This window comes from Bos javanicus, chromosome 18 (genome assembly GCF_032452875.1).
Source record: "Bos javanicus breed banteng chromosome 18, ARS-OSU_banteng_1.0, whole genome shotgun sequence".
Lineage (NCBI taxonomy): Eukaryota > Metazoa > Chordata > Mammalia > Artiodactyla > Bovidae > Bos > Bos javanicus.
In genome coordinates this window covers 64,199,023-64,269,948 of record NC_083885.1, presented here as the reverse complement: position 1 = coordinate 64,269,948, position 70,926 = coordinate 64,199,023, and the positions used below count along the sequence as shown (strand labels likewise).

The 70,926-nt window shown below is 45.1% G+C and overlaps 3 protein-coding genes and 1 long non-coding RNA gene across 11 annotated transcripts in view; 2 read left to right on the top strand and 2 right to left on the bottom strand.

The window, feature by feature from the left end:
- ZNF582 (zinc finger protein 582) overlaps positions 1–5,152 on the bottom strand; it is a 14,302-nt gene extending 9,150 nt beyond the window's left edge. Inside the window, exons 1-4 of one of the 5 annotated variants that reach the window (XM_061386495.1) lie at positions 5,011–5,152; positions 3,011–3,099; positions 1,444–1,570; positions 1,112–1,207 (exon numbers count right to left, since the gene is read on the bottom strand). In XM_061386495.1, coding sequence (XP_061242479.1) covers positions 1,112–1,207; positions 1,444–1,570; positions 3,011–3,019 — 232 coding nt within the window. In that variant the 5' untranslated portion in view covers positions 3,020–3,099; positions 5,011–5,152. Of the gene's footprint in view, positions 1–1,111; positions 1,208–1,443; positions 1,571–2,993; positions 3,100–3,451; positions 3,815–4,721 lie in introns of those variants that run through there. The other 4 variants (XM_061386491.1, XM_061386492.1, XM_061386494.1 and 1 more) reach the window with 4 other exon arrangements.
- A 55-nt stretch (positions 5,153–5,207) lies between these two features.
- Positions 5,208–8,389, top strand: LOC133229798 (uncharacterized). Its single transcript, XR_009730645.1, has 2 exons — positions 5,208–5,295; positions 8,013–8,389. It is a non-coding gene; the product is annotated as an uncharacterized LOC133229798 (long non-coding RNA).
- Positions 8,390–14,861: 6,472 nt separating this feature from the next.
- On the top strand, positions 14,862–34,218 carry ZNF583 (zinc finger protein 583). 2 transcript variants are annotated; one of them, XM_061386473.1, is made up of 5 exons: positions 14,862–14,939; positions 15,103–15,188; positions 20,307–20,433; positions 20,701–20,796; positions 25,499–34,218. In XM_061386473.1, exons 2-5 carry the CDS (start codon positions 15,180–15,182, stop codon positions 26,956–26,958), a joined length of 1,692 nt encoding a protein of 563 aa, XP_061242457.1. In that variant the 5' UTR covers positions 14,862–14,939; positions 15,103–15,179; the 3' UTR covers positions 26,959–34,218. The 2 variants fall into 2 exon arrangements, with proteins under 2 accessions (XP_061242457.1, XP_061242458.1); XM_061386474.1 differs by lacking the exons at positions 20,307–20,433; positions 20,701–20,796.
- Positions 34,219–36,707: 2,489 nt separating this feature from the next.
- On the bottom strand, positions 36,708–60,288 carry ZNF667 (zinc finger protein 667). 3 transcript variants are annotated; one of them, XM_061386466.1, is made up of 6 exons: positions 60,050–60,288; positions 51,577–51,740; positions 47,368–47,458; positions 45,762–45,888; positions 44,020–44,112; positions 36,708–39,527 (listed from the first exon to the last, which is right to left on the bottom strand). In XM_061386466.1, exons 3-6 carry the CDS (start codon positions 47,398–47,400, stop codon positions 37,948–37,950), a joined length of 1,833 nt encoding a protein of 610 aa, XP_061242450.1. In that variant the 5' UTR covers positions 47,401–47,458; positions 51,577–51,740; positions 60,050–60,288; the 3' UTR covers positions 36,708–37,947. The 3 variants fall into 3 exon arrangements, with proteins under 3 accessions (XP_061242450.1, XP_061242451.1, XP_061242452.1); XM_061386467.1 differs by lacking the exon at positions 60,050–60,288 and adding an exon at positions 59,441–59,523; XM_061386468.1 differs by lacking the exons at positions 45,762–45,888; positions 47,368–47,458; positions 51,577–51,740; positions 60,050–60,288 and adding an exon at positions 45,173–45,266.
- Between the last annotated feature and the right edge of the window lie 10,638 nt (positions 60,289–70,926).

Below are 70,926 nucleotides of genomic sequence, written 5' to 3'. Positions count from 1 at the left end.
TGGGGCTGACAGGGTACAGGTACTGCGTTCAGGGAGAAGCTGAAGCTGAAGGTAGAGCTTTATCCGGTGATGGAAACATTCTGTATCTGCACTGTCCAGTAGAGTGGCCACAGGCCACAAAACAGCTACTGAACGCCTGGAATGCGTCAAGTGCAACTGAGGTACTGAATTTTGAAATGGATATAATTGTAGGAAATCCCCTGGATTCCTGGACGCCCATAATCTCCTGGATTAGGACACCCATGCTTTTACTGCCTAGGGCCTGGGTGCAATATCTAGTCAGGGCATGAAGATTCCACAAACCTGGACGCATAGCCAAAAAAAAAAAAAAAGTGAAAGCTGTGGTACGTATACACAATGGAGTATTACTCAGCCATTAAAAAGAATACATTTGAATCAGTTCTAATGAGGTGGATGAAACGAGCCTATTATACAGAGTGAAGTAAGCCAGAAAGAAGAACACCAATACAGTATACTAACGCATATATATGGAATTTAGAAAGATGGTTACAATAACCCTGTGTACGAGACAGCAAAAGAGACACTGATGTATAGAACAGTCTTATGGACTCTGTGGGAGAGGGAGAGGGTGGGGTGATTTGGGAGAACGGCATTGAAATACGTATAATATCATATATGAAACAAGCTGCCAGTCCAGGTTCGAGGCACGATGCTGGATGCTTGGGGCTAGTGCACTGGGACGACCCAGGGGATGGTGGGGGAAGGGAGGAGGGAGGAGGGTTCAGGATGGGGAACATGTGTATACCTGTGGCGGATTCATTTCGATATTTGGCAAAACCAATACAATATCGTAAAGTTTAAAAATAAAATAAAATTTAAAAAAATGTATCTGCTTATAGTGAATTTAAATTTCCATGGCCACGTGTGGCCAGTGGCTCCTCCTTAGCCAGCACAGGTGTGAACGGTGTGTATCGCACGGTCCTGGAGAAGGTCTTGGGGAACAGACATACGCAGCAGAGGCCCAGGTCTGAGCCCGGGGTGCTCCAGCTTGTACTGAAGGTGAGCTCCAGCTCAAAGTGCCTGTCTCCTCACCAGCCTGCTGGGCAGTCAACCACAGTGCGTTCTCTCTTCCCACACATGCCCCACTCACCTGGGCACAGGCCTTCTGTCACCACTTCCTCCACCGTCCAGGGCTCTTTGCCTTGCTCCAGGAAGGAGATCACATCAGGTTTGGAAATGGCAAGACCTGGATGTCAGAGAAAAACATGCCACCCGGTTATGCTGTGGGGCCTCGGAATTCAGACCAGGGCCTGGTTAACAAGCAAGACAGGCAACAAGGGCCAAGGGAATAGGAGAGTCACATGACGGTTGGGGCAGATGCAGCTTCAGGCCAAGGAGCTGCCCTTTAACCTCTCAAAAGACCCTCAACGTTGACAAGGAACCCATGTGGCCTGGGGTAACCTCCAAAGTAACAGACCTTACCCAGGGAGACCAGGTTGCTATAGGTCTCCAACATCACGTCTCTGTACAAGTCCCTCTGAGTGGGTGCCAGCTGTTCCCATTCTTCTTGGGAGAAGACTACGGCCACATCCCTGAATAAGTCTGACCCCTGGAACAACAGGCAGGTATGTATAAGCATATTTCAAGGCAACATCTTTCCATGGGATGAGAGGCGATGGAGGAGGTCTCTGCAGGAATGGTGTGTCCTGGTGAAAAAGAAGGCTGGGACTGGGGGCACGTGACGTGACAGGTGACAGGGAAAGATGAGCACAGGTGAGACAGCTTCAAGTACTCTTGAACTTTCCTTTCTACTACAAACCAAAGCTCGTGTACTCGGGCCTAGGAGGAAAATTAAATCCAGCCAAATCGAGTCTTCCCGGTTAGGACGGCGTAGTCGAGCATACTGCCCACCCTGTGCTTGGCACACGATAAACTCTCGTGTGAGGCCTGCCATCTGTACTTCTACGGAGTAACAGCAACAAAACCCAACAATTTTGGGGTAGTCTTTCCTCAAAATATTTTATTAAAAGAAATACTTAATATCTTGTGCATGCTCAGTCATGTCTGACTCTTTGTGACCCCATGGACTGTAGCCCCCCAGGCTCCTCTGTCCATGGACTTTTTCAGGCAAGGAAAAAACTGTCCACGACTTTTTCAGGGTGGTTTGCCATTTCCTCCTCCAGGGGAATCTTCCTGGCCCAGGGATGGAACCTGCATCTCCTGCATTGGCGGGTGGATTCTTTACCGCTGAGCCACCTGGGAAGCCCGGTGTTTTATCTTAGAAAACAGAATTTTCGTTTGTCAGGAACTGCTTGAAGACACAGGCTCATCATTATATGAAAACGTCACACAAATTTTTCCTTATGGGAAAAATCTTGAGTGATGACTACTTTTATTAGCTGCATAATTTACTATCAAGTGAAATAACTGATTCAACCATTCTTTTACTTTGGATGCAGAGGTCTCTAAGGTCTTTCTGTTCTTTCAAAACTATGACTATCCAGATTCGGAGCAATGCATCCATCTAACTAACTGTCTTACAGTCCCAGCTCTGCACTGCTCCTGCTCTTAAGCTGAAGAAGCTGGTGGAGAATGACCGAGATTTACATGCTCTGTTCAGCCTCAAACTGGACCTTAATGCGGGCATTTAATCTCATAGATGCCCAGATAAACTTCAGTTACACACCCAGCTGTCAGTATAGGAGATGGTGACCCCACAGTGAAACTGAGCCCAACCAATACCAACTCCCCTGATTTTGTGTGTGTGATCTCTCATCAGTATTCATCTCCATTTCATCAAATCTCAGTTCTTGTAAGGCATGTTCTCATTTTATATAAGGAGATAGATTTCTTCTCCCTTTGGCCTCCCAGCAGAATACCAAGCCATCAGAAGACATAAAATGCTATACAGGATGAATCCACGTGGGCACTGGTCAGCGTGGATGGGGCCAAGGGGGAGGGAACCTCTGAGAAGCAGATTCTTGGGTGGAACCCAGGTGGGAAACTTCAGGATAAGGAAAACAAATATTTACATGATTTGAAAACTCACGAGGGACATGACTGTCAGGATTTCATGGGCTGCTGCGGCCTCCTCTTGGTTTGTCTCTTGGGGAAGGGCAGAGTCCTGAGATGACAGGCCTGAGGGGGAAAGAGCAATCATATGAGAGGCCAGGCTTGCCTCACGGCTCCCAGAAAGTGCACAGTGACAGTGCCCACGTCTCCTCCCCACTCCCCAATTACAGGGAGCCTTTCCCAGCTCCACCTTGGTACTGATGCGATCTGAGGTGGGGATGCACAGACCTGGTCCAGCGACAGGACCGGGTCCCTGGGACCAGGAAGGCTGTCCTCGGGCTAGGGAGCACAGCCTGCCTGATCTGCTCAGTGAGACCTTCCCAGAACCACACCGTTTAATACTCTCGTGCCCACACTTTGGAGGTCTCCCTGGCTCTTAACCTAACGTTCTAATTAATAAAGAACCCTACAGCCCTACCTAAGGTCTGGCAGGCACCATTGTGCAGACCCTGCCTTGAGGCAACAGATGTTTGCAGTGGGCAAATAGATGGGGCAGGCCCAGTTCTCCACCATAAATAAGCCTCTGCACAGAGATGTAAGTGAGCGAAGCTTTGGGCATAGCATTTGCTAAAAAACAGAATCAAGATTAGTACATAACAGTTCACAAGCAGGCGAGTGGTTGAATCATATGATGGATGTCAAGCAACTATCAAAAGTCATGTGGGACAACATCAACCGATAAATATATTTGCAACTGGATCCCTTCTACAACAAGGTAACATTCAGCAACAGAAGTCAAACCCGCCCACCTACTGACAGGCAGGCTAACATCGCTCCCCCCACCCCCCCAAAACTAAACTGGAATGGAAAACATCCAAGTATTAAGAATGATGCCATTTAACCACTTTCTGAGTTCATCAGTAAAACAGTAGTATTTTATAAAAGAGCTTAGGACATTGCCCAACATGTAACAAATACTTAATGTGTAAACGGAATAATGATTTTGTTTAGTCGCTAAGTAGTGTAGGACTCTTGCGACCCATGGACTGTAGCCCACCAGGCCCCTCTGTCCATGGGATTCTCCAGGCAAGAATACTGGAGTGGGTTGTCATTTCCTTCTCCAGGGGAATCTTTCCCAACCAGGATCGAACCCGTGTCTCCCGCATTGCAGGTAGATTCTTTACCACTGAGCTACTGGGGAAGCCCACTGTTCCTTAATGTCATGTAGAAGGACGTTTTCCTTATGACAACTTTCTTTAAAGCATAATTTACATTCGCTGTAACTATTTCATTACAGGGGTGGCCAGTGATTTACTCAGCCATCTTCCCATGAATGTACCATGGAAGTGAAAGTCGCTCAGTTGTGTCCAACTCTTTGGGACCCCATGGACTATACGGTCCATGGAATTCTCCAGGCCAGAATACTGGAGGGGGTTGCCTTTCCCTCCTCTGGGGATCTTCTCAACCCAGGGATCGAACCCAGGTCTCCCGCATTGCAGGCGGATTCTTTACCAGCTGAGCCACAAGGTAAGCCCCAATGGTTGGACAAATTTTGAACAAGATCCTCTACAATGTTTCCAAGTCGCTGCTTGTAAACTAGAGGTTCCAAATTTTCAGGGGTCTTCCAACTCTGAAAGTCTCATGAGACAAGACTTCACACCAAATTTTTAAAAGGATGCATAAGAAAAATGCAAAACATCCCTAAGCAAGCACTTTCTGGTGGCCGGAACCCCAACAGGCACACCCACCTAAGGGGTCCCGGGCTATGAGCCCTGACGGCAACAGGGGGCGACAGCAGGGCGCGCCGCGGGGGCCGATGGGGAGTGTAGTCCGGAGCCCGGAAAGCCGCAGACCGACGGCGAAACGAGACGTTCCCGTTCTTTCCAGGCCCGTGACCCGCCCGGCCGCAGCGCCCACTTGGGCGCAGACCCCGGGGCTCCTGGTAAGCTCCGGAGCCCCTCACCTGCCAGCTCCTCTGGTCCAGGTGCCCCCTCGGCCGCGCCCCCCGCAGCCCCGGGTGCGCTTCCCCGTCCGTACCAGTGGCCTCAGGAGCCGGAAGATGGCGCAGACGCACAAAGCACTGCCGAGGCTGCGTCGCGGTTGGACAGGCGCCGCAGTGTCTTCTGGGAAACGTAGTCTCTGTCCTCAAGGCTGGACCCAAGGAGCGCGTCTCGCGATGCTTCGAGTGGGCGGGGCTCGTGCGTAGGTCGGTGCGTGGGAAATCGTCTGGGAAACGAAGGAGCCTTGTGGGTTTCGTGGGTCGCCGGGTGAGTACCTGGGCATCGGGCGCGCTCTCCTCGCGTGGGTGTCTCCCTGAGGCAGGTGAGTGTGGGCGTGGCCGTACCCGCGTGAGCTGTGTTCGGTTCTGACCCGGTCGTTGAGTGTGTGACTGGGGCCGTTAAACGCCGGGTACATGTTTGTGTGTGTAAAATTAGTATATGAAACAAATCCCACTATTAAATCACCGTCGCCGTGAACAGCCATTTTACTGGAAGGCTTGGAGGGAGGAAAAAGCCCGAGAGTTCATTTGGTAACTAATTTTAAAACGTTGTTGTCGCTCAGTCGTGTCCGACTCTTTGCGACCCCAAACACTCCAGGTTCCCTGCCCTTCACTATCTCCCGGACTTATCTCAAATCCTGTCCATCGAGTCAGTGATGCCATCCAACCATCCTGTCCTCTGTCGTCGCCTGTCCTGTCCTCCATCTTTCCCAGCAAACGGGTCTTTTCCAGTGAATGAGCTCTTCACATCAGGTGGCCAAAGTATTGGCCAGGTGGCTCAGTGGTAAAGAATGGGCCTGCCGGACCGGAGACGCGGATTCGATCCGTGTGTCAAAGAGATCCCCTGGAGAAGGAAATGGCAACCCGCTCAAGTATTCTTGCCTGGAGAATCCCATGGATGGAGAAACTTGGTGGGCCATATACTCCATGTGGTCGCAGAGAGTCCGACACGACTTAGGGACTAAACAGTTTTAAAACATTGTAAAAAAAATGCTGAAATACTTGCAGATTATGAAGGAAAATACAGAATCAGCAAAAAGGTTTTGAAGGAGATGTCAAAGAGTTTTCTGTTATGAGATGATATTTCTCGGCTTAGATCTCTAGCTACAGGTAGTTCAACTTTGGTTTGTGAAAGCGTGAGAAGCCCTGAACTTTGCCCATCGCGGAACATAATGTTCTGATATGGTGGGAAGTCCAGTGGATCTGCTCAGTTCAGTTCGGTTCAGTCGCTCAGTCATTTCCGACTCTTTGCGACCCCATGAATTGCAGCACGCCAGGCCTCCCTGTCCATCACCAACTCCCGGAGTTCACTGAGACTCACGTCCATAGAGTCGGTGATGCCATCCAGCCATCTCATCCGCTGTCGTCCCCTTCTCCTCCTGCCCCCAGCTGAGACCCTGTTAAACCTGGCCTGTGAATGAGGAAAGCATTTCTGTGCAGGGTGATACACTCCTGAGCCAGACCCAGCCCAGCGCCCTGGCCTCTGAGTTGTCCTAGAATACGCCCTCTTGCATCTGCCTTCTTGAAACGTTTTTCTGAAATCTGTGCATATTCACGTTGTTGCACGTCTGAAGAATGCTTTTCTCTAAGTTAGTTTCAAAATGTAATTTAAACCCAATAAAAATATCAGTACTGTTTCTCCATTGGAAATAGGTTGATACGAAAGCTCAAAGTAAAAAGTAAACTTGCAAAAATGGCTAAGAACATTCTGAGAAAGGAAAGCTATAAAGTATGCTAACATGACCAGATATTAAACATATTAAAGAGGGTCTATAACTGTAACTACTGCGTGGTATCGGTTCATGAATTGTTAGGTGGGAGAGACTAGACTGTCCAGAAATATCAAGTGCAGAGGGAAATCTACTGTATATAAATGTAGCATATCATTGGGATAAAAATGGATTTTTTAATAAAAAAGCTTGTGGAATAACTGGATAGTCAGTTGGAAAAAAATAAAATTATATTAATACCTCACATAATGCAAAAGAATACACTCCAAATTGGCTTGAGTTCTAATTTAAACAGCAGACATGTACAGAGGTGAATTCCCTTATGACTTGGATGTGTGGAAAGACTTTCTGACTTAAAAATCCAGATGTAATAAAAGACTGCTGCACTTGAGAACTTGAGAGTGGATTGAAATATGTATAATATCGTGTGTGAGGCGAGTCGCCAGTCCAGGTTCGATGCACGAAACTGGATGCTTGGAGCTGGTGCACTGGGATGACCCAGAGGGATGGTACGGGAAGGGAGGAGGGTTCAGGATGGGGAACATGTGTATACCCGTGGCGGATTCATGTTGATATATGGCAAAACCAATACAATATTGTAAAGTTAAAAAATAAAATTAAAAACAACAAAAAAACTAAAGCACCTACGTAAGACAAAATACACCGTAAGCAAAGGCGAAACACAAATGACAAAATTTTTACAAGTTTATGAATCTCAGATAAGGAGCTAACATTCCTAATAAGTAAAAACCCAAAGCCAAAAAATGCAGCCTCTGAACTCAATTTAGTAGATTGTTTTTCATAATAGCTTTGGAATCGTGATTTGGAAACTATTTTATGTGCATTATTGTTATTGCTTAGTTGCCAAGTCATGCCTGACTCTGCGACCCCATGGACTGCAGCACGCCAGGCTTCCCTGTCCTTCACTGTCTCCCAGAGCTTGCTCAAACTCATGTTCATTGAGTCGGTGATGCCATCCAACCATCTCATCCTCTGTTGTCCCCTTCTTCTCCTGCCCTCAATTGTTCCCAGCATTGGCTTCTTTAGAATTGAGCAACTGAATAAATGCGTTGATTTGTTGGTGGCCAATGTTTTACTGTGGGAAAAGAGAGATATAAATAAAGGATAACAGAAGATAAAGAACCACCCCATGATGTTGAGTTGGTGTGCACTCATGATTAAAAATAGGTTTGTGCAGCTCACTGAGATCAGTGTTAACACCCATAGTGATGGCATGCTAAGATCAGGTACTCATGATAGATGCGGTGGAAGTGGCACTTGGCCTTTATGATCTTCCTCCCAAAACACAGAGCCTCCTTTTGATGACAGCATGGCAGACAAATGGCAGTCCGTGGACACCGGACAAAACACCTGCCCTGAACGCCACGAAAGTGGAGTGCGGTCATTGTAAACAAGGAGAGTCTGAGAAACCATCACAACTAGAAGGGGCCTACTGAGACACAACTGAAAATAAGTATCCTGAGTGAGATCCTGGAAAAACCGGAGGACATCAGATAAAGTGGGAGAGAGAAAGTGTGGACTTTAATAATAATGCATCCATGTTGGTTCATTAATTGTTAAAAAAATTAACCAAAACTGGGTGCAGAGTATGTGGGAACCTTCTGTACTATCTTTGCAGTTTTTCTGTAAATCAAAAACTTCTAAAATAAAAGTTGATTTGAATTAATTAGTCTTACTCTTTTTTTTTTAAGTGTGTGTTTGTATAATTTTCTACTTCTCTATTTGGTGAAGGAGCGTGGAAGCAATGATGCCTCAGTGCAATAAGCAGACCTTGGTCTCTAAATACCATTCTCTAATAAAAAGGAACCAAAGCTTATTGGGGTGATGTCTGATTCCAGGATGATGGCAGGGAAAGTACAAAATGAGAATGGAATATCTTCTTATGCCCAAAAGTGGGGAGATGCTAAAAACATATCACAGAGGATCCCCTGCCCACAAGTGCAGTGGTCTTATATAGTACAAAACTTGCCATCCCACTTTATATACAAATAGAAAACTAGATAATATGTAGGAAACAAGTCTTTTCAGGTACTGGACACCTGGTAATGCGAGACTTTGGTCCCTGAGAGAGGGGAGAATAAATGACTTCTACAGCAGCAACGGCTTTCTCTCTGGAGGCATATTGCAGACAATACAGGAAGGAGGAACGCAAGCAGAGCACACCAGATTTCCTAAAGTGAGACAAACAGCAGAGCTGGGGAAACTCAGGTAACTGGAATTTGCCAAGCGGAGTGTGGAAGAGGAAGGAAGGATGGGAGGGAGGTACTCGGAGAAAGAGCTCCAGAAATATGCACAGGACTCTCCCTGAGTTCTTAAGCTGTGCATGTATCTATTTAAAGGGAAATTCTAGAATGTGCAAAACTGTAGGGACAGAAAGATCAGTGGTTTCTGTGGTCCACAGGTTCAGGGAAAGTTGGAAAAGGAATGGAAGGGGAATTTGGGGGATGATGGAAATCTTGCATACCTTGATTGAGTTGGTGATCACATGGATGTAGATATTTGTTGAAGCTCTTTGAAGCATATTCTCCAGGATTCCGTTTGAGGAGGGCTTTTGTGGGCATAACTATGACAATCTGAGCGTCAGTATAATTAGAGTAACAGTGCGCTGCTGCTGCTAAGTCACTTCAGTCGTGTCCGACTCTGTGCGACCCCATAGACGGCAGCCCACCAGGCTCCCCCATCCCTGGGATTCTCCAGGCAAGAACACTGGAGTGGGTTGCCATTTCCTCCTCCAATGCATGAAAGTGAAAAGTCAAAGTGAAGTCGCTCAGTCGTGTCCGACTCTTAGTGACCCCATGGACTGCAGCCTACCAGGCTCCTCTGTCCATAGGATTTTCCAGGCAAGAGTACTGGAGTGGGGTGCCATGGCCTCCTCCAGAGTAACAGTATAAGTGAACATATTTCATATATTCATACTAAAATAAATGATGACTGAATGAGAAGAGAAAGAACTTACAGAATTTCAACCAGTGAATGTAGAAGGAATGATAGATCTATAAGATATCTTCAGCCATCCTGATTCTAAAGCTGTTGCTGAAGATTGATAACAGGATATCTTTGTAGTCTCAAATTTAGCTCCTCACAGATAACTGGCTACAAAAACAAAAGTAGTCACTTTAGAGCGCTCGCCGATAATCAGATGCTTCGAATCTGCAACTGTCTTCTGGACTGTAGGTTCTCAAGGTTGTGAAGTTCAGTCTTGCTGTGCTCAGTCACTTCTTGGTTTAATAAAGTAGCCAGATCTTGTCTCTAAGATTTTGATGTTTTTTGTTCATAATGAACTTTTTACATTGATCTTTATTTTTAAAAACATTTCATCGATGTATCGTGTGTTCTGGTTTCTGGTTCTGTTTGGTTTTTTGGTGCCCCCTTAAATGTTGTATGTGAAGGAGCACTCCACTCCCTGAGCTGTAATTCTGGGCGTTTAAATGAGGGGGAGGAGCAAAGGAGGAGTGCGAGAACAGAGGCGCTGCGGGAGCTGAGGATATTCTGCCCTACTCTCAGGGTCCCCTCCCTTTCGTTCTTCAGTGGCTAATGTGTTAGTCGAGTCCGACTCTTGTGACCCCATGGACTGTAGCACACCAGGCTCCTCTGTCCATGGAATTTACCAGGCAGGAATACTGGAGTGGGTCATCATTTCCTTCTCCAGGGGATCTTCCTGACCCAGGGATCGAACCCAAGTCTCCCACATTGCAGACAGGTTCGTTAGTGTCTGAGCCACCAGGGAAGCTCTTCTTTGGAGGTATTTCAGCATATTCACAGGGTTGTGTAACTATCAGCACGACCTAAACTTGAAACATTTTCATCACCAAAGAAGAAAGCCTGATGTTCCTGCTCATTCTTCATTTCCTCCCCTCAGCCCAAACAACCACGGATTTACTTTCTCTGACATTTTTGCCTATTCTGGATATTTCATATCAAATGGGCTCATACAATACGTAGTCTTTTGTGACTGGCTTTTCACATAGTGTAATGTTTTCAAGGTTCATCCTTGTAGCTTGGTGTCAGTACATCATTGCTTTTATTACAGTTGATGACTGAATAATAAGGGCATTTGGGTTGTTTGCACTCTGGCCATCATGAATAATGTTCCAACCATCATTATTATTAATGAGCTGTTATTAATGGCTGTTATGAACCATTTGTGTACTAGTTTCTGCATGGATGTGTGTTTTCATTTTTCTTAGGTATATATACATCTATGACTGCAATTGCTGGGTCATGTAGTAACTCTAGCTTTTTAAGGAATGTCTGGAATGTTTCCGCAAGGCAGCTACTTCATTTTAAATTCCCACTGGCAATGTATGAGGTTCAGCCTCTCCACATCCTCACCAACAGTTTGTCTGACTTTTTGATTCCAGCCATTTTTGTGGGTGTGAAATGGCAAGTCATCATGGTTTTGATTTAAATTTCCCTAAGGACTGATGTGGAGAAGGCAATGGCACCCCACTCCAGTACTCTTGCCTGGAAACTCCCATGGACAGAGGAGCCTGGTGGGCTGCAGTCCTTGGGATTGCTGAGGGTCAGACACGACTGAGCGACTTCCCTTTCACTTTTCACTTTCATGCGCTGGAGAAGGAAATGGCAACCCACTCCAGTGTTCTTGCCTGGAGAATCCCAGGGACGGGGGAGCCTGGTGGGCTGCTGTCTATGGGGTCGCACAGAGTCGGACACGACTGAAGTGAGTTAGCGGCAGCAGCAAGGACTGATGATTTGAGCATCTTTTCAAGTGCTTTGGACTTCGTTTATATTCTTTGGAGAGATGTCTGTCCATATCCTTTGCCCATTTTAAAATTGTGTTCGGGTGGTAAAGCAATTTATTGGAGGAAGAATAGCATTTTCAACAAATAATGCTGGCGCCATTGGACATCCACAGCAACAAAAGAACTTCGACCTCCGCCTGTTATAAAATTTAACTCAAAATAGAGTACAGACTTAAATTTGCTCCAGTATTAATCCATGAAAAAACAAATATATCTTCATTGTGACAATGAGAGCAAAGTAAATGGGTCCTTCTGTCTCGGATTCTATACTCTAGTACTCAAGATCATGTACTTGGACTACTCCATTAAATTTAATGTGCTAGGCAGACATCTGCTGATTATTGATTTGAAAATGATAAATTTGTTTTTTATGCAAGTCACAGTAAATTTTGATGCAAGCTTTGTAGAGGGTTCTGCCAACAGAAGCTTAAAAGGTAATAGTTGAAAACAAAAAAAAAATGTTGTCACCTATCTTCTTCAAGGTAAAGATGCCCATACATCTTTATGGGCATTCAAGATTCTTCATACATCTGTGAAATGTGGGAAAGGCTGCAAAACCTGCATGTTTACTGATACGTCTTAACTTGCATGTTTGCACTGTTTCAGAAAGCCAGAGGTTAGGTACAGTCGGAATTTCAACGTTAAAACACAAAACCAACTAGTTTTTGTGGATTGTGTTCCTTTTACTTTTTTATATATAGGAACAGCTTTCCAATAGTGCAATGTAGTTGTAACAGATTAATTCCCCCTTTAAGAAAAACAAAGCCCCAGAAATACAGGTTGCTTCAGTATCACACAATTAGTTTTATAATTTCAAACAAATGTATTTATTTCTCTACTTTTAACCATGTTGTTTATATTCAACATGTTATTACTATATACAGTGTTTCAATATCTTTGTAAATATAACATTTGCATTTTGTACATTTCTTCCATATAAACATTTCCAGGTTTTTGTCATTGGTTCCTTTGATGAGAAGTTACTCTGAAGCTCCATATCCTATAACGCGATTTCAGAAAAGGTGAGGCATGACTGGACGAGAGCTAGGAGTTTATTAAACATTTTCAGACACACGCTGAATAGGAACAAGAGGGTGTAAAAGAACCAAGTACTGAAAGAATGGCCTTGTGCTCTGCTTTTCTTTATAACGTGTATCAATTCCCAGTAATTATCAGTATCTGTTTTCCTATTAAATTTCTCCCACACTGGAACCTCAGCTCCGCGGATGGCGATTTTGGCACGTTCCTAGTTGTCCCCAGCGCCTGCAACAGTGCTCGGCGAACTGTGCTGTCCTTGGTCGCTCAGTCCTGTCAGACTAGCCCGCCAGGCTCCTCTGTCCATGGGATTCTCCAGGGAACAACACTGGAGTGGGTTGCCACGTCCTCCTCCAGGAGATCTTCCGGACCCAGGGAAGGAACCCAGGTCTTCCGCATTTGCAGGCGGATTCTTTACCACTGAGCCATGTGGGAAGCCCTGCTTGGCACACAGTAGCCCCTCAGTAAGTGGCAAATGAAAGGCTCGGGAGGATAGAGGGGCTACAGGAAGAGCCCCGAGCCCCGGCGCTCTCCGTGGCCCGCACACCCACCCCGCCGTCTGCGGTACCCCAGCGCCGGCTCGGAGCCCCACCTGCGGCGCCCGCACGGAGGCGGCCACTGCGCGTGCGCCCCACAGCCCCGCCGCCACGCGCGCCCAGCGTTTCTGGACGCCTCGGCGATGCGAGCGAGGTGCGCCTGCGCAGTTCACGCCGGCCATCCAGGTCTAGGCGGACTCGGCGGCCGGGCCATGGGTCCGCCGGCCTGAGGGCTGGGCCGGGTCGGCTCTGGGTCGGAAGGCCGGGGCTGCGGGAGCGCGGCAGAGACGACCCGAGGGGACGAAGCCGGAAGTTGCCCGCGCCTGGGGCCGGCAGTCCCGGCATGCTCCGCGCCGCCCCGGGCCGGGCACAGGACTCCAGCTCCCGGCGGCCCCCGCGGCCGGCGCCGGCTGCCCGCCCGGGCGCCGCGGCCCCTTTGTGAGACCGCCGCTCGCGGCGAGATCGAGTCCCCGCCCCGGCCGCGGGCCGCTCGGCGCCGGGCGAGGAGAGGTGAGGCGTCCTGCGCGGCGCGTGGGCAGGCCGGCCGGCGGGCGGGTGGGCGGCTGAGGGCGTCGGGGCCGGTGGGAGCCGGGGGCAGGGTGTGCGTGACCGTGTGTGGGCAGAGCGAGCGTGTCACTGCGTGTGAACCGAGTCCGGCCGTGTGTGACAGCCCGTGACAGCGCCCCTGTGTGCGTGACCTTGCGCGTGGGAGTGCGCGCGGCCGTGTGTGAAGAGAGTTTAAGGACGCGAGAGACAGCGTCGTGCCCGTGCGTCCCCGCAGGCTGCGCCCGGGGAGCCGCCAGCACGAGGGGCGGTGGGGCGTGTGTGTGAGTGTGTGTGCGCCGGGGCCCCGGGACTGGGGGCTCTGTGTAGTGGGGCAGACGCGAGATGGAGGAAGACAGATGGAGTTCACGGAAGAGAGAGAGCTGCGGAGGACACGGCCTCGGGCCCGGCGGGCAGAGCCCTGAGCGCCGGCCTTGACCTCCTCCGGCACCGAAGGTCCTTCCACTGCCGCTGTACTCGCCAAGGCGGGGGAGTTCGTGGACTACTCGTAACTTAGGGAGTTGCGGTGACAGTTTCTGCATGTCCCTGCACCTGCACACCCTCCCCACCCCCCGAGGAAATTCTTAGAAAAGTTGAGCGAATGGTTTTCCGGTGTGTTTTATAAGCCAGGACCAGAAGCAGGAAGTCCTCTTTGGTCCAGGGTCCTCCAGACCACACGACCCCAGTGCGGGCTACCCTGTGTAAAGATGCTTTCTCTGAGGCATTCACTTTGTAGCTTTTTAATCTCATCTTTGTAGAAAGGGTGGGGACACATTTCCCTTCAATGTCATCCTCTAGTGAAGAGACTAAGGAGGCAGATCTGGATCCCGCTTGGGCTCAGCTGCTTGAGCATGAAGCCTTGGATAATTTCACTGATGAATACCCTTACTTGTGAAGGGGGACATACCCCTTACTTGGCAGTGCCACTCTGAAGGGTGCTGTTATTCTTATAAACGAGGAGCTATCTTATGCACAGAGAGTTTATGTTGCATATTGAGATCTAAAGCACGTGGGAGATTTAAATGGAGTATGAGCGTGTTAAATTGCTTAAGTCATGTAGGACTCTTTGGGAGCCCATGGACTGTAGCCCACCAGGCTCCTCTGTCCTTGGGATTCTCCAGGCAAGAATACTGAAGTGGGTTGCCATTTCCTTCTCCAGGGATCTTCCTGACCCAGGGATCAAAGTGTCTCCTATGTCTCCTGCATTGTTAGGCGGGTTCTTTACCACTGGAACCACCTGGGAAGCCCTTAAGTGGAGTATGATCTCTAAAGATACTGAGTCACTATGTTGAACACTTGAAACTAATGTAACACTATAGATCAACTGTACTTAAAGCAGGTAGGTGGAAGGATTTAGATAGCAAAGACCAATTGAGTGACACCTCTTCTTTACTTCTGTGGTGGGGAGAAGGGCAGCCAGAAGGAAAGGAGACTTTCTCGGCTGACAATGCTGAGAGCTTTGGGCAGGCCTGGCATTTTATGTTTTCTTCCTCCCTCTCCAGCTGTGTTTTCTCTGAACACTGCTCAGAGAGGAGCCAGAAGGAGGAGGGCAGAAGAGCTGTCATAATTTCTTAAAGCCATGTCCGAGGTAAGGAAATATTTCTTCTCTTAATGCCTTGTTTTTTCAGATTTTACATGGACATTTTGCTTTTCTTCTGAAATTCCCCACTCTACTGAAGTTCCATTCATTCAGTGACCTGGTCCTCATGTTTTCCAATCTGGTGAAAGGAGATTTCCCCCCCACCACCACCCGCAAAGCGCAGCGAGCTTCCTTTTTTTTTCCCTCTCAGAATTTTCATCTTCTATTCAAGAAACAGTTTAGCACTTGCTGTGGGTGAGGTGTTCAGTTGGGAGGTCTTAAGAGGCCAAAATACACTCCTTGGTGGAATATGAAAATCTTCGCTGGAGGGACTTGATTCATTGAGGTCAAAGTGGGTGTTAAGATGTGATCAACAGTTTTGAGCTTTTCCACGGACCTGAGTTTGAGAGTAGACAGGGACTGCTGGGGAAGTCTTAGCTGTGGTACAGGACAGGGTCTCTTGCTCAGGGTGGTTTTGAGGAGTGGGATTTGCTGTGTCTTGAGTATTAAAGAGTGGGTCAGCTAGGCAGGCGTTTTCTTCAGGCACTGGGTGAGCATTAATGAGTAGGACTCCATGGGAGTAATGAGATATCCTGAGTTAGCATCAGGCCACAGACCGAATATTCTGCATCATTCTGTGAAGGTTAGTAGAGTTAATATGGAAAACTGCAGGACATTTTTTGAAAAAGGAGACTGATAGGAGGGAATATTGGATATACTTTAAAAACTGGCTGCTGACATCTGTAATAACAAAATCAGTAAATAATATAGAATGGGGGCCAGAGAAGCAAAAAGATGAGCACATACCGTCCACAAACAACTACAGGTACAAAGGGAGAATACGTACTCACCCACTGAGCACGTAGTTATTAAAGACTGGCTGTATGTTAAGTGCTGGCAACACTGTGCTTAAAAAAATAGATACTGTCTTCAGGGAATTTACTACTAGTTTATTATATGGTAGTGTAATGATATTTTAAGTCAGAGAAGGGCTGGATGTTCACTTGAAATTTTTTTCTTCCTCATACTTTGAGGCTAAAAACATTCTCCAGATTAAATACAAAAAATAAAACCACAAACTGCTACATCTTTGTCTTGTTTTATATCACACAGAGCAGCACTGTGACGATTGGTGGCAGAGATGCTTTGTTTGCACGGCCCAGCACCGTGGCAGCTAGCCACGTGTACGGACTCATGTGACTGAAGGACTGAATTTTAAAACGTTAATTGATTTAAATAACCACATGTGGCTATGAGCTAGTCTATTTAGACACCAGAGTTCTAGGTTCATAAAATGATAAAGCCAGAAAGAAAATTATGAGTAACCTGGTTTTCTGAGACACTGTTTTCCAAATGAGGAAAGAGAGGCCAAGGAAGGAGTGAAGTGCAGACGTCACTGTTGGTGACTGTCAGAGGCAGCAGGCTGTACTCCTGAGGGTCAGCACCGGATGCCGTGAGAAGGGTGGCAGGACAGTGAAGGGCTCCTGGGGGCAGAGTGCTCGGGGTCCTGGAGCACGTCACTTCTCCACGGAATGAGGTGCTGTGTCCTTCCCTTGCCTCTCACGTCCCACACAGCCCAGCTCCCGGCGCTCAGACCTCATTTCCTCCCGTCTTCACTGCTGTCTGCTCCAGTCACGCTGGTCGGCTTGCTGTCCCTCAAACGTTCCAAGCTCCTCTCTATTTCTGAACGTTTGCATTTGCTCCTTCCTCATCTGTAACTCTCTTCCCCTAGAGGATGGCCTGGCTAGCTCTCCCACTTTATGTAGATTGTTGTTCAAATCTCAGCTCATTTTTAAGATTTTATCTTTATCTTACATAAAAGTGAAAGTTAGTCACTCAGTCGTGTCTGGCTCTTTGTGACCCCATGGACTGTAGCCCGGGAGAAGGGAATGGCAGCCCACTCCAGTGTTCTTGCCTGGAGAATCCCTTGGAAGAGGAGCTGGTGGGCTGCCGTCTACGGGGTCACACAGAGTTGGACACGACTGAAGCGACTTAGCAGGAGTAGGAGCAGGACTGTAGCCTGCCAGGCTCCTCTGTCCACGGGATTCTCCAGGCAAGAACACTGGAGTGGGTTGCCTTTTCCTTCTCCAGGGGATCTTCCTGACCCAGGGATTGAACTCGTGTCTCCTATATTGGCCACCTGGGAAGCCTCTTATAAAACAGTATATGTTTTATTTTTTCTCTATTCTCACAGACAGGCTATTTATTACTCTTTTAGTGGCCACTTTAGGATAATATGTATCCGTTACTTCTTACTGTAATGATCATCTTTCTTCCCTCTGTAATCTTCCTTCTGTAGTTGGTACTTTTGCTACTTTCTCAACAAGGTAACTCCCCTATATCATCAGTAGCAGATGTTATATTTAGATATTGTTTCGGGGCTCTGAGTTTCTTCCTGTGCTACAGTGCTTCCATTTTCCTTTTATTTTTCATTTTGTTCCATTTTCCTTCTACCTGAAAAACTTATTAGTATTTCTTTGACTACAGGTCAAAACTTCAGTCCCAACCTGATTTTTTTTTTTTCATTACGTCCTTTTCTGACTAGGCCAGAATAGTGTAATTTAAACTTTTTTCTGATGTTAAGTTGGGAAATCCTAGTCTTAATGGAGAGAAGAACTTTTAGGAATATATTTTAAGACAACAACTAGAGACCTTTGTAACATCATAGTGAAAAATTAAGACTGACATAATTGAAAATAATCAAGGGGTTAGTAAATCAGATATGGCTGATTTACATTATGTATTGATAATAATATGCATCTAACAAGAGTGATGTTATCAGTAAATGAATACCTAATCATAGATATGTCTGTGTAAGGGAACGTGAACAAATACATACTGTGCATTTTGACTGCTTATAGGAGATAGGTAGATGTTGGGGGTTAGGACTTCTGAGTTTTTAACTTAGAAAGGGGAAAAAAACACTGGGTAGAAATACCAGGCACTATTTTCTTTCTTTCAAAAAATTTTTTTTATTCTACATAATCTTGCCATCAGAGTAGCCTACGCTGCAAATTTTTCCCTTTCAAGTCTTTGAACGCATCTTTCCAGTCCCTTCTGTCCTGCAGTGTTTCTGTAGAGGAGTCACCTGAGAGCCACATGGGGGTGTCCTTGTAACTAACTCTCTGTTCTTCTCTTGCTGCTGTGAGAATCCTGTCTTTCACTTTCGTATTTGTGGGAGAAGGTGGGCTTCATGTCTTGCTACTCTGCCATCTTGATGGCTCTCTCCAGACATTATTTCCTGGGCTTCTTTAATAAGGTGACAAAATGGTATAAGATTCCTGTTTTATAGAATCAAAATAAAGACATTTGAAAAGTATTCAGATCTCATTGGGTAAGAGGAAAATGATCGTCGGGTCATCAAAACCCAGAATCCATTTGTGTGTGTGTGCAAGTAAAAAAAACATAAGAACTTTACCTGGCAAAACCTGCCTGGCCTCTACTACAGAAAACATGGTGTGTGGAACACTTTTTTTTGCACACAGTTTTAAAGAATGTATTGAAGTGGTTGAATTTTAATAGAATTTATGATTGATGGTGCCCAGTCCTATCTAGCACAAGTTTCATCTTTTAAACCCAACCCGTGTTGCCTTCCTTGAAGCCTTCACCCACTTCCCAGATTTCCCTTTGTTAAGAAGTGGTTTTTGAGGTTGAAGCACGTAAGATGGAAGCTGAGAACGTAACTGATGTCTCGTGGTGTCCTTTCACTTCACTTGTAGCTTCCTTAACGTTTTTGTCCATTACTCAGTTACTCATATACTGACTCATTTTTTTTCTTCCCATTAAAAATGTTTCCGTGTAGCATCCCTGATAGGCTTAAATGCATCTTCAGTAAGGGTATTACTACTCTGTCAGGAGGCACGTTAATAGGAGTGACATTCATATTTGACGACCCCTCCAGCCAGGACACATCCAGAACTTACCCCAGTGGGGTCCTGGACGCTGATGCAGGGCAGGCGTCCCCTCCTTCCTGGACTGTGGGGAGGATGGCCGCCCGTGGGGCTCCCTGCAGCCGCTGTTCACCAGCCAGCGTGGAAGGATTCCAGTATCTGACAGGTTGGCTCAGCTGTTTGGGCGTGTGCCGTTGAGGGCAGCTGCGTGTCAGTTCAGCTTAAGGGTAGGTTTTGCTCTGAATGTGCCAAACCTGTAAAGCACGTACCAGATCATACAGCCAAAAAAAATTAAGTCTGGAGCAGACTTACATTAGGAAGAATCTGTATTTTCTTAATTTTGGGGAAGCAGACTAGGTCTCATTTCATGTTACAAAGATCCTTAATTTAACCATGGTATTTGAGAGCTATGTGGGAACATTTCAGCAACTCTTGTTCACACAACCCAGGTGTGCACAACTGGGTGTGTTTCTCTAGTGAGAGCTGTAGGTGTTTTGTGATGCACTGCATTATCACATTTGAAATGCTCCCTATTTAACTTAATAGTGGTTAAAATTACTATTACTTTGTCTTTTAGGGGGTATGGTAAGTTAACAACTGTCTTTAAAACTTAGTGATGTTATCAAGAGCTGTTATGTAATCTTTTGTTGTTCCTGATTGTTCTCTGTAATGGCATACATTTAAGTTATATTTTTGCAAAATCACCATAAAACTTCTTTACTGCTTTTATTACATTTCTATGTAATTTTAGAGTACCAATACAGTGAGCATCAAATATATTTTTATATATACCTAATTGATACAGCTGGAACACTGATCATTCAGTTGCATAATTTGGGGAAAAGCACATAAAAATTGAGCCTAACCCATGTTTCTGCCTCCTCCTCGAGGCCTTTTTTCACTGCTCCAGCCTGTCCTGATTTTCCACACTGAGAAATGCTCTAGCATGTAGTTTGAGTACTGAATTATTTCACATTTGATTGTTTACAGCGTTCTGTTCTTGCCAATTTTCACTTGTATCTTTTCTCCATCAGTACAGTCTCTGAAATTGTGTACTTTCCATGACAGAGTATCAAGACTAAGCACAGAGAAGTCATGTTGCACAGACCCCAAGATCCTGACAGGAAATTTCACTATATGCAGTATTTCTAAGAACACAGGCCATTTAACTTTTTAAACTATACTCATGTGAGGGTAAGAACACCAGTCGAGCAGGAACGTGTCTGTGTCATTTCAGGATCTGGTGACATTTAGGGACGTGGCTGTCAATTTCTCGCAAGAGGAGTGGGAATGGCTGAACCCTGCTCAGAGGAGTCTGTACAGGACGGTGATGCTGGACAACTACAGGAGCCTGGTATCACTGGGTGAGGAGGTCTCCCTGTAAGGCGGAATCCGCACGGAGGCTGCTTTCCAGTGCCACGTTTGGGGAGCCTCTGCTGCACCTCACTACTGCTCCCCCAGATGAGTGTAGCTCTGTGGAGTTGGCAGCTTGGTTGGATGTTCATGCAGCTCCGTCTCCCCACCCCCAGAACTCGTCACCTCGCCCTCAGCTCCCTCCCCTTCCCAGTGACCAAGCAGCTTGATCTGACTGATGGGCCTGGCTAATGCCCCTTTTTATTTCTTGTGAGCAGGCGTTTCGGTTTCTAAGCCGGATGTGATCTCATTACTGGAGCAAGGAAAGGAGCCCTGGATGGTGAAGGAGGAGGGGCCGAGGGGAGCGTGCCCTGGTGAGTGAGCAAGACCCAGGGCTGGAGAGGCCCCTGCCAGGAAAAGCTCAGCTAGTCTGCAAAGTCCAGCTCCTAACTGATGCTTCCTGGGTAGCGTCAAAGGGCTCCAGGCCTGGGAAGAGACAGAGGTGTCTCTGGCCTGAGCTCCCCAACTAAATTCTCCTGGGATTCACTCTCGCACACAGTACTGTCCTCTCGGTGACCTCTTCCTGTTCTCCGGACCCAAATGTCACAGCGTCTCGTTGTGTTTGCTTCTCGGTTTTACACAAGTTGCTCCGATCCTGTGTTTAAACATCTAGATGCAGTCATGCGTTTTTCTTTCCTTTTCACTCATTCATTCCTTTTAGACTGAAGGACTGATTCACTTATTTATTCACTTAATCTCTTACCAAGATTCAGGTTTCTACTTTGAGAAAATCATTCTATTAAATTTTTAGGATTATTCTGACGTTTATAAACCATAAAAGGAAAAATACTTCTGGTAGTATTTTCTTCAAGTCTGGGTAACTGGAAGGTGATAGCATTTAACAGAAACAAGTCAAAAGGAAGAACAGGTTTGTAGAAGAAAAGATGAATTTGACTTAGGACAGTAAGAGAATTATCTGATGGGAAGATTTCCTAGTGAAGAAGTGCAGCATACCACTGGAGGGAAGTGGAGGCTAGGAAAACAGTCTGATTAGATGTTAGTGTGAAGGAATGAGGTCAGCAGTCTTAAAGTTTGGAAGAAAAACTCTTTACCAGGGCCTCTGTAGGGAAGTAGACCTTTGGTAGCTTTCTCAGTGTCCTCTGGTAAGTGGCCTCCTGATAGCTTCCTCCTTGGGTTAAATTATATAAATTTTAATTTTTCTAGATAGTTATCAGGTTTATTTCCATGAACCTGAGCATAATAATTGCTTACAATTCTTTTTGTTTTGTACTGTAGTATAAAATATCCTATTTTAATTTCTTATTTTATATAGCTAATTTTTTTAGTTGTTAGGTTGCTACTCATGAATCAGTTTGGCTTATTTATTTTTAAATTCCAGCTTTTGGCTATATCTGTTAATATAAAATATAGCTTCATCATTCTCCCTTTTTCTAATTCTCTATTTTCTGTTTTTCTTTTTACTAATTCCTTAGATTTACTTTGTTTCCATTTGTTGGAAAATGCTAAAAAACTGAAAAAAGCTTAAACTATTATTTCATTGTCTCTTAATTCACTAATGAAATTATTAGAGGTTTTAATTTCTTAATATAGTTTCAGCTGTATTTGATATTTAGTAGTTTTATTTCCATTTCCTAGACAACTTTTCTTTTAATTCCCATTTACATAAGTTTGTTTAACAGAAAGTTTTCTGGTTTTACTGTATTTTGATCAAATTGTTCTATCATATTTGATCAGGATAGCAGTTACTACTAATTCTATTTTCTAACGAGTTGAGGATTTTATATGACCTAATATATAGCTTTTTTTTTTTTTTAACTATTCTATAGGTTCCAAGTTAGAGTATTTTCAGTGTAAATGCTTGTTACATGACTTTTACTTGATGTCACTAAAGTCTGTCTTTACTTAGTCTTTGTTTCCATCCATAATTTTTCTTAACTTTATAAGACAGTAAATTGCATTTATGTAAATTACAGTGTGATGAGTTCTGACAGCTGTCTACATCCATGAAACCATCACTGTAATGAAGACACAAAATGTTTCCATCACCCCAGAAGCTAGCTTGTGCCTTTCTGCAGTCCATTCTTCTCCACTCTGGCTCCAAACGAACCTTTGTTGTTTTAGATTAGTTTGCATTTAAACTAAATGGAATCATACTATTCGGTTTACTTCACCATCAAAATTTATTTTGAAAATCACACTGTTGCACGTGTGAGTGATTTACCCTTTTTGTTGCTGAGTGTCAGTCTAGCGTGCAGACGGTCCACACCTCTGTTTTGCCACTCACCTACTGATGCACCTTTGGGTTGTTTGCAGTGTGGGCAATATGAAGTGGTCACGTACAGGACTTTGTGGGGACATACATTTTCATTTCTCTTAGGTAAATATCTAAAAGTGGAGAAACGGGTGGGGGTTGTGGGAGGAAGGCTCAAGAGGGAGGGGATACATGCACACATGTAGTCGTACTTTGCTGTACAGCAGAAGCTAACACAACACAGGAAAGGGATTAAAAATTTTTTTTTAATACCAGCTTAAAAAAAAGTAGAAAAACTGAGTCATATGACAGGAATATGTATCACTTTAGTTCTCCAAGTAGATGGTATTTTCATTCCCTTCAGCATTTGTAGTAGAGTTCGTGTGCTCCATATCCTCACCATATCTTCTGAAGTTATTTTTTATTTAAAATGATTTTATTGAAGTACAGCTGATTACAGTGCTGTGTTGATTTCTGCTGTACAGCAGAGCGGCTCAGGGGTCCACACGTGTCACTCCCTGTGCTCCACAGGGGGCCTGGTTTGCCATCCTGTATGACAGTCTGCAGCCCTAGTCCCAAACTCCAGATCCTCCCCTCCCCAGCCCTCCTCCCCCTCGGCAACCACAGTGTGTTCTCTGTATGAGTCTGTGGCTGTTTTTCAGATACACAGTTGCTCCAGTGCCCTTTTTTAAAAGACTTTCCCTTCCCCATTATATTGTCTTTTTGGTATCTTTGTTGAAAATCAGTTGACCATGTATGTGTGGGTTAAGTTCTGAACTCTGTTCTTTTCCATTGATCTATGTATGTCTGTCCTTTCACCAGTACCAGACTGTCCTGATTACTATAGCTTTATAGTAAATTCTGACACCAGTTGAATTTGTAAAATCACTTTGACTATTTTAATAGGTCATTTGCATTTCCATATAAATTCTAGAATGAAGTTGAGCATTTCTACCTAAAAATCCTGCTGGGGTTTTGTTCGGGATTGTGTTGAATCTATGTATCAATTTAGAGGGAACTAATATCATTGTTTTATCATTGACATCCTAATATCATTGTTTTCCAATTCCTGAAATTTAGCCATTTTTTACAGTCTTAGTTCTATTAGCAGTATTTTGTCATATCCAGTGTAGTGGCTTCTTATAATTATTATATTTATATATCTATATAGAAAGAGATACAGTTTTATGGATATAAGATACATAATTTTTTAGATATAAGTTTTTTCCAGTAATGTGTGCATGTGTGATCAGTCGTCTCTGACTCTTTGCGACCCTATGGACTATACAGTCCATGGAATTCTCCAGGCCAGAATACTGGAGTGGAGAGCTGTTCACTTCTCCAGGGGATCTTCCCAACCCAGGGATTGAATCCAGGTCTCCTGCATTGCAGGCAGATTCTTTACCAGCTGAGCAACCAGGGAAACCATGAAAAGTAATGTTATCTGCAGATACAACTTTATTTCTTATTGAAATAGCTAGGATTTCTTGTACTGTTGAATAGCATTGGTTAAGAGCAAATATACTTGCACTGTTCTCAATCTTAAGGGGAAATGTATTCACTCTTTCACCATTAAGTTGTTACAGATATTTCTTAGATGCCCTTTATCAGCTTGAGGAAGTTCCTTTCTATTCCTACTTTGCTGAGAATTTTTATAATAAACATGTTAAATTTAGTGAAATACTTCTATACTGATTGAAACAATCATATGATTTCTATCTTTAATCTGTTAATGTGGTGAATTATACTGATTTTCATATATGAAACCAACCTTGCATTTGTGGGATGAACTCCACTTGGTCAGGATTATGCTTTCATATTTTCCTGGATTTTATTTGCTATAATTTTGTATCATTTTACATTTATGTTTCTGTGCTACATTGCTTTTGTAAATCATAATAGGAAGTCTGATTTTACTACAGATAAGGTGAGAAACCACTGGAAAGTCTTGAACAGAGTAATAGGTGATTTGATTTAGGAGTGGAAAAGATAAGGCAAATAAAGGCCTATGGCAGATTAATAAAACCAACAATTTGAAACAAACTTATTTCAATATGAAGGCATCTTAGCTTGAGTATCAGCTGAAAATTTACACTTGGGTGGAACATATCACACAGAAAATGATACTCAGGAAGACTATTTTCAGACTGCTCAAGTTTAACCATAGAGTTTTATATATCTAGCCTGTGGCAATTAATAGGGTTCCCTGGTGGCTCAAGACAGTAAAGAATCCGCCTGCAATGCAGGAGACGCAGGTTCAGTCCCAGGGTCGGAAGATCACCTGGAAAAGGAAATGGCAACCCACTCCAGTATTCTTGCCTGGAGAATCTCATGGACAGAGGAGCCTGGCGGCCTACAGTCCATGGGGTAGCGAAGAGTTACACACAACTGAGTGACTAACACTTTCATGGCAATTAATGACACCTGGTGTGTTTTGGGATGTGGGGATCTAATAGATTTTTTTTTTAGCCACATTGACATGAAGTTTTCTTTTTTAAAGCTAACGAACTTACCTTGAATGCAGGCTAACCTGAGGCAAGAGAGGAAGGGTGTTTGCAGACTTATATTAATATATATATATAATAATTGTGATTTTCTGATGGGTTACCTTAATAGTTATGCATGAGCTATTTTCTTAATAAATTTTCCTACATTTTCATTCTTTATAATCTCATTGTTAGACTGCATTTAACAGCTATTACATTCTTGAACTTATGTATGTAGTTCATTTACCAGTTTGTGTTTTAGAAGTTCTTTTCTAATGCATAAATACAAAAGATGTTTGTTTTCTTGATATCTTGTAGGTTGGGAGTATACATTTAAAAATAAGGAATTTCCATCAAAGCAAGTTATTTATGAAGAATCATCCAAAGTAATGATGATGGGAAGAAGCCGTCTTAGTTATAACCTCAACTGCTCCAGTTGGAGAGGAGACTCTAAAAGTAAGGACTGGTTTAAGAACCAGTTGGGAACTCAGGAGGTACATGCTAGTCAGCTGATCGTCACTCATAGAGAAATCCTAAATGAGGATCACAGTAATGAATATACTAAGTCCTGGCAAACTTTCCATCAGGATACAATCTTTGATATAAAGCAGAAACGTAATAAGCATGAGCCACAAAAGAGAAGTTACCGGAAGAAACCTATCGAAATGAAACGTAAGAAAGTCTATGTAGAAAAGAAACTCTTGAAGTGTAATGAATGTGAGAAGGTGTTCAACCAGAGCTCATCTCTCACTCTTCATCAGAGAATTCATACTGGAGAGAAGCCCTATGCATGTGTCGAATGTGGGAAAACTTTCAGTCAGAGTGCAAACCTAGCTCAACATAAGAGAATCCACACTGGAGAGAAACCCTATGAGTGTAAGGAATGCAGGAAAGCCTTCAGCCAGAATGCCCACCTTGCTCAACACCAGAGAGTTCACACTGGAGAGAAACCTTATCAGTGTAAAGAGTGTAAAAAGGCCTTCAGCCAGATTGCACACCTGACTCAACACCAGAGAGTTCATACTGGAGAGAGACCTTTTGAATGTATCGAGTGTGGAAAGGCCTTTAGTAATGGTTCATTTCTTGCTCAGCATCAGAGAATTCACACCGGAGAGAAACCTTATGTATGTCATGTGTGTGCGAAAGCCTTTAGCCATCGTGGATACCTAATTGTACATCAGAGGATTCATACAGGAGAGAGACCCTATGAATGTAAGGAATGTAGGAAAACCTTCAGCCAGTATGCACACCTTGCTCAACACCAGAGGGTTCATACTGGAGAGAAACCTTATGAATGTAAAGTATGTAGGAAAGCCTTCAGCCAGATCGCATACCTTGATCAACATCAGAGGGTTCACACTGGAGAGAAACCCTATGAATGTATTGAATGTGGGAAGGCCTTTAGCAACAGTTCGTCACTTGCACAACATCAGAGAAGTCATACTGGAGAGAAACCTTACATGTGTAAGGAATGTAGGAAAACGTTTAGCCAGAATGCAGGCCTTGCTCAGCATCAGCGAATTCATACTGGAGAGAAACCTTATGAATGTAACATTTGTGGGAAAGCCTTTAGCTACAGTGGGTCTCTAACTCTACATCAGAGAATTCATACTGGAGAGAGACCCTATGAGTGTAAGGACTGCAGGAAATCTTTCAGGCAGCGAGCACACCTTGCTCATCATGAGAGAATCCACACTATGGAGTCATTCTTGACTCTTTCCTCCCCCTCAGCCTCTATGTCCAGTCAGCTGCCAAGACCTGTAGGTTTTATCTCCTAAATATGCCTTGAATCTGACTCCATTAATCCATTTCCATTCTATTAATGTTTGTCCAATACACAATAATCTATTTGACACAGACGATGGGAAGGGCTTTCTAACCCACCCCCCTGTATTTACCATTTCCTGTTAGTAATCCATATTGCAGTCAAACTTGTATTTCAAGAGTCTGACCATATCACTTCTTCATTAAAACCCTTCACTGGCATCCCATAGGGCTTAGGGCAAGGTGCACATTGCTCAAAATAGTCTAAAAGACCCCTGCCCCCAGTACCTTGTCCCACTTTACATTTCAGAGTCCCATTTCATGTGACCATCTCATTCCTGGGCTACTTACCAAAATTCAGAATTCATATTGCAGCAACAACTAGATCAGGGTTCCAGTTCTTACTGTTCCATTTTCTAGCCCTCTAGTTGTGGAGAAACATTTTGTCCCTTGTAAGCATCTTGTCTTTTTATTTCTATTACAGAAATAATAATGGTACTACCTCAAAAGTTAATGGGAGGATTAAATGAGATAATGCATGTAAATTGCTCAGCACAGTGCCTAGCATAATCAATAAACATTAATGTAAAATAAAAAGATAACTGTATACAAAGAAGACCTGATCATCTTAGCAGTGATTATCGGTGAAATAACAAAACAGCTCAAGACCCAGGAGACTAAAGACTTTTGAGTAGAAAGAGCAGCCCTTGTTCTGAAGCTGAGTGGAAAGGGCATCCAACACAGTAGAGTTAATGCTGGAGTTCATGATGATAGAGTTAAGATGGTTGCTTCTGTTTCAGTACAAACAAGGAAATATGATTTTGTTGATAAGAAAAATTAACTTCATTATATATTCAACACTTTTAAGAAACCAGGTTTTAAACATCAATTGTAATAAGTAAAATTTACTGAGATGTATTCGTCATTTACATTTAGACAAAGGCAATATAGTCCTCAAAAGACAGAAAACTTTAAAAGATCAATAACCAAAGAAGATTAGAAAACAAAATTTTACTCACCATTCCTAATTCCAGGTAGATGAATCATGTTAAATCCATGTCATTTAAATAGAAAAGGTGTTAGTTTCTAAGCTGTAATTCCAAGACCAGAGGGAAAAGAAATCAAAACTATAAGTCAAAACTCATAAACATGTTTGATTTGTGTGAAATTTAAAATAAGTACCTTTAGATGGGCATTTGTTTTCCACTTTTCCACAGTTCAAACTACTGCCTGTTGTCTTACATCTGACTTGTTTTACACTTTATTACTTCCTGACTCCTGAAGGCTTCGTGCAATCAGTGCTGGAACCAATTCTCATGTGACTATAAGTACAAAGAAAATGAGTAAAGTTTAATGGAGGATGAGAAGAATAGACATTTTATCCTTCTGTAGGGGAAGATTCAGTATTATACAGATGTTAGTAAGCCCCAAATTAATCTATTGATTCTTTGTACCTAACAGAATCCTAAGAATTCAAGGCCTGAAACATCGTGTTTATCAACACAAACACACAACAGACATACACATAAAGGAAACATATAATAAAGGTGATAGCTCACTGTAGTAGCTTAACAGTATTGGTACATGAGATTCTGCTCAAAGTTATTTCTGTACAAAACAACTGTCTCATTCTTTTATCCAAATGCAAAACAGAGTCATTAGAGGATACCATACATCATCATGGAAAACAATCTCCCTAAATACAACATGAGATCCAGAAACCACACACATGGATTCTTGACTATATAAAAACATTAATGAGCTTTTATATAGTCAAAGATAGTACAAAAGGTTTTTAAACATTAGAATTTGAAAACATTAGTAAAATATGTTTAACCTATGAGATTCATATCCTTAACATGTAAGTACTCCTCCAAATCATTTAGAAAATGACACCTCTTCCCTTATGGGTAAGGGGTATAAAGAGATAACTGATGAAAATGCTAAGTACCGACTCTCAAAAGGATCAGAATACAAGCTAAACAAGTGAAGTACCATCTTTCAATACCGGATTGATAAAATTTGCACTGCAGAAGCACAGCAGAGGAGGTACTTCTGTGTACTGATGTAAAGGTGACTTGTCAGTATCAGAATTTTCAAGGCTTTCTTTTGCAATTAAACACGAGTTTACCCTACCATATCCTATAACAGATAAAAGGTATCAGAAAAGAATCAAATTTTGTTAAAAACAAAAGGGAAAAAAGTGCTTATTCATGAAATGTAGCAGAAACAGCTGTGACTTGAAATGTCTGCCTGATGGATTTCACTAATGGCAAGTCAAGTCTGTCCAAAGGTCCCTAGAGAAGCTCATGCTCTAAGTTAGCTTGTGGAGAGGCTGGAGGTAACAATGACAAGACAGTTTATATGATTTTTTATGTGAAAGTTATGTTAGTATCCCTACCAAAGCTTTCCCATTGCACTCGTCTGTAAGTAAAGTAAATTGGATCCGTCTTTCACACCATTCAGAAAGATTAGTTCTAGGTGAATAAAATCCCAAATGTTAAAGTATTGGGAGAAAACATAATAGGATATGCCTATGACTTTGCTGTTGGATACATCTTCCTAAACTAGACAAAAATGAAAGCCACAAAGTAAAGATTAATGAACAACTTGATTGTATCAAAAGTTGTTCGGTCACTAAGTCTTGTCCAACTCTTTGCAATCCCATGGACTGCAGCATGCTTTTAAAAAGACAAAAGAAACAAAATGGGGAAAAGCTGTAATAAAATACTAAAGGAAGGATGTAAGAATACCTATAAGTAGGTAAAGGACAACCAAGGGAGAATAAAAATGAACAAAGGATAATAATGGATAAGTCAGAAGAAATGCAGACCGCTGACACTGAGTCCCCGCTTAGCCTTGCTAGTAGTAAGAGATGCAAATTTAAATAATCTAATTTTAAAAACCTGGCAGTTGTATAGAGAAATAACTACTCTTATCAGTACCACTTTGGAAGCAATGAAGTTGTTAAAACATTAATCCCTTCAGAGGGCAGTATGGTTAGTACATGAAACTGAGAGCTATTTAAATTTCCATAAATACAGAAATACTGGCACTAGTTTAAAAGGATGGACTGGTAATATAAGGATTTGACTAAAAGGCACTGATTAAAAATTTGCAGATTATTAAGAGACTATATATTTAAAATACATTTCTAATACATTTCTATAACTGCAAACACAGAGAAATAAGTCCTGAACAGACATATCCAATTTGTGTTTTGCGGAGGGACCTGGAATTGGACATTCTGGTCAAGAGGGTAGATTTATCATTATCTGTAATGTTTTAAATAAGACTGTTGTCATTAAAACTATGAAAAAATTCAGTGAACTTGCGGAGAACTACAGCAACTAGAATGAGAGTTGGTATCTTAAGTTGAAACCTTTCCTGGAATTTGGAGACTCTCATCATCTCTCCAGCCCTTCCCAGGCACACTGAAATCCCAGTAAATCACTTCATTCAGCGGAACAGATCTATAGTGAGAATAACCAAAGTCCTACTGTCTACCTAGATAGTGAGAATAACCAAAGTCCTACTGTCTACCTAGGAGAATCAAACAGTATCATTCTCAAATGTGAACAGACAGCTGAGGATCATCACAGATGATGGAAGAGTATCAGCATGATGAGGACTAAGAGACAGACTAAACCTGGAGCAGGTGAAGTTATCGAATGAGAATAAAAATGTACATTTGAGACTGGAATAGATGTTACACTTTTAAAGCAAATATGAGAAGCTACCAAAAAGAAGACAACTCCTAAAAAAAAAAATTACTGTTATAAAAGAAAGTTTCAAAGAAAGTTGGGGAAATTCTTCCATTTCATAAATTTGGAAGAAAATGAGAAAAAGGGACTTCGAAGTCTAGTAGAAGGCCCATCTAGTTCTTATGAGTTCCACCACACATACACACACACACAAATAATTATAATAGAGAAAATAAGAATGTGTCAAATGATTAAGAATCTAAACTGAAGAAAGTTATGAATTCTCAGCTAGGAATAGCTCACTTGAATGTTGGGCAGGCTGAACTGGCAAAAACCATATTATAATAGAAAAAAATTTTAAAAAACACCCAGAAATATGCTTGTGGAATTCTGTAACACTAAAGAGGACACTATCCTAAAAGCTTTCAAAAAATGTGAATCTCTCCTAATAAAGAATAATGACCGAGATAGCATTAGCCTTCCCTCAGGTGAGCAATATTAGATTGTAGAATACAGAACAGCAGGTTCCAACTTAGGACTTGAAACTGCTTTGAATCTAGAGGTTTATACTGGAACAGTAGCGAAACATGAAGCCAAATACTGATATTTTGTATATACAGTTTGCTTCAGTTTACTTCCACTTGTCTTTCAATAGGGCAGTGAATGATTAGCTTTAGCAAAATCTGGATGGAAAAGGGAAAAAACAGAATCTAACCTAGTAAAGTGGTGTTGAGGGTGACTAGGATGATCACTGTAAAAATCAGACCAAATTTCTGGTAGGCTAGATATCCAGGGAGTCAGTGAAGAGAAACTTCAGGGAGAAAGGAAGGGATGGGTTACATTAAATAGAAAACACAGAGTTTGAGGATTTCTGTAATATGGTGAAAACAAACATTCATCAGAAGGACAGACAGACAATTATTGGCTTGGGGAAAAAACAAAGGAGAAGCCATACCAGATACCATGGTCCTAATATAAAGCAAGCCCCATAAAATGTGACATGACTTTGGAAACAGAATATGGGGAAAAAAAATTTAAGTGAGTACTGGGATCGTAACACTGGACTTGTAGAGGAGGAAATGTAATCTTCAACAATGATTGGCTCTGACTCTTACGAGAATAATATTTATACAGTGATAATGATCTAATGCTATTTTATTTCCAGCTTTAAAATAGACAAATCCCTTAAGTCTCTGTATATGTGTGCATGTATGTGTATAACAGACCCCATGGACTGGACTGTATCATCCATGGAATTCTCCAGGCCAGAATACTGGGGTGGGTAGCCTTTCCATTCTCCAGGGTATCTTCCCAACCCAGGGATCAAACCCAGGTCTCCTGCATTGCGGTGGATTCTTTACCAGCTGAGCCACAGGGAAGCCCCTTATTTCCAGCTTTAAAATAGACAAATCACTGAAGTCTATGTGTGTGTATGTATGTGTATATATTATATATATATATACACACACACACAGTGTAATATCTGTTTAATAACATAAAGGCAAAATACAGCTGATAGACTGGATGGTGGGAGGCTGACAGGGAAGTAAGTGCTTGAGGCAAGGATAAGGGGCAGTATGCTCATGGTGTATGGAGAGGATTCAGGAGATCTGTCTAAAGTCGACAGAAGAAATGTAGGTTAGTTGTATTTGAAGTTAAAACACATCAGAGGAGCTATTATAAGCCACTTGGTGGGATGAATTAAATCCTTACCTTTCATGAAGACTCGGGGAGTATATAAAGTTAGTAAATTTACAAATAAAAGCAACTGTAATCAGGACTCTGATAGAAACCCAATTCAAATCAGGAAAAAGCTGATTTATTAGCTCCTATAAATGAAAGATGCAGAGCAGGTTATGTCGCAGCCTCAGGTACGCTGGACTTGGTGCTCAGGCTCATCAGATTCGTAGCTCACAGCTGTGCTTTCACTCGTTTCATCTCTGGCAGGCGAAATCAGTAAGATAGTTGGAAAACTCCTAAATATTTGAATATAACTAGCTGCTGTCTATGGGGTCGCACAGAGTCGGACACAACTGACACGACTTAGCAGCAGCAGCACAATTTTTAGTAACCCACAGGTTAAAAGAAAAGGCAAAATAGAAAGCATTTTGGATTGAAACTTGTAACAGCATATCAAAATACATGGAAAGCAGCTGACACATTACTTAGAAGGAAACATCACTAAATTGTAAAATAAAGCTCTCAATGGCTTCAATCTCACCTTTATCAGATTAGAAGATGAAGAGCAATGAAATCCAAAGGTAGCATAATAATGGAAATAAAGAATAGAAATCAATAGGAAACAAATATAAAAGGTCAATAAACCCAATATATCTTCACTCAGACAACATGAAAGAAAATATTCCAGTTACAAATACCTGGAATGACAGAGATGACATCACTACAGTTATTAAGCAGATGATAAGGGAATACTGTGAACCTTACGCCAAAAAATCTGACCACTTAGATAAAATGGAAAAACTTTCCCGAAAGATTCAAACTGCCAATCTTACTCAACCTCTTTAAACTTATTGTTTCATCCTTTGTCAGGTGCTTTTTATAAAGGAATAAATGTTTGATTTCTTGATATATCTGCCACAGCAATAGATCCAGTTTCCTATAGCAAATTTTATAACTTTCATGAAATAAATCCAAGGTTAACCTCACCTTTTAGGATCTTATTATAAATAATGAAGCATGCAAGGTAGATGAGCTTTTGTCTATTAGCAAAGATCATTAAAATCACAGTCAAAAAGTGTCAACAGAAGAATTAACTATCTTGCAAAATTAACTTGTATTCCTGCTATCTTGCAAACACATTTGAAGAAATATAGGACTGGGGGCTTCCCTGGTGGCTCAGTAGTAAAGAATCCACCTGCAAATGCAGGAGACACAGGTTTGGTCCCTGATCCAGGAAGATCCCACATGAAGTCGAACAACTAAACCCGTGCGCCACAACTCCTGAGCCTGTGCTCTAAAGCCCGGGAGTCTCAACTCTGAACTCATGCCCTAGAGCCCTTGCTCCACAGCAAGAGAAGCTGCCCCAATGAGAAACCCCACGCACCACAACTAGAGACTAGGCCCCGCTCGCCGCAATCAGAGGAAAGTCCTGCAGCAACAAAGACTCAGCACATTCATAAATAAAATTATATAAAAATATAGATTTATTTTTAAAGTATAGGACTCATCTTATTTGAGAATCCCTTAGATTGAAAGCAGATCAAACTAGTCAATTCTAAAGGAAATCAGTCCTGAAATTCATTGAAAGGACTGATGATGAAGCTGAAGCTCCACTACTTTGGTCACCTGATGGGAAGAGCTGACTCACTGGAAAAGACCCTGATGCTGGGAAAGACTGAAGGCAGGAGGAGAAGGGGACGACAGAGGATGAGATGGTTGGATGGCATCACCAACTCGATGGACAGGAGTTTGAGCAAACTCTGGGAATTGGTGATGGACAGCGAGGCCTGGCGTGCTGCAGTCCATGGGGTGACAAAGAGTCAGACACGATTCAGTGACTGAACTGAACTGATAGGAAACAATTAAAAATAAGTGCACAATCTGCCTTGACTTTTCGCAAAGAGCTCCTCATTCTCTTCTAAATGATTTAAAATTCATTCCATTTTTTGGCAATGTGGCAGAAGTACTGGGAATCAAACATAATGGGGCAGCAAGAGGTCAACTTGGCACAAGATCGTCAAGCCAATGTCAAAGGAAGTAGGTTCTGCTTCGTGAGGAGTCGGCGGCTGAGGGGAAGGTGGGCCTGGTCCTCGAGGTGGGGTGGCCTGAGGTTGGGGGAGACTGAGATGCAGAAGCAGTGGAGGCGTCTGCACTTTAAGAAGTTAAATAACACAAGTTCTTGAATTTAAAATCAGTTGGTAAATTCGGGGACTTTCTCATTTCTGATCTGTTACCTCTTGCCCAGATTGCCTGAATTTTTTTACATATGAGTCTGAGGAAAAACTGCCTGTTCTTTGTTCTTTTTCTGCCTTCTATTGGGTTAACTAAGGATTTATTATTCCATTTTATTTGATTAATTGCTTACATCTCTTTAAAAAATGTTTTAGTGGCTACTCTTAAGGTTATAATCTACATCTCTAATTAACCAGAATATATCTTCAAGTAGCATTAACAAGGTATTACACGATGTTTCCTAATCTCTCCCATCCTTTGTTTCTGTATCTACACTTACACTGCTATAGCATACTGCTGTTGATGGCTGTCTTCCAGAAGTTTAGATAAGCCTAAAGTTAAGAAAAATTATCTTACCTTCATTTATTCCACTTCTAGATCTTTGTGCATATCCGAGTATATGCTATGTTTCACATCCCTTCTGCTTAAAGAACCTCATTTAACATTTCTTTTAGAGTAGGGTCTTCTGGCAATGTATTTTCTGTTTTTCTTTCTTTGAGAGTCATCTCTATCAATTCTGAAAAATATTTTTATGAAAAATTTCAGAGAGACAGTCCCCCCCCTCCCCATTTTGTTCCTGTGTAATGTCTTAACAAAATCTTTCCTGGTATTAAGCTTTATAGATTTATGTTCTGTTGTCATTATCCATTATTTATTCAGATATTTCTTATCAGTCATTTTCTCTGCTTCTTCTGGGATTCCACTATGTTATGTGTGGTGACAACAGATCTTTCCCCACAGCTCTTGGGCGATCTATTCTTTGCTGTCACTCCTACCCTCCTTAGTGTTCCAGTTTGGCTACTTTTTATTGACTTACCTTCAAGTTCAGTTATTCTTTCCTTGGCTGCGTCAAGTATACCTATGAGCCTGTTGAAGGTTTTGTTCATCTCTGTTCATTTTTTATTATTTCCATTTGATTCTCACAGTTCCATCTCTCTGACCAAATGACTCATCTAATTTGCCTGTTAAACACATTTTTCATTAGAGCCTTTAATGTATTACTCACAGTTATTTAAAATTCTGTGTCAGGGAGTCTGGTTCCATTTCTTGATTGCTTTTGTCTCTTGGTGGTGGGTGTTGATTTTTCTTGTAGCTTTGTAAAAATTACTTTTGACTAAACTCCATGTATCTTGCATTGGACAGTAAAAACAGAAGTAAATAGATTTTAATCCTTAGAAATGGCCATGCCATTTTTTCTGTGAAGCCTTTCATGTTGTCATTAATATAAAAACTGGAGGTTTAAGGTTGCTTGTTGCTATGACCACCCTAAGTTCATCACAGCCTTCAAAATTCACTAGCGATTCCTTAAAGTGAGGGCTTGTTTTTCACAGATTTATCTCAGTGTCTGGGTGACCTTCGAATTTAGGTGTTCCCTTTTGACTATGCCTTAAGAAAAAATCCAGCTAAACTAAGGTTATTTTCATTCATTCAGTATTACTGTTTACTACTTACTTTGCGCCAGTCACTGTACTAAATGCTAGAACTTGTAACTCCCCTAATACCTCACAACCCTCTGCCATTAGTTTGTACATCTGTACTTTCTCTGTTGCCTTCAACAGCCTCCCAACATTTGTGTGCCTAGTAAAAACCTATTCTGCCGTTAATACGATCAGTCACCAAAAGTGATCGATCACCATGGAGTTCACCATCCTTGACATTACTTGCATACCTTATATGCTTCCATATTTAAATAGTCTGAATTCCCTAAACTGCAAGTGCCTGCAGGCAAGAACAGTGTCTTATTAGTACACATAACATGTTTTAGGTTTGTGACCATTGATTTGGAACCAACATCTAGGGCAGATTGGCAGAGGACTTAACAAAGTAGAGGGGTGTGTGTACAGAACGGTAGGGAGAAAAGACATGGCCCTCCATGAGCCTTCTCTGTGTCGTCTGCTCATCCGTTTGCTTGAAGTGCTGGTTTTTATGCTGAGTTTGCACACTGATATGACAAGTTTAAATGGAAAATTAATTGTTCTATTATACTGCATGCATGCTCCCTTCATAAATCCAGTTGTTATTTTCTCAGCTGTGTTCAAAGTTAGAGTGACCTCACGTGATCAAACAATCCACATAGTTGTCTTAACAACATATGGGTATTTTCAAAAATAGCTTTTGCAATAGGAAAACACACAGAAGAGTCCAACTGTATATAAGCCAGTTCCAAAAAAGAACTCTGATTTTATTTCTTATATATTTTGCACAAACTGGAAAGAAGGACTGAACACTATTGTATATATGGTGAACAGCTGACAAGAATTAAGAGCCTGGCACATAAATGCAGGGTTTTTCTCATGTATTAGTTTAGTTTGCCATAACAAAACACCATAAACTGAGTGATGTAGAATTCATCTCTCACAGTTTTGGAGGCTGCAAGTCCGAGGTCAGGATGACACACAGCTGGATGCTGGTGAGGGCTAGTTTGACTTCTTGTGTCCTCGCACGGCAGAGATCTCTGGTGTCTCTTCTCTTAAAAACACCATTCCTATTATGAGGACCACATCCTCAAGACCTCATCTAACCCTTACTATATCCCAAAAGGCCTCAATTCAAATACAGTCACATTGGGGGTTACGTTTTTAACATGAATTCAGTCCGCGACATCCCATTCTCCACCAATCACTTGTGGCACACCAGTGTTCTTACATAAAAATACCAATGTTTATTCATATAAATATAAATTCATATACAAACAAAACAATAATTTCTCCCCATTCTGAAGTTTCTCATTCTTCAGTACATCCTGTTTTTTTCCCCATTAGCTTGTCCCAGGCTTGTTAGATTTTTCACACCATGAAGATCATATATCTTCGTATCGACAGAGACAGTATGGTAATGATTCTATCGCTCCACACAATTTTGAGTGCTATTATCTCTTTACACAGTCTTCTTTATTCTCACCCACAAGTTACTGTTAGCTGAAAATGGCACCCTGGTTTGTGAGAAAATCCCTTCTGTGATACTTCTAAGGGACAAACTCAAACTCTTTCTTCACATGACCTTAAGTCAGGCTCACAGATCCATCCAGAAAAATGGATTTACAATTTACTTTGTTGTACATGACCAATGAAATGGCTTTAAAGTTACGATGGAAATAATGTATCAGTTATTTTTATCAAATGAAGAATGCTCTTCATTAAAAATGACTGACCCAATCATCTGAGCTTGTTATTTTGAAACTAACATATATGATAAAGTCACTGCTTCAGTTGATTTCAGATCCTCCGGTCAAATCACCAATGACTTTTGTTCTTTGGCTTTCAAAGTGGGACACAAAATCAAACTGCCCCATTTTTACAGTTTGTGTTACAGACATGCATTTTCCCATGCCTCTGTCTCTGCTACTTGGCTGGCATCCCTCTCTGCTTTTACATATTTAAAACGATCTTAAGCCTTTTCCTCAGAATGTGTATTCTGATGTCGAATCAAGGATGAGCTCCGACTGTATGCCTTCCCACATTTACTACATTCATAGGGTTTCTCCGAGGAATGACTTCTCTGATGCCGAATAAGATCGGAGCCGCTGCTAAACGCCTTCCCACATTCATTACATTCATAGGGTTTCTCTCCAGTGTGACTTCTTTCATGGAGGATGAGGGATGTCCGCTGGCTAAAGGCCTTCCCACATGTTTTGCATGTGTATGGTTTCTCTCCAGTGTGAATTCTTTCATGTTGGGCGAGGTGTGCACTCTGACTGAAGGCCTTCCCACACTGATCGCATTCATAGGGTCTGTCTTCACTATGAATTCTCTTATGTCTCGTAAGAGAGATGCGGTGACTGAAGGCTTTTCCACACTCCTCACACTGATAGGGTTTTTCTCCAGTATGAATTCTCTGATGTTCAATAAGAAATGACTGGCGGCCAAAAACTTTACTACACTTATTGCATTTGAAGGGTTTCTCTTCAGAATGAATGTTCTGATGTATTTTAAGGTTGGCAGTTCCAGAAAACATCTTCCCACACTCTTTACATTCAAACAGTTTCTTTTTCTTCGTATGGACTTTCTGGTGTTGGATAAGGGATGAATGCCGATTGCAGACCTTCGCACATTTATTACATTGGTATAGTTTCTCTTTATTATGAATTCTTAGATGTAGAATAAGGGTTGAAAGCCGCCTGAATATCTTCTCACATTTATTGCATTTGTGGGGTTTCTCTGAATTATGAATTCTCTGATGAAGCATAATGGATGAAATTCTACTAAAGAATTTCCCACATTTTCTGCATTTATAAGGATTCTCTAAATGGTGACTTCTCTGCTGTAGACTGTGACTTAAGGCCTTCTCACTTTCACAAGTTTTCTCTCCAGTATGAATTCTTTTATGTATAACAAGGACTGATTTCTTACTGAAGACTCTCCTACATTTATTGCATTTGTATATTTTCTTTCCACTGTGAATTTTCTTATGAAGTAAAAAAGATGACATGCGAATGAAGGCTTTCTTACATTTTCTGCACTGGTAGACATTTTCAACAAAGTGGATTTTCTGATGTATACTGAGAGATGAGCACTGACTCAAGGCTTTCCCACAGTCAAAGACTTCCTTTTCACCATGAATCTTCCCATGTAGGAGTAGGGATGTTCTCTGAATGAAGCTTTCCCCACATTTATTACATTCAAAGCTTTTCCTTCCATTGTGGATTTTCTGATGAAGAATGAGGGATGAGATCTGTCTGAAAGCTTTTCTACAACTACTGCATTCATAAGGCTTCTCCCCAGCATGAGAGTTCTGATGGAATTTAAGAGATAAGCTTTGACTAAAGAACTTCCCACAGTCGTTACATTTTAAAGATTTCTTCTCTGAGTGTACTTTCTTGCGTTTTATTAGGACTGAATTTTTCCTGCAGCCTCTCTTTCCTGTGGGAACTTTTTGTGGCGTGGAAACCGGTTTCTGATAGATGCTTTGCCCAGATTTGTTGCACTGATTTGGAGGTAACTTCTTGGTCTCACATTTAGACCCTAAGTCTGAAAGACATCAAGAAATTCAGTTTGTTTTCCTGTGCTAAAAAAATGAAGCTGTTTGCAATAATTATCAATCAAAATAATAACAATGATGATAATTAGAGTAATAACTCTTTGAGTGTTTTATTATAGTTTTAACATAGTAAGGACTTCATAGAAATACTTAATAACAAATTCACGGAAGTGCAATTTGAAATGAATAAAGGTTTTATTATTGAATAAATATATACCATATACTTTGGAAGAAAAGCTATGACAATCCTAAACAGTCTATTAAAAAGCAGAGACATCACTTTGCTGACAAAGGTTCATATAGTCAAAGGTATGGTTTTTCCAGTAGTCATGTATGGATATGAGAGTTGGACCATGAATAAGGCTGAATGCTGAAGAATTGATGTTTTTGGACTGTGGTGCTGGAGAAGACTCTCGAGAGTCCCTTGGACCGCAAGATCAAACTAGTCAATCCCTAAAGAAAATGCTGAAGCTGAAGCTCCAGTACTTTGGCTATCTGGTGCGAAGAGCTGACTCATTGGAAAACACCCTGATGCTGGAAAAGACTGAAGGCAGGAGGAGAAGGGGGTGACAGAGGATAAGATAGTTGGACGGCATCACTGACTCAATACAATGGACGTGAGCCTGAGCAAACTCCAGCAAACAGTGAAGGACAGAGAAGCCTGGCATGCTGCAGTCCACAGGGTCACAGAGTTGGGTAAGACTTAGCAACTGAACAACAACAACATAACCACATTAAATTCCATAAACTGTTCAATAGATAAATGTAGTTTTATTGTAGAAAATGTCCAGGAAAGGCAGAAGGTAAACTACAGACAGACACAATTTGCCAAAACTCAAAACATAAGAAAAGGATGATCTGAATAGGCACATATCTATTTAAAACACTGAATCAGTAATTAATAACCTTCCAAAACAGAAAGTACCAGGCCCATGTGTGTTTGCTAGTGAAATATACAAAACATTTAAGGAAGACATCATTCCAATTCTCCATGATCTCTTTCAGAGGACAAAAGCAGAGAGAATACTTACTACCTCATTGTATGAGGTCATCATTACCTTAACACCAAAACAAGACACACCATAAGAAAATCAAAGTACAGACCAATATCCCTGTTAAATACTTATGCAAAAATCCTGAACAAAATACTAGTAAGCCAAATTCAACAGTACCTTAAAAGGATCATACAAATGAGCAAGTTGGATTTATACCTGGAATACAAGGATAGTTCAACGTAGGAAAATAAATGTAATATATCACAATCACCAAATTAAAGGACAAAACCACATGATCATCTCAACTGATGCAGAAAAAGCTTTTGACAAAATTCATCACTCTTTCATGATAAAAAACACTCAGTGAGCTAGGAACAGAAGGAACTACCTCAATTTCACACCAAAAACAGTTTGAACATTTATTAATTAATTTGAATCAATAAGTGAATTAATTCAGTAAAGTGGCAGGATATAAAATCAACACTCAAAAATCAGTTTTGGTTCTATATACTACCAATGACCACTCCATAAAGGAGATTGAGAAAACAATCCCATTTACTATAACATCAAAAAGGATAAAATATTTAGGAGTAAGTTTAACCAAAGAGATGAAAGACACTGAAAACTACAAACATTGCTAAAAGAAATCAAAGCTATAAATAAATGGAAAGACATCCTATGCTTGTGGATTGAAAGACTTACTATTGTAAAACTGCCCATACCACTCAAAGTTATCTGCACATTCAATGCAATCCCTATCAAAATCCCAGTAAAATTTTTTGAAGTAGAAAAAAGTCCTAAAATTCATATAGAATCTCAAGGGACCCTGAATAACCAACACACTCTTGAAAGAGAGAAATGAAGAAGGATGCTTAGACTTCCTAATAATTAAGATGGTGTGGCAGTGACATATACAGACCAATGGAAGAGAACAGACAGCCCAGAAATAAACTCTCATATATCTGGTCAAATGATTTTCAACAAGGGTGCCAAGACTGTCACAAAGGGGAAAGAACAGTTTCTTCCACAAATGGTGTTGGGAAAACTGGGTACCTACTTGCAAAAGAATGAACATGGACCCCTTAGTTACACTATATACAAAAACTAAGTCAAAAATAGACTAAAGACCTAAAACGTAAGACCAAAAATTATTACACTCCTAGGCAGAAAACACAGGGGAAAGCTTCAGGACACTGGATGTGGCACTGAGTTTCTTGGACATGGCATCAAAAGCACAGGCAACAAACGGAAGAAGAGAAGGAGACCACATCAAACTTACAGGGAAACGCAACCTACAGATACTGCAGACCACATATACGATAAAGGACTAACGTGCGGAATACATAAAGAACTTCTACAACTTAAAGACAAATTACCCTATTAAACAAATGGGCAAAGGACTTGAATAGATATTTCTCCAAGGAAGACAGACAAGTGGCCAATAAACATATTAAAAGATGTTCAACATCATTAATCATTAGAGAAATGTAAATTAAATCCACAATATCATCTTACAACATAAAAACAGCCTATATATATATTAAAAAACAAAAAACAGAAAACATGTGCTGTAAGGATTAGCAGAACCCGGAACCCTTGTGTGCTACTGGTGGAAATGAAAAATGGTGTAGCCACTGTGGAAAATGGTATGGTGGTTCCTTAGAAACTTAAAAACAGAACTACCATATGATTCAACAATACTAACACTGGGTATATATCCAAAGGAATTGAAATCAGGATCTTGAAGAGATTTATCTGTACACCCGTATTCACTGCAGCATGAATCACAGTAGCTAAGATGTGGAAGCAACCCATATGTCCACGAACAGATGAATAAATAAAGAAAATGTGGTATATACACACAGTGGAATATGATGTAACCTTAAAAAAGAAAATCCTGTCATGTACTACAACACGGATGAACCGTGATGACATTATGCTAAGTGGAAAAAAGCTAGTAACAGAAGGTCAAATACTGCATGATTCCATTCATATGAAGTATCCATAGTAGTCAAAATCATACCAAGGGTTGAGTGGTGAGGTGGAAAGAATTAGTATTTAGTGGGTATGGAGTTTCAGTATTGCAATACTTAAAAAGTTCTGGATACCTCTTGTTCAACAATGCAAATATACTTAATTGTACATTTAAAAACGGTTAAGATGGGAATTCCCTGGCAATCCAGTGGTTAGGACTCTATGCTCTCACTCCCAAGGGCACAGGTTCAATTCCTGCTCAGAAAACTAAGATCCCACAAGCCAAGCAGCACAGTCAAAAAATAAATAAATAAAAACTAAATTTAAATGGTTAAGATGGTAAATTTAATGTCATGTGCTTTTTACAATTAAAAAATTAAACTCATAGCTGTAAAAATGAACTAAAAACAAAACAAAATTTAAAAACCCATAATTTAACCAATCAAAGAAGAATCTATTAATACTAGAGAAGGAAATGAGTTCTTGAAAAGCAGTCAAAATAAACGCTTATGGGAAAGATTTTTAATTTTTTTTTAAGGAATGAAGACAATGATGCAAGTCAGGTCATTATAAATACAATCACTAGAGAAGTCAGAATACACACACTTTCTCTGAAGGGAAATATGAAAACCAAAGCAGGATGGGGATGAGGCTATTAAAACCTGAGCTTCTGAGACCAGAAGCTGGGGTTCAAATCCCAACTCTGGTGCTACTTCCCAGCTAGGTGAACTTGGGCAAGTCACTGAACTTCTTTGGCCCTCAGTTTCTTCATCTATAAAATCGGAATAAGAAGAGGATCTACCTTATAGAGCTGCTGGGAGGAACCTGAGTATCAAGGACTTCCCTGGTGGTCCAGTGGTTATGAATTCACTTTGTTATGCAGGATACGCAGGTTCAACCCCCAGTCAGGGAACTCAGATTCCACATGCCACGGGGCAACGAAGCCTGTGAGCTCTGGAGCCCGTGTGTCATAACGAGGGAGTCTGTTTGGCAATCCAGCATGATACAACTAAGACCAGACACAGCCAAATAGGGAGAAGGCAATGGCACCCCACTCCAGTGCTCTTGCCTGGAAAATCCCATGGACAGAGGAGCCTGGTAGGCTGCAGTCCATGAGGTCGCTAATAGTCGGATACGACTGAGCGACTTCACTTTGACTTTTCACTTTCATGCATTGGAGAAGGAAATGGCAACCCACTCCAGTGTTCTTGCCTGGAGAATCCCAGGGCCAAGGGAGCCTGCTGGGCTGCCGTCTATGGGGTCACAAAGAGTTGGACACAACTGAAGCGACTTAGCAGCAGCAGCAGCAGCAGCAGCCAAATAAATAATTTATTTTTTTAAAGAATATCAGATACCTAGTGAGAGGCTTGTTGAATATTAATTATTCTCCCTCTGGGGACACATACTGAAGAGACTTGAGTTTTCTGCACAGCCTTGGGGTCTTTGAGGTGGAGAAAGTGGCTCTCAACTATTATCTTAAAGATGTTGCCCTTTTATGATGGAAGGCACTCACCCAAGCCCCGGCGTCTTTTCACTGGGTCCACCATCCAGGGTGCTTTCCCTTTCTCCAATAAGGTGATCACGTTTGGTCTCCGAAAGGAAAGTCCTGCAACACAGGAAAAACACTGGAACTGAGCATGATGTGGGCACCACAGCTATTAGAATCAGGCTTTGTCTCAAGAGAAATGGGGTTTATTCATGCAAAAGGAGCACAGAGGATGTGAAGGGTAGGTGGAGAAAAGGATGAAAGGTCAGTCATAGACAGCATAGCTATTCACCTCTAACTCTACAAAACCAACTACTCTGGGGAGGAGCTGGAGCAGAACTCCCGAGGCTGGTCATTTGGTGACAGTCTTCCCACAGGCGAGCCCGCATCCTCTGGTCTGCTGTAACCCACACTCCCATGCCAGCTGCTCCCTGTCAGCATCCGCCAACAGCAGTACTGGCGGTTTCCATTTCTGCTTTGCTTTTTTCCGCTGTGACTCCCAGAACGAGCCTCATGTTGCCCTCTCAGCAGGATAAACAAAACAGGCAGTGCTCCCCTCTCCTTTTGAAATCTGAGTCCTATTCCCAAAGTCCTTAAAACTCCAAACTCTTCCCTCTGTCCTCCCAGCCCTAGGATGATGTGTCCTGCAGTTACCATCTGTTACCTCAGCGTCCAATATTCACCTTTTAATAGTACCTGTTAAAAGTCAATTCTTTAAATTATTTCTCTCAAAAACAAGTCCTCAAAAGGTTATATATATAGTTACTATTGATATATGACCAATACCTACCACTCCTAGACATACACCCAAGAGAGATGAAAATATGCACCCACACAAAAATTTGTCCATGAACATTCACAGCAGCAGATTCATAACAGCCATACAGTGGAAACAACCTAGACGCCTATCAACTGGGGAATGGGAAAAGAAAAGGTGGAATATTATTTGGCCATGAAGAGGAAATGAGGTACTGATACATGCTACAATGCAGATGAACCTCAAAAATATTACCTTAAATGAAAGAAGTCAGACACAAAGGACAACATATTTAATTTCATTTTTATGGAACACCAAGAATAGGGAAATTCATAGACAGAAAGTAGATAATGGTTTAGTGTTTGCCTAATCTGGGGGCGTTAGTTGGCACAGGTAAATAAAAAAGTGATTGATGATAGTTACAGGCTTTCTTTGGGGGGTAATGAAGATGCTGGAGAAGACTCTTGAGAGTCTTGGACTGCAAGGAGATCCAACCAGTCCATCCTAATGGAGATCAGTCCTGGGTGTTCATTGGTAGGATTGATGTTGAAGCTGAAACTCCAACACTTTGGCCACCTGATGCAAAGAGCTGACTCATTCGAAAAGACCCTGATGCTGGGAAAGATTGAGAGCAGGAGGAGAAGGGGACGACAGAGGATGAGATGGTTGGATGGCATCACCGACTCAATGGACATAGGTTTGGGTGAACTCCGGGAATTGGTGATGGACAGGGAGGCCTGGCGTGTTGTGGTTCATGGAGTCGCAAAGAGTTGGACACGACTAAGTGACTGAACTGAAGATGTTCTAAAATTGACTATGGTGACGGGTGCTCAAGTCTGTAAATACACTTAAAAAACCAACTGAACTGTATACTTCACATGGGTGAATTATACCTCAATAAAGCTGTTAAAAAAAAAAAAAAGCCAAACTGGAGTGGCTTCTATTTCCCTGACTAATCGATTCATCTCCCTCAACAGTCCAGTTGTGGATCATGGGAGCAGGAGAGCCTTACCGAGAGAAACGAGGTTCTGGTAGTTTTCCAACATGACATCTTCATACAGATCCTTCTGAATGGGGCTCAGCCATTCCCACTCCTCCTGGGAGAAGTAGATGGCCAAATCCCCGAATGTCACTGGTGCCTGAAATGGAAAAGCAGATGTCCTTTCACTGCGGTCTTGTGCTGCCACACGGCTGGAGAAAACAGTGGACTTCCAAACATGGAAGACACATGATGCCAGGGTTCTATTAAGGAAACACTGAGGTTCTGAGATCAAAAGGGGCAGTTGTAATAAATAAAACACAATGCAATATGATACAGCTGGTGTTAAAGGTTTTGTTCCATCAACTTGCACATCAACTTGGATTTACACGGCACTGACAAAGACAAGGCATTCTTCTAGGTACCCTGCATGCACTAGCCCATGTTAGGCAGTGACTGGGGCACTGCCCAGAGGACCACAGCAATGGTACAGATACGGGAACTGAGGCCGAGAGAGGTGAGGTAACTTACTGGAGGTCTAACAGCTTGTAAATGGAGAAGCTGGGGTTCAGTCTGGGCAGTCCTGCTTCTGATTCATGTCCCTAACCAGATGTGAGTGCATTATACATGGCAAAATTTTTGCAGATGTTATCAAGGTTAAATCAGTTGACCTTGAAATAGAAGGAAGTAGCCTGGATTATCTAGGTCGGCTCAGTGTCATCACAGGAGCCCCCAGGAGCAAAGGATTTTCTCCAGCTGGCGGAAGAGGAAAGCGGAAAGGGAAGTCGGGGAGATCTGCAGCATGAGTGGCACTGGACCTGTTGATGCTGGTTTGAAGATGGGACAAAGGGAGCCACTCGGGAAGCAGAGGAGAAGGAATGAAATTCTGCCAGTAACCACTGAGTTCAGAAGAGGACCCTGAGCATCAGATGGGACCACAGCTGGCGGACAGCTTGATTTCACTCTTGTGAGACCCAAAACAGAGGACCCAGCTAACCCAAGCTGGGTCTGAACCCTAACCCACAAACTTGTGAAAATAAATGTATGCTGTCTTGAATGGCCAAGTTTGCAGCAATGGGGATCGAATACACACAACTTAAAGGGCAAAAGTGTCCATTATGAGAAACTGCATTCAGGAGGCTTACTGTAGAAAATTGCTTGACTGCTAAAATCTTGAAACATGCCTATCATAGGCGGCTGCCTCACTGGCCTGGGTCCAACTAACTCTACCTGAATACCAACAGGGTCAGAAGTCTCGCAAAGTTAGAGAAGTTTCCTCCTCATAAATACGGGCTGTATAAGTAGAAACAACGGCAACATTAGAGATTAACTCTGGAGGACAACATCTAGCCCTCTGCCCCAGCAGGTCCCACCTGGGCACTCATGTCCACCTTGAGAAATCACGGTGTCTCTGGCCTTCTCTCTGGGGAGGGAAGACAGGCAGAGCCCCTGGAGATGCTGAATGCATAGGTGAAAGGTCATGCACACACTGAGAAAAAAGGAGAGGGGGCCCCTACTCACGCTCCCACCCTCTGAGGTGATGGAAGGAAACCAGGGACCATGTCTTCATGGGGCCGGAAGGAAAGAAATGGTTTCCTACAAGGCAGAAGAACTTTCCCGAAGGAAGAGCAGTACTTACCTTGGACTTGGACTTCCCCCGAGCAGCAGGCATCCTCTCCTCTGTCTTAGGGCTCACAGCTGGAGGAAGGAAGAGCACTGAGAAGGTGAACCTGGGGGAGAAGAGAAGCCGTGAGACTGCCTGCGCCATCGGGAGGGCCCACAGCCTCCAGGCCCACACCTTGGTCACACACACACACCGGGTAAGTCAGAGCATTGTCTGAAACATTGCTGCCCTTTCTCAGCACCAGGGAGAAGCTGCAGCCAACACCGTCTATTCCTGAGATCACAGGAGGCGCCAGGTCAGGAGACAGTGAAAGGGGCAGACGCCCGCTCTTCAGCTGACAAGTAGCTGTGGCGTGCCCGCCACGTGCCAGGAGCTGTCCCAGGGCCTGGCGGGGAAGCAGAGTCAGAGCAGAGACGCACCTGCTCTCGGTCCCTTACGTTTCAGCAGGGAGGACAGGCCCACACAGAGTCCAGCGTGAGCCTCGATCCCTGCTGTGAAGGAAACTGGACCTGAGCAGGGAAGGAGGGGCAGGCGGCGGGGGAGGCCTCTCAGAAGAGGCCACCCGGAGCCGAGGTGTGACTGCAGCACACGCATGAGTCACCTGGGCACGGGGAGAAAGACATTCTGGGTAGAGGTACAGCAGGTGCAAGAGCCCTGCAGCAGGCACACGCTGGGCGTGTGGAGGGCAGAGAGAATGCAGGTGAGCAGAAGCACCGTGAGAGAGCGGGGAGATGGTGGGCCTGCGGCGGGCACACGCTAGGCGTATGGAGGGCAGAGGATGGTAAGTGGAAGCAGCATGAGAGAGCGGGGAAATGGTGAGCCTGAGGTGACTGGGGTCAGGAGGGGCCGGGTCATGAAGGGGGTGACAAGCAGTATGGAACTGATCTAAGTGTGATAAGGTGTGAGGAGGGATGGTAGTTGAGTAAAGGAATGATGTGACTGACTTAACATTTAACAAAAATTTTTCTTGGTGGCTATGTGGCCAATACTATGAACGTGTGTTGGTGGGGTATGAAGGAGGAAGCAAGAGCTGCAGAAGGGGCTCATTAGACAGGTGCGCAGAAATCTGGAAGAGAAACCTCAATGGTGTGCACCAGGGTGAGAGAGTAAGAGCTGAGATGTCAAGAATCACCTCCAAGGGAAGCCCTCTATCACCCCGTCACTCTATACCTGTCTCGTCCAACGTGAATACCAGTGGACACTGAGTTCTGGAAATAAGAAACTGTTTCATTTTATTTTATTTCAATTCATTATTAAAACTATAAAAATGATAACTACTAGAATCATCAAATTAAAATTTATCACTAATCTAAGATTAAAAACTGATCCTTAGTTCAGTTACTGTAAAACTTTTAAGTATGTCTGGAACAGGTTGGGTTTCTTTCTTTGAGCCATGCCATGTGGCTTGTGGAGTATCTCAGCCCCCCAACCAGGAATGGAACCCAGGCCACAGCAGTGAAAGCCCAGAATCCTAACCACTAGGCCAACAGGGACCACCCTCCAATAATAAATTTTACAAAATTTAAATATAGATCAAATATCTCCAATAAAAATTAAGTGTCTGGATTGAGGTGCACTCTAACCATAAAATACATAACCATAAAATACATGATTTTAAAGACCTAGTATGAAAAAAAAAGAATGTAAAAAATCCCATGGGTAATTGTTTATATTGATTATAAGTTGAAAAGGTAATATGTCAGATGTACTGTATTGAGTTTTAAAATGTATTATTAATAAGACTACACAATGTTGGAAAGACAGTCTCTTCAACAAATGGTGCTTGGAAAACTAGACAGTCATATGTAAAAAAAAAAAAAATGAAACTAGATCATTCTTTAACTCCATACACAAAAATAAGCTCAAAAAAGACCTAAACGTGAGACTGAATACTATAAACCTCCTATAGGAAAACATAGGCAGAACACACTCACATAACCACAGCAATATCTTTTCAATCCATCTCACAAAAAAATGGAAATAAAAACAAACAAAAACAAATGGAATGGGACCTGCTGCTGCTAAGTCGCTTCAGTCGTGTCCGACTCTGTGCGACCCCATAGACGGCAGCCCACCAGGCTCCCCCGTCCCTGGGATTCTCCAGGCAAGAACACTGGAGTGGCTGCCATTTCCTTCTCCAACGCATGAAAGTGACAAGTCAAAGTGAAGTTACTCAGTTGTGTCCAACTCTTAGCAACCCCATGGACTGCAGCCTACCAGGCTCCTCTGTCCATGGGATTTTCCAGGCAAGAATACTGCAGTGGGTTGCCATTGCCTTCTCCAGGAATGGGACCTACTCAAACTCAAAAGCTTTTGCACAGCAAAGGAAACAAAAAACAAAAAGACAGCCCACAGATTGGGAGAAAATATCTGTATCAATGTGACTGGTAAGGGATTAGTCTCCAAAATTTACAAACAGCTATGATACTTAACATTCAGAAAACTAAGATCATGGCATCTGGTCCCATCACTTCATGTCAAATAGATGGGGAAACAGTGGAAACAGTGACAGACTTTATTTTGGGGTCTCAAAAATCACTGCAGATGGTGACTGCAGCCATGAAATTAAAAGACACTTGCTCCTTGGAAGCAAAGTTATGACCAACCTAGACACCATAATAAAAAGCAGAGACATTACTTTGTCAACAAAGTTCTGTCTAGTGAAAGCTATGGTTTTTCCAGTGGTCATGTATGGATGTGAGAGTTGGACTATAAAGAAAGCTGAGCGCCGAAGAATTGATGCTTTTGAACTGTGGTGTTGGACAAGTCTCTTGAGAGTCCCTTGGACTGCAAGGAGATCCAACCAGTCCATCCTAAAGGAGATCAGTCCTGAGTGTTCATTGGAAGGACTGATGTTGAAGCTGAAACTCCAATCCTTTGGCCACCTGACACGAAGAGCTGACTCACTGGAAAAGACCCTAATGCTGGGAAAGGTTGAGGGCAGGAGGAGAAGGGGATGACAGAGGATGAGATGGTTGGATGGCATCACCGACTCGATGGACATGGCTTTGGGTGGACTCCGGGAGTTGGTGATGGACAAGGAGGCCTGGCGTGCTGCGATTCATGGGGTTGCAAAGAGTCAAGACATGACTGAGGGAGTGAACTGAACGGAACTATGATACTTAACAGCATCAAAACAAACAACCCACTCAAAAAGTGGGCAGAAGACCTAAGCAGACATTTCTCCAAAGACGACACACAGATGGCCAATTGGCACATGAAAGATGTTCAACATAGCTAATTATTAGAGAAATGCAAATCATAACTACAGTGAGGTATCACTTCACACCACTCAGAATGGCCATCATCAAAAATCCACAAACAATAAATGCTAAAGAGAGGGTGGAGAGAAGAGAACCCTCCTACATTATGGGTGGGAATGTAAACTGGTGCAGCCGCTATGGAGAACAGTATGGAGGTTCCTTAAAAAACTAAAAGTACAGCTACTATGTGGCCCTGCAACCCCAGGCCTGGGCATGGATCTGGAGAAGAACATGACCTGAAAGGAGGCATGCACCCAACGTTCACTGCAGCAGTGCTCACAACAGCCAAGACATGGAGGCAACCTACATGTGCACCGACAGAGCAACGGACAAAGATGTGGACACACATACAGTAGAGTACACTCGGCCATTAGAAAAACGAGACAATGCCATCCGCAGCAACACGGATGGACCTAGAGAGTGTTCTACTGAGTGAAGTCAGACAGAGAAGGAGGAATACCGTTTGACATCCCTTACACGTGGAATCTAAAAAGAAATGACACAAAAGAAGTTACTTACAAAACAGAAAGAGACGCACAGAGAATGAACTTATGGTTGCTGCAGGAAGGTCACGTACACGCTGCTGTAGTCTGCAATGTCTGCCGATTTCCATGGTGTAGAGACTGCCATCAGAGTGTGCTATAAGATATCGAACTGATGCCACTGAACCTGAGGCTGGGGAGACGTGTGCCCCATGGGCTTGCGTGAGCCGGGGTGGGCCAGCTCCAGCACTCCACTGCCATGCGGCCTCTAAGCGCTTCTGACTAACATCCCTGCACAGCAAAGGAGGGCTAATGTCTAACTCAGCAGCCTGAGAACACCCCAAAGCAGCTGCCCAACACATAAAACTCCTGAAGTCTTCTGTTTTTTTTTTTTTTTCCTGCAACAACCGTATGACTTTTGCATTCCACATCATGATAAATCTGTGTTAATATAAAAACTGTATTTAAAAGTCACTTACCAGATTCTTCCTTTCTGGTTCCTCAAGTCAAGTGGACTGCTCCAGGAAGTGGCATGGCGTCCATCCTGTGGTTTCTCATAGCTGCTTGTGCTCGTCACACACCGTGAATTGAAGGTGTGTGATTCTTGTTCACGAAGTAATTTCCTCCAAGGAACTCGGCACAGCTGGGAGGAAAGAACAGCAGTTTGTCGTTAGATAATTCTGGATTCGAAGTTTGCCTCTGCCGATTACTGGCTGTGGGAGAGCTACATAGAGCCTCAGCCTGCTCATCTGTACAATGGGGTAAACACAAATCTGCCTCGCCCTAAGCTGGCAGAAGTTGACCTGAGTTACCCTCAACTACAGGCACACAGCTATCTCTCGCCTTCCTTTTCCTTTTTAATTTGGTATACACCAAGCATCACCAAGGACGCCTGACACCCACCAAGAGGGCTGCGGCAAGAATTCTCACACAGGGCTGCTTAGAGAGACCGGCGACTTGGCAATACCGCCTAAGACTGAGGGTGCACATACTGTTTGACCCAGGTATTTCTGATACGTCTTTGGACATTCCTGCGTGTGTGTAAAATGACAGGGTTTGCAGGAGGAGCCAGGGCAGTGCTTTGGTGGAGGGCATGCATCTGGAGCCAGGTGGTCTGGGTTTAGCTTCCAACTTCGCCACCCACTTCCTGAGTGACTCAAATGCCCTCCCTGACCTCTCTGGGCCTTAGCTTCCTCAACAGCCAAACGAGGAAAATAACCAGGACAACTCCACAGGGCTGCTGTGAAAATTAAATGAATGAAAACACTCAATGAATTCAGGGGAGCACCAATGCTAAACAAGTGTTAGTGTTTACATTATCATTACCTTACTAAGTCCGAGCTCCAGTGCTCAGCATATGACAGACCAAAGAACCAAGAGACGAGCTGCTGGAACAAGGAACAGTGACTTTATCTGGAAAGCCAGGAGATGAGAAGGTGGCGCACTCATGTCCCAAAGAACCACCTTGCCCGAGTTAGAATTCAGGCTTCTTTTATGCGAAAAGGGGAGGAAGTAGAGGCAAACATTTCCTGGTTCCAGTCAGCCTCTGAAAGGGATGCGTTAATTTCTTCCTGCCTGCAGTCATTCACAGGTGGCCCTGGTCAGGATGATTCCAGAGACCTAAACAAAGGTATTTTACCTCCATGCTCATTACCTGGCAGACAGAGTTCCCGGAGATGGGCCACTGTGTGTAACTTAAGCTTACAAGCAATGGCCCTTTAGTGATTAACCTGTAATAGAATACTAAGGTTCTCCCCATTATGATTAACTACCTGTCAAGAGCCTGGAAACAACTGCCTATCAGTAAGAAAAGGAGTGAACGCTACATGCACATATGGGGCACCAAGCAGCCTGACAAGGAATAAGGCAGCACTACACCAGTGGGTCTTTACTGGGGTAATTTTGCTCCCAGGAGATGCAATGTCTGGGACATTTGTAGTTGTCCCAGCTTGAGGGGTGAGGTGCTCTAGGCATCTAATGGGCAGAGACAAGAGACGCTGCTAAACATCCTATAAGTTTCAGGACAGTGCCCGGAGCACAGAACGAACAATCAGGCCCACGATGTCAGCTCTAAGGAGGCCAAGAGATCTGCTGTGCCTGTCGTGTGTGAAATGATTTCCAAGACATGGTATAATGATGGAGAACAGGTGTAGAGGAAAATGCTTAGGAGAAAAAAAAAAAACAGGATATGAATACTTGAGTGAAAAGGCACAGACAAGTTCTGGAAATGGAATAAAGAAGTTGGTAGCAATGACTGTCCCTGAAGAATGGAATTGGGTCACTAGGTTTCAAAATTCCCTTTTCCCTATCTACAATTTGCCAAGTGCGCAGACAATCACCTCTTCGAAACAATAACACAAAATAAAGTGCTGGATCCCACTCTACATCAGGGGAGAGGTCTAAACTGGGCCTGTGTTCTGAGTCCCAGACCACAGGGTGGGAAAGGGCTGTGCAATTTAATTTAGCACCACACTAAAGCCTTGCTCCTAAGATGAGGATGGCTAGAACCTGGATGAGTACAAGCTTCAAAACTTACTGGTAAGCTCTACCCCACACTGCTGCCAGTGTTGCTGGCTCCTGGCTCTGGATACCGTGGGGCCGGAGCCTCAGCCCTGACTGCCACCCCCGGCCCAGGCAGGAAGGAGCCAAAGGTCGTGGCGGTGGGCAACAGGGGCCGTGGCGAGACGTCGCTGCTGGTGGTGCACGGCCAGGGCTCCTTCCCTGAGCACTACGCCCCGTCCATTCAGCAAGGACATGGACAGCATGACTACGGGCAGCAGGGCGGCGGCCAGGAACCCCCATGACACTGCTGGGCACGAAGACTATGACGGCTGCGGCCCCTGTCCCACCAGAACACCCGCCTTGTGCCCACCTGCCAGGATGTCACGAACCCCAGCAGCTATGGCAACGTTCTCACGGAGGGCTTCCCTGAGGTCACACGTCTCTGCGTGGGGTCCCCATGCTGCTCACTGGAGCTGGGGAAGGACGCGGAGTGGCTGCACAAGCTTCAGCAGGCCCTGCACTCCCGGGCTCCCTGGAGTCCGGCACCTGCACGCAGGGCCAGCGTGCCCTCTACCTGGAACGTTCTGCCGTTTCGGGAGAACGAGGAGGACATCTAAGAGGCCGCCGAGGCTGCCCTGAGCACTCGGCAAAAGGCACAGTGGCAGAAACAAAGGGGCTGCGCCTGTGGCCTGGACACCTCCCGGCGGGCACATGGCCCCATGGCAGGACGGACAGTGCCCAGGTCCGCACGCACAGACTGCCCTCCGGATCCGGCCCCTCCTCGGCTCTCAAAAGGCGCTTGGAGCCGGGCGTCTCCAGGACCTCGTGTCTGGGGCCTGTGCTCAGGCTCTTGGCACATTCTGGAACTCTCTCCTTTCCCAGCTGGGGCTCTGACCACAAGCTCCCCTCCAGCATGGTGACAATGGTGGGGAGGGCGGATTCTGTCCCTCTGGACCCCGAAGCTGGCATCTGTCCTCAGGACTCAAGAGTGCCCTCATCACAGCCAGCCCCCAGCTGTGTCAGGCCCCGCACAACAGGTCCTCAAGGCCTATGCCTGAAACACGAAACGACGTCCGGCATGTGGACAAACGTGGACCTGGTGGCCTTCCACAGCTCCCAGGCCTGCTCTCCCAGGCCACCCCTCCCTGGGCTCCTGAGAAGGCACGGCTGCATCCTCCAGCTTCCAGCTTTCTCCCCTCAGGAACTCGGGCAGCACAGTGGGGCCGGGGCCCATGAGGGGACATGGGCCCCAGCCCTGGGCGTGTGGGCTGCACCAGCCCCCTCCCACCTCCTCGTGCAGAGGACTTCAGTCTCAGCCCTCAGCCCAGCCACCATCTTTCCAGGGCTGGACGCACAGGAGGCAGAGAAGAACTTCTCTCAAAAAGCATTCCCTGGACCATCTATCTGACTCCTGCTCAGCGACCTGCAACCCTCCCCCCACCAGTACTTGCCAGAAACCCGAGATGAAAAGTGACATCAGCTCCAAGTGCCCTTGGGCAAGTCGGGTCTCTCTACAGACTGTTGCCCCACCTGCAGAAGGACAGCACTGGCCTATTAAACTGTCATCACGCTCCCCTCTGTCCCTCACCAGCCCCACTTCTGCTGAGAGGTGGAACCACATGTGGAAGCCAGGCCATCCTGGCCACCCGAGAGAACAGACTCGATGAACCCCCAGCACAGATTCACCGAACCTCCTGGAAGGTCTGAGGTCCGGGACCCCAAGTTTTTAAACAAGTGCCCTGGGTGACTCTGATGTCCCGCGGACTGGGAGCTGGTGGCTCCTGAGTAAACCTGGGAATCAGCATTACCTAAGATGAGCTCATGGTAGCCTGTGGTTCCTGCCCGCCCTGGTTCTCTCCCACATCAGCCCCCTCCCTGGCCCAGTGCTTCGGCCTCCAGTGGGCCTAAGAAAGAGAATTCTGAAGTCCTCCCTACCCAACCTAGGTTCCCCAAGGCCCAGCCATGGCCTGGGGAATCAACAGAGCATTGTGTCCAAGACCTCGTGGAAAAATCATAGTCTAAGGCAGAGGTCCATAAAATACAGTGTGGGGGCCAAATCTGGCCACTATTTTTGTAAAGTTTTGCTGAAACACACACACACACACAAGTTACTGGACAGTGGGACTTCCCTGATGGCGCAGGGGATAAGAATCTGCCCACCAGTGCAGGGGACACAGGTTCGATCCCTGGTACAGGAGGATTCCACATGACGTGAAGCAACTAAGCCTGTGCACCACAATTAATGAGCCCTTGAGCCACAACCACTGGGCCCACATGCTGCAACTACCAAAGCCCGCATGCTTAGAGCCTTGCTTCGCAACAAGAGCAGCCACGGCAATGAGAAGCCGGCTGCTCACCACAGCTAGAGACAGCCTGAGCAAAGCAACGAAAACCGAGCACGGCCAAAAATAAGAAATAATTTTTTTTTTAAGTTACTGGACAGTGGCATGCCTCCCTTCTGGGCACAGCACCCCCGTGATCCGGGGGGCTCTGCTGGGTGTCGAGTTGGGGACGGGTCCTGACACACCTGAAAGGCACAGTCTCACTGCCTCTGTTTAGCCAGCCTGTTCCTGCTGTACCACCTGTCTAGTATTTTAAGCTCACTCTCACCCTGAACCTGAAAGCCCCAGATACCAGGGATACAGGAAGGTACTTTTTCCAAAGACGCAAACACAGCTGAACAGAAAACACAGGCTTTGCAGCTGAATGTCAGCCCCGCCATTTTCTCTGCTGGGCGTGGGAATAGATTTGACTTCCTCACTTAAAATGGGATGGGGCTAGGAATGTCCCTACTGCAGCCAAGTGCAGCGGTCAGGACTGCCTTTGACAAGATACTGGAAGCACCGGTCACTGGTATCTCCTCTTCCCTCCCCACCATCAATTAATTTCTCTTATACTGAGAAGCCCCAGAAGAGCCCATAAACTTCTCACAGCCATAGCTCTCAACCCTGTTTGTACACAGTCATCTCTCGGGAGTTTTTTTAATTAAAAACTGATGGCGGGGCCCGATGCCGGAATAATCAAGTCAATCTCTGGGACCTGAGTCCAAGCATGTCTTATTCGTATCTTCTAAGATTTCTACTCTATGCAAAGCCACAGGTTAGAACTACTGCCCCCGTCTTGGAGCCCCAGAGATCTCCCTGTTGAAGCCCAGACCTGAGCACTGGAGAGAAGAAAGTCTTTGATAAGCTCAAACTCTTATATTCCCTGATCAAAGAATTTCAAGGACGGACTTCTCTGGTGGTCCAGTGGCTAAGAATGTGCCTGCCAATGCACAAGACATGGGTTCAATCCCTGGTCCGGGAAGATCCCACATGCCTCAAGGCAACTAAGCCCACGTGTGCCACAACTACTGGGCCCGTGCTCTAGAGCCTGGGATGCTCTGCCACAAGAGAAGCCACCACAGTGAGAAGCCGGCGCACTGCAACTAGAGGAGCCCCTGCTCCCCACCACCAGAGAAAGCCCGAGAGCAGCAATGAAAACCAGTGCAGCCAAAGATAAGTAAATAAATCAATAATCTTTAAAAAAAAGAATTCCAAGGAATCATTCCTGGCTTTGGAGTTAACTGAGACGTCCACAGGAAGCCTTGGTGTGAAAACTGAAAATGCACCCGCTGTCACCGTATTATCCCTTCACCCTGCTTTACTTTTTAAGACACTTATTGCCACCTGCTATAAATTTAACTTCCTCTCTCTACTAAATGCAAACACCAGATGAGTAGAAACCGAGTCTGTCTTGTCAGCCTGGCCCACGGCAGGCATCTGAATGCTGAGTGAGGGATGCCTCTCAGAGCCTCCCCAGGCTGCAGGCCACAGATAACCTTTCCTTCTTTCTCATCTCCACAACAATATCCCTCTACCCCCTCTCTCTTCGAGCCCCCTCCCTCTCCCGCCCACCCTCAGGCCCTGAGAACGTTCATGGTGTGCCCTCATCGTGCTCCTGTACACTAGTAGTTCTTGACTAGGAGGACTGTATCCGCCACAGGACGCCAGGCTGTGTCCAGAGACATGTCTGCTTGTCAAAATTGGTGAAGCAGGGCGTGCCACTGGCTTCTAGCGGGTAGAAGGCAGAGATAATGCTAAATATCCTACAATATATAGGATAGCCTTCCCCGGTACCCCATTCCAAGAAAAAACTATCTGACCCTAACCATCCAAAGTGCCAAAGCTGAGAAGCCCTGGACAGGCTGACAGATGTCTCCAGATCTCTGTGTTACTTCTCCCCAGTTCCTGCCACTTCCCATCTTGGATGGCAACCGCAAGCGCTCCCTCGGGACAGCTCCATCCGGGAAGACCCTCTGCTCCTGCCCTCCTAGGACCCTCACCAAAAAATTTTCAATGTAAGCTTGACCTAGACTTTAAGGTTATTTTACCTCTTGACTTGAAACCCTTTCCCTGGGGCTCCACTTTTTGCTTTTCTTCCTGTGTGGATTTTATTCTCTGTGAAATCTCTGCAATTATTGCACTAATAATAAAGCAATTATCATTTATATATTGCTTACTTGTGTCAGGCACTTTTCGATTGGGTTGATCAAAAGGTTCACTCGAGTTTTTCCATAACATTTTACAGAAAAACCCAAACAAACTTTTTGGCCAACCCAGTACTTAACATTCACCACAAGCATAAGATCAGTACTACTATCTCCATTTGCCAGGGGCAATATACGTGACCTCTCCGCAAATCACACAACAACTGAGGGATGGAACCAGAAGTCCCAGAGTCCCCCAAGCTACACTGTTAGGAAGCAAACACACAACCATATGCAGTCACAAGTCCCAGAGACCAAGGAAGACCGCATGCGTGTGGTCTCTGACTCTGACTCTACGAACTGCAGCCCACCAGGCTCCTCTGTCCATGGGATTTTCCAGGCAAGAACACTGGAGTGGGTTGACGTTTCCTCCTCCAGGGGATCCTCCTGACCCAGGGATAGAACCTGCATCTACAGCATTGGCAGGCAGGCTCTTGACCCCTGTGCCACCTGGGAAACCACGGCTGACTCTGCCCTCCCTTCAGATGCGTTACTGCAGTAACAGACCCAAAGGAGCAACTGGGCCAGAAGGGTTCAGCTCCTCAGCTTCCAGGACGGCCGCCCAATCTCAAGTTCAGAGACGAAGATTCCGCTAGCATTCCCCACTGTGCCCCCACCTCAGGGCGGGGACAAGGGCACACGGCCACCAGGACGACAGCAAGCACCCAGCGCCCGCGCCGGGCTGAGCCACGCTCCGTCCTGGGTATTCGGGTTTCACGGCGTTACCCCAGGTAACCGTCCCAGCGCCGACGCGGGTGCTGTCATCACCCGATTTTACCCAGAAGCCTGCACGCCTGCGAAGCCGCGCAGCGTCCTCCCCACGGGGACCCTCCTCCCGCGGCCGCAGGGACAGCACGACGGCGCCGTGACACCGCCACCCATGCACAACCGCAGGGCCGCTGACGCCGGACAGCCACCGGGTCAAACCACGCAGCCACGCCAGACAGCGCCACACGGCCACTTACATGGCCACGCACGCGAACGCGCTCCAGCGGCACAGCCACACTCACGCGCCGCCCCCGGCGCCCTCCCACAGGCGCAGTCGCTTCTTCCTCGCACGACCACCACAGACCTCGCGGGGACACACGAACGCGGGCCCGACGCACGTCCCCGTCCCCACACGGCCGGCTCCGTCACAGACCCGCAGAGACGCCACCATACGCCCTCCTCCCCTCACAGCACGGCGCCGCCACCACACGCTTCACACAGAGTCCTTCATCTCACACTCCGTCACCACACGACCAGACAAGGCCCCGCGGGCGGTCGCGGGCGCCCAGACACACAAGCTCAGCCAGACACACACCCACACTCACCCCGTCCTCCCGGGTCGCGTCCGGGCGGCGACCACAGCAGCTGCGCCGGCACCTCGCGCGCCCCTGGCTCCCAGTTCGCTCCCCACGCCTGCGCAGTCCCCTGCGAGACCCCCGGGCCCTCGCTGCCGGGCCCCGCCCCGTCACGCGCGGGACACGTCGACGGGCCGCGGCCCCGCCCCCAGGGCGTCCCCGAGCGCGCGAGGCCCCGCCCCTAAACAAAGCCACGCGGCGCGCAGGCGTTCATTCAGCGCTCCCACCGGCTCCGGCCCGAGGCTCCGCCCCTCACACGCCGGCCGCGGCAGGCACGCTCGCGCAATCCGAGCCGCTCTTGGGGGCGTGGCCCCGCCCGAGGCCCCGCCCCTGCACCAAAGCGCGCAGGTGCAGGGTGCGCTTTGCGCTCCCGGGGGCCCCACCTGTAGCAGTCCTTAGGCGATCACGCAGACGGATTCAGGTGCTGAGGTCCTGCCTTGGTCCCTTCAGCCAGACCCAGTCTCCCCAGTTCGCTGCCCTCCTGGGCATCCATACCTACACGCTCCTGTCCGGGGGCTTTCCGTCCCAACACCCTTCCCTCTGCCCCCAGGGCTTAAAGGGCCGTAGAGCCGGGCTCACCCGGGGCCTGGAACGCGCGCGCTGGCGCCTGCGCACCGCGAGCTCAGGCTGCTCCTCCCAGAAGCCTCGTGACTTGAGGTTGCGGGATCCCGGCTCACGGTGGCTCCGATCTGTCTGACCCAGAGTCGAGTGGACCCGGGAGAGGGGCGAAGGGATGGGTCTCCAGGACAAGGGTGGAATCTCGTTTGCGACTTGGCAGAACGAACTGCCCCAGAGTCCTTTGCGCGGCGCCTTTCGAGACTCGGACCACACTTCCCAGGAGCCTCTGCGGCCTGTTTCCACGATTTGTGATGACGCGGCTGCGTGTGGGCCCGGCGGGGACGCGGGCGCCCTCTTGTGGCGGCGCGTAAGGGGACCGCGAGACTGAGACGATGGGAGGTGTGAGCTCGGCCCTGTGATGTGGGCGTGCGGGTGCCGGGTTGCGATTGTGCGTTGTGTGTACGTAACCCACTATTTGTGGTTGTGTACTGCTTCCCTGGTGGCTCAGTGGTGAAGAATCCGCCTGCCAACGCAGGGTACTGTGGTTGGATCCCTGGGTCGGGAAGATCCCCTGGAGGCGGGTATGGCAACCCACTCCAGTATTCTTGCTGGAGAATCCCATGGGCAGAGGAGCCTGCAGGCTACAGTCCATGGAGTCGCAGAAGTCGAACACGACTGAGTGACTAAAACAACAACCTGTGTGGAAACTTTTTTATGTACTTATTTTTGAAAACTAATTTTGAGTGTGTGTGCCTGCGCACCTCCACCCGTCTTGTGTGGCTGCTTTTGGACGATGCAGAGCTGAGTAGCGGCCACAGACATTGGTCCACAGAGGTTAAAATACTGACTCTGTACATCCCAGTTTTTGTGGTTGTGAGTTTGTGTGTCAGGGAGAACCCACAGATAGTGTGTGCGGTTTCTGGAAGTGTAACCAATCAGGCCTTCCCCCACGGCCTCTGCTGCAGCTCCCCTCGGGAGTCCCCAGGTAGTAGTTGATGCACATTTGCTGAGTTGTTTTGCAGCTGTGAACCCCCTTCCCCACCAAATGGACAAGACTATTAATACTTGATGAGGATGAACGTGTAGCCCCAGGGCTCCTGCAACCTAAGACCAAGACCAAGTGACCAAGTGAAGTCACTCAGTCGTGTCCGACTCTTTGCGACCCCATGGACTGTAGCCTACCACGCTCCTTCATCCATGGGATTTTCCAGGCAAGAGTACTGGAGTGGATTGCCATTTCCTTCTCCAGAGGACCTTCCTGACCCAGGGATCGAACCCGGGTCTCCTGCATTGTAGGCGGACACTTTACCATCTGAGCCACAAGAGAAGTCTGCAACCTAAGGCCTGATAATGTTAACCCATGTGACATGACCCTGCTGTGTCACCATCAGCCAGAGAACTGTGCACAAGCTGATCATCAGGATGCCCCCACACTAGTGCTTTAGAAGTGTTTCGCTGAGCTCCAGAGTGTGGGCTCAGTACCTATGTGTGGCTCACCGGCTTTGTTGCCCCAGGGCATGTGGAATCTTCCCCCATCAAGGATCCAGCCTGTGTTCCAGGCCCATTCTTATCCACTAGACCACCTGGAAGCCTTTTACTTTTATTTCTTAACAAATCAGAATTCACATGAATTTTTAAATACTGGGTTTTTTCCCCCTTATTCTGTGTGTTTGAAATTTCATGTAACTTTTTGAAGCAGCAGTAGCTTACAGTTAATAAGGAACATGGTTTTCTTTTTTGTGTATGCATGTGTGGTGGGTGTGTGTATGTATTACATTAAAACTTCATTTCTGGCACTGAACTTTTAATTTTATATGACTTCCACCTAGTATGAAATAGTATTCTTGGAACAGGGTTATTTTCAATGAAGTGTGTAACTGAACCGTAGGATAAAAGTTTGCTTCCTATGAGCATGCTTGAACACAAGAACATCAGGATATTCAGCATTTACATCCAATCCAGGAATATGAGGCCATCATTCCCATGGGAATAGGGCTTGAGGAAGCCCAGCCACCATCTCTTGGTAAATTTTATCAAAGGCTTCACTCTGGGCCACTGTGAACAGACTTTTCCAGTCCCCAGTGATTGCTGACAAATACAGAACAGTAAGTCCAGATCTACCGCATGATTGCACTCATCTCACACGCTAGTAAAGTCACGCTCAAAATTCTCCAAGCCAGGCTTCAGCAATACACGAACTGTGAACTTCCAGATGTTCAAGCTGGTTTTAGAAAAGGCAGAGGAACCAGAGATCAAATTGCCAACATCCACCGGATCATAGAAAAAGCAGGAGAGTTCCAGAAAAACATCTATTTCTGCTTTACTGACTATGCCAAAGCCTTTGACTGTGTGGATCACAACAAACTGTGGAAAATTCTTTAAGAGATGGGAATACCAGACCACCTGACCTGCTTCTTGAGAAATCTGTATGCAGGTCAAAAAGCAACAGTTAGAACTGGACATGGAACAACAGACTGGTTCCAAACAGGAAAAGGAGTACGTCAAAGCTGTATATTATCATCCTACTTATTTAACTTATATGCAGAGTACATTATGAGAAACGCCAGACTGGATGAAGCACAAGCTGAAATCAAGATTGCCGGGAGAAATATCAATAACCTCAGATATGCAGATGACACCACCCTTATGGCAGAAAGTGAAGAGGAACTAAAAAGCCTCTTGATGAAAGTGAAAGTGGAGAGTGAAAAAGTTGGCTTAAAGCTCAACGTTCAGAAAACTAACATCATGGCATCCGGTCCCATCACTTCATGGCAAATAGATGGGGAAACAGCAGAAACGGTGGCAGACTTTATTTTGCTGGGCTCTAAAATCACTGCAGATGGTGATTGCAGCCATGAAATTAAAAGATGCTTACTCTTTGGAAGGAAAGTTATGACCAATCTAGACAGCATATTAAAAAGCAGAGATGTTACTTTACTAACAAAGGTCCGACTAGTCAAGGTTATGGTTTTTCCAGTTGTCATGTGAGAGTTGGACTACAAAGAAAGCTGAGCGCCGAAGAATTGATGCTTTGAACTGTGGTGTTGGAGAAGACTCTTGAGAGTCCTTTGGACTGCAAGGGGATCCAGCCACTTAAATGCCCATTGTTAAGTGCCCTTTGCCATGGAGACAGCAGGGATTGAACAGGGGGAATGGATGTTTTGAGCAAGGGGTCTCAGAAAGGACCCGTGTTTCTCAGCCTCAGCGTCATCGGCGTTTGTGTCTGGAGGCCGTCCTGTACAGTGTAGTGGGTAGAGCATCTTCCCTTGCCTCCACCTCCCTCAAATTGCTGTATAAGAGTGTTTGCTCCCCATTTAAAGAACAGACTGGAAAATATAGGTCCTTAGACCCAAACTAAAGAAAAAAAAGTGTTAGTTTCTCAGTCGAGTGTGACTCTGCAGCCCTATGGACTGTAGCCCACCAGACCCCTCTGCCCATGGAATTCTCCAGGCCAGAATACTGGAGTGTGTAGCCATTCCCTTCTCCACAGGCTCAAACTAAAAACAAAACAAAACCTCTGGTGCTATAGGACAACGTTGGCAAATGTGTGTACAATTACAGGTTTTAAAGTATTTTTCATTGCCCTTTTTATTTTTTTAAATAAAAAGTTTTCTGGTTGCGCCGGGTCTTCTTTGCTTCATGAGGGCTTTCTCTAGTTGTGATACGCAGGGGCTCTTCTTCGCAGTCCATGGGCTTTTCATTGCAATGGCTTTTCTTGTTCAAGGCGAGCGGGCCTTAGTAGTTGCAGGACGCTGGCTCTAGAGCTTGGGCTCAGTAGCTGTGGTGCACCAGCTTAGTTACGCCACAGCGTGTGGGATTTCCCCGGACCAGGGATGGAACCCGTGTCCCTAGCATTGGCAGGCAGATTCTCATCCACTGCGCCACCAGGGAAGCCCTTCATTGCCCGTTTTAACCAACTTCTTGATGAACAAAACATCTGGTCCTCATCCAGGTGGTTAGATGTCTTATGCACTGTTAATATCCCAATTGTATAGAGAGTAAAAGGCGGCAGTGAAAACCAATCACCTCCGCAGAGCTTCAGTCCAGTAAAAGGTGGAGCTGGGCTATGGAAAGGAGCCGACTTCTGTATCCTCCACTTAGAAAGCAAGCAGCACAGTAGAACCTCCTTCAAGGGTTGCCGCTAGAATTACGTGATAGATAGGGTTCTTAGCTTCTCTGGTGGCTCAGATGGTAAAGAATCAGCCTGCAATGCAGAAACCTGGGTTCAATCCCTGGGTCAGGAAGATCTCCTGGAGCAAGGAAATGGCAACCCACTCCAGTATCCTTGCCTGGAAATCCCATGGACAAAGGAGCCTGGGGCGCTACAATCCATGGGGTCACAAAGACTCAGACACGACTGAACGACTTCCACTGCCACCCCACACAGCTAAGTCTCGACGGAAGAACCAGGCATTCAGTCATTCAGCACATGTACCTTTTATTACAGAAACATTGGGGAAGGGTTGAAAAAGGCTAAAGAGGCGTTGTGGAGGAAACCACTGCAGATGCTCACTCAGCTTCTCTCAGTGCTTCTGCTCAGAGACCTTCTGGCCATGCCTCTGGGCAGACAGGTGCTATCCCTCAAAGGACTCGACTCATTACCCTCCAAATCGGCAGTCTAGGAACACGGAGTTTTCCCCAGAGGCCAGACTGACTAGCTGGGAGATGGAGGAGGGTTGAGCTGAGATGGAGAAGGGCGGTTAGAAGGCACAGCAGGGATTGTTTCTAAGGAAGGGAAGAAAGAAGAGGGAAATGTATTTAAGCATCAGTTTACATCCTGGACAGCTCTCTGCTCTGTGGACTCTGCTCACCTTGCGCCTCCAACCCACCAGACACGCTTCCCTAAACCTCGGCCTGCTGCTCCTCACCATCTCACTGTGCAAATATCTTCTCTTCAAAGAGAGGTTCTTCTGGACACTCAGTGGAAAAAGCTACGCCCTCCAGTTCCTGTCTGTCACAGCACCTTCAAGGAAGCTCAGGTGATTTATTCCCTGCCCTCCCACTAGGGGACGTGCCTCACAAGCACAAGGACCTCCCCTGCTGCACCCCCAGCCTGGCACACTGGGGTCGCCTAGGGTTGCTGCAGGGAGTGAATATAAAAGGCTTGCTCTGGGCTCTGGGGGACAGGTCGAGCATCTCATTGCTCCCAGAGGGGCTCACGGTCTGCTGCAGAGGGTCTGAAAACTACAGCCCCAGGGGGTGACTCCAGCTCCCACCTGTTTTTACTTTTTATAGTTTTTAAAAATCGAGGGAAAACTCACATGACGTAAAATTCACCATTTAACCGTTTTTTAGCGAATCCAGAATTCATCATAGTGCAGTTACTTGATAAAAATGTACTGACTGCATTTCTCAATAAGTGAATCATAGAATTATCACATGACCCAGACTTTCTATGCCTAGGTGTGTACCCCCAAGGAACGGGAAACAGGTGTTCAAGGAAAAATTTTGTGTGTCAGTGTTCTTAGCAGCATATCAATAGCCAAAAGGTGGAGACAGCTCAAATGTCCTTCAACTGAAGAGTGAATAAATAGGCACATATCCGTGCAAAGGAATACTATTTAGTCATGAAAAATAAGTCCTGATACATGCTATAGCCTGGATAGCCTTAGAAAACATTATGCTAAGTGAATGAAGCCAGACACAAAAAGCCGCATAGTATGAGTCCATGTATATGAAATGTCCAGAGTAGTAAACCCAGAGAAGGAGAGAGAGAGATATGCTTAGTGGTTGCCAGGGGCTGGGAGGAGACACTGCTTATGGTTGCAAAGGTTCCTTTAGGGATGATGAAAAGTTTTCATCATCCCTAAAGCTAAATTGCCACGAGGATTGCACAGCATTGTGAGTGTACGAAACGTCACTCACGGTGAATTTTATATTATCTGTATTCTGCCACAACTTAAAAAAAAAATCCCACATAACCTTTGAGGGAATTCATAAATGAATTCTTTCTGCTCGCCACATCCTTATCATTGGTAAGCTGTGGCTTGAGATTAGGGAGATGAACTTGAAACTTTCCATTCAACTCTGTGACTCTTCAGTTGACATTTCCAAACCCACCTGGGGAATTCGAACCAAGCCCCCACCCCCGCCCAGCAGTGGACAAGCCCTCTTCCCCGTGGGACATACCTGTTGTCCACCTGCGGGTCACAGTAATGGCAGTAACACTTGGGAGGTCGAAGAAGGGGGGGAGCGGAAGCAGAAAGAGATGGCGTTGGTGAGACGACTCTAACTCTCCCTCTATCCCGCCCCACGCCTCCTTTCTTTTTTCCTGCCTGCCTCCCTTTCCGCCCCCCACTCGGGGCAGGGGGTGACATCCGTGATCTGGTTGATCTCTTCAGCCTCCCCTCTTACTGCCCGATCCTCCAGCCAGTTCACTCCATCCCAGTAAACGACACGATGCTCTAACCTGGGGGTTTCTCAACCTCAGTACTCCTGGCACTTTGACCCAGGTCAGCCTTAGTTGTGGGTGTCGTCCTGTGGAAGCCACGCACCTCATCTCTACCCACCGGATGCCAGTGGCACCTCCTCCCCGAGACGTGACAACCAGAAATGTCTCCAGGCGCTGCTGAGTGTCCCCTGGGTGGCAAAGTCACCCCCATTAAAGAACCACTGATCTAAGCAAGGGTGCAAGGCTGGGGCTCTTCTCCTTGCCCCTTCCAGATTCCTCGTCTCTCACCCCAAATCCTGTAGCACTGCTCCTACAAGTGCGGCAGGGCGCTCCTCATCTTCACTGCCGTCCCCGACATCCTGCCCACACCTTGGATACCCGGCTCCTCCTCCCCTTCCTCTGCGCTCCCCCCACCCCCTCCTCCCTCCATCTGTTCACCCCCCTCCTCCCCCACAAGGTACCCAGCTCCTCCCTCCCTTCCTCTGTGCTCCCACTCTCTCCTCCTCCCTCTCCACCTTTAGGAACCCGGCTCTTCCTACCCAGTCTCCTTTATTGTAGGACACAAACAAGAAGGTGACCATCATATAGGCGCATCTCAGCCCATTCCATCCGGTTTTCTTCTTCAGCGGCTTCTTGGGGGTGGTGGCCGTTGGGAGGAACTTCACTGGGGAGATCCAAGTAGACATGACCAACGTGAAAGCCTGCCACCCCTCTGTGCGGACATCCTGCCTTTCCCACAACTCTGTCCACACAGATCTCCCTCTGAACCCCACACCCTCAATCTACCTGCTCCTCGGATTGAAATGTGGTCTATTGCTACCGGGTGCCCCCATCTCCCCTGTCCATCTGCAAGGCACCAGTCTCACATCTCCTTCTGATTGCCATTGCACCAGCCTTCTACTCCACAGTCCTCTCTCCCAGAGCAGCTCCCACTGGGGCCCACAGGGATCTAACACCAGATCTGACCCTGTCACCTCCTCATTCCAGACCCCATCTGGGGCACAAGCCCAGTTTTACTTGCTCAATATTCTTTCCCTCTTCTTTTCACAGTTTAAATTTTAAAGACAGTGTCACATTACATTTTAATATTACATACAAAAAACCCTAATACTATAAGATTTTTTTTAAAAAGGAGATGGTCCTTGAAAATTCCCAGAGTGGAGGAACCCAGGTGAGTCCTGGATGTTAAATTAAATCTAGCTTCTTTCAGGAACATAAGCAAAATTTAAGTCATTTCTTTTAAATGTCTCTGATAATCATGAGAGGAACTTAAATTATCTCCCCCAAAATGGTTGAAGATAGTCCCCTAAGTCGTTTCTTTTAAATGTCTCTGATAATCATGAGAGGAACTTAAATCATCTCCCCCAAAATGGTTGAAGATAGTCCCCTTTTAACCAACCATTGTGCCCTCAGGAGACCCCATTGCAATAACCATCATTTTAAAACATAAACAATTTCCTCAATTTCACGTTATAAGCCACCCTGGGAAGAACACCCTGCCCCTACATCTCATATCAGTTTTGAATTTGAAAGCTCCCAGTTTAAGAACTATTCTTCCTTGCACAATAAACTCTCCCTCAGTACTATTTTACTGATCTTGTGGTTTTAGCTCTGCTATTTCTGCATTTTTGACATGTATAACTCACCTCATTGAACAGGCCCTCTGGTCAAAAACCAGAACATTACCAGTGTAAAGGGAAAAATGAAATAAAAAAAAAAAAAAGCTCTTAATTGAACTTTCAGGAAGGCACACCCCCTCCCCTTTTCTTGGAGAATTTGCTTCGTAGTTGTAATTCCTTTCTCTGTCCCTTCATCGTTGTTGTTCCGTTGCTAAGTCGTGTCCGACTCTTTGTGACCCCATGGTCTGCAGCACGCCAGGCTTCCTTGTTCTTCACCATCTCCCAGAGTTTGCGCAGACTCTTGTCCATTGAGTCAGTGATGCCATCCAACCACCTCATCCTCTGCCGCCCCCTCCTCCTGCCCTCAATCTTTCCCAGCATCAAGGTCTTTTCCAATGAGTCTTCACACAAGGTGGCCAAAGTATTGGAGCTTCAGCTTCAGCATCAGTCCTTCCGATGAATATTCAGGGTTGATCTCCTGAATAGAGATGGACTCGTTTGATCTCCCTGCTGTCCGAGGGACTCTCAAGAATCTTCTCCAGCATGATTTGAAAGCATCAACTATTCAGCGTCTTTAGCTGAATGTATGGAAATCTTTTTTTTTTTTTTTAATTTACTTATTTATTTGGCAGTGCTGGGATCAATTTCAACGTCCTTCTTCACCTCTAGGAACCGTTTTAGACCTCAGCGATCAACAGAAGAAGCGACTGAGAAAAACCAAGACGTTTCCCAGTCACGGCTCAGTGTGCTCGGTCTCCTTGGTACCAGGGGGCAGTACGAGGGGGCCGGGTGGTCTGAAGGCTTTGGCTGCCCCTCAGAAAGGCATCCTCTCTGGTTCTGAAGCCCAGACCTTGGCCACCTGAAACTGTGTCTCCTTAAGGCTTTGTCTTCACGCAGACCGAGGGAACTCACAGGCGTGTCGATGGAACAGGCGTGATGCCGTGCACCTACCTTCTTCCTTGCAGCCGCTTGATTCTTCTGAAAAGAGGAAGAGAAAGAGGCAAAGAAGGAAGGGAAGGAAGGAAGAGGAGGGGGGAAAAGGAAGAAAAGAAATCATCAACAAATTCTGAAATGAATGGAGACCGAACCATAAAGAGCAGTTCTGGGCACCCAGGTAAGGAGAGGCGAGAATGCACCCGGCCCCTAGCAGTCCCTGGTCTCAGGCACTGCGTGGCCTCGTGGCCTGTCCGCCTGCTGTTCCCTTTGCCAGCAACACCCTTCACCCACTTATTCTCATGACTGCCTCCCTCACCTCCTCCAAGTCTTTGCTCAAAGTCACTTTCCCTGATCACCTTTTGAAAACGTATCCCTCTGTCCTGCCCTGCCTTCCCATCTCCCTTCCTCTGCGATCTTCACAGGGCTTAGCGTCCAACAGACTTCTAACCCACTATTTCTCTATTTATTCGTGTTCTTTCTCTTCTCATCAGTTCTATCTGGACGCAGATTTCTGACCTGTTCCTTACTGTGTCTCTAACACCAAGAACAGGACTGAACACAGAGCGGCTAATATTAATTAGCATTTGTTGTTGGATGAATGAAAAAAAAAGACACTTATCATGTTCAGATGATGATGATAAAGAGTGTAAGATTTCAATTAAAAATTGAGAAAGAAATTTAAAAATACCCCAAGAGTGTAAGGTTTGATGCTATTTAAAGACTCTTCCAACATTAAAAAAAGAAAAGCCGAGAAGCCTATATTTTTGTGTCCAGGAGCAAAACCAAATGGTGGGGCCAATTAGCATGGTCACTACTTACCATTCAGCACCTGGAGGCTCAGCAAACCTGCGGAGACAATGTAGACATGGAAGTGCCAAAGGCAGTGTGCTAAATGCCCTTAGACCAACAAGTGCAGCTGACGCACCCCGAGCTTCCTCTCACGTCTTCTCATCGGTTCCCCCTCAGGACGTTCATACTGCCTTAAAACTATCTGCCTGTCCCCTCATCAGTCTGTGTGGGGTTTATCTAGAGGTACAAGCATGTGAGGTTCATCTTTGGCTTTCCACCGCCCTGCGTGGTCCTATCCCATACGGAGAGTTAAAAAGAATATTCTTCCCAGGCTTCCTTGGTGGCTCAGTGGTAAAGAATCCGCCTACCAATGCGGGAGAGACACAGGCTTGATCCCCGGTCCAGGAAGATCCCACATGCCTAGGAGCATCTAAGCACCACCACTGTTTGAGCCTGTGTTCTGGAGCCCAGGAACCACAGCTACTGAGCCATGCCCTGGAGTTCCTGCTCCACAACACAGGAAGACCACCGCAAGGAGAAGCCCGAGACCACCTCTAGAGAGTAGCCTGCACTCCCCTCGACTAGAGAAAACCACACACAGCCACGAAGACCCAGCAGAGCTAAAAATAAATCTTTTTAAAGAAAAGAATTGTCTTTTCCCAAACAAACTTCCCATGCCTAAATCTCGGGGCATGCATGGAGTGAGATTATTTACCTAGGATCTCTGATGTCATCCATCCAGAAGAAAATGTGGTCCGGGAGGCAGGGTGGTGTTCAGGGTTGCAGACAAAGTCCAGAGTGTAGAGTCCAAGGGGCCACGAGAGATGAGACCATAGAAGGAAAAAAAAAAAAGTCATAAGATCAGAAGGTGGGGAGACTGGGAGCAGATGAGAACAGAGCCCAGGGAGGCGGTGCTGAGCCGTGAAGGGGAGAATGTTGGAAGCCCCACCATGTGGGTTAGAGCGGAAATCTAGTGGCTGAAGGGGCTTCCCTGGTGGCTCAGTCGTCAGGAGTCCGCCTGCCGATGCAGGAGACGCGGGTTCTGTCCCTGGGTCAGGAAGATCCCCTGGGGAAGTGAATGGCAACCCACTCCAGTGTTCTTGCCTGGAGGATCCCATGGACAGAGGGGCCTGGCGGGCTACAGTCCATGGGGTTGCAAAGAG

Excerpts from the sequence above, each read along its gene's own strand:
- ZNF667 (XM_061386466.1), bottom strand. The coding sequence starts at position 47,400 with ATGCCTGCTGCTCGGGGGAAGTCCAAGTCCAAG. Across the intron at positions 45,889-47,367 it reads GGGGGAAGTCCAAGTCCAAG|GCACCAGTGACATTCGGGGA; the intron begins GTAAGTACTGCT and ends TTTCCATTTCAG. Across the intron at positions 44,113-45,761 it reads CCAGAACCTCGTTTCTCTCG|GACTTTCCTTTCGGAGACCA; the intron begins GTAAGGCTCTCC and ends CCTGTGTTGCAG.
- ZNF583 (XM_061386473.1), top strand. Across the intron at positions 20,434-20,700 it reads CAGGAGCCTGGTATCACTGG|GCGTTTCGGTTTCTAAGCCG; the intron begins GTGAGGAGGTCT and ends TCTTGTGAGCAG. Across the intron at positions 20,797-25,498 it reads GCCGAGGGGAGCGTGCCCTG|GTTGGGAGTATACATTTAAA; the intron begins GTGAGTGAGCAA and ends GATATCTTGTAG.